The sequence below is a fragment of the Electrona antarctica genome (genome assembly GCF_951216825.1).
Source record: "Electrona antarctica genome assembly, chromosome: 8".
Taxonomy (NCBI): Eukaryota; Metazoa; Chordata; class Actinopteri; order Myctophiformes; family Myctophidae; genus Electrona; species Electrona antarctica.
Genome location: NC_136789.1, coordinates 55,524,218 through 55,596,306, shown reverse-complemented (window position 1 = coordinate 55,596,306; position 72,089 = coordinate 55,524,218). Strand labels below are relative to the sequence as shown.

Here is a 72,089-nt window from a genome sequence, read left to right as displayed (position 1 = left end):
GCTGAGGTGTGTCTTGGGATTGACACACCTGGTCCCAATTAAACCCCTTGGGTATTAAAGCAGGCTGGCCGAGGCCATTCTCCCAACCCAGAGAGATCCTGTGTTGCATAACGTTTCGCGCTAGGGTAAATCTTTCACCAGACAGTGGCCTTGTGGTTAGAGTATCTGCCCTGAAACTGGGAGGTCGGGGTTCAATCCCCGGCCCGGTCATACCGAGCGAGGCACGGCTAGCCGCTCCAAGAGATAGGTCAAATGCAGAGAAAACTTTTCACTGCGGTAACGTGTGAGACAAAATCGTACGACTTTGAATTTGTTGTTATCACTTTGGGGAAGGCCCAAGGAAGCTTATAGAAGGAAGGGACATGGTCACGTGACTGGTCACATTCATGGATGCTTTCATGGGAGCCAAACTACACCCGGAAGTTTGGCAGAATGCAGTGACCAATTCATGAACAAACACTATTTCTGAATGACTGAGACCTTTTGTAAAGTAATCGCTTCTGGAAAATAACAGAAGACATATAACACATTATTGTCTGTGTTTCTTTTCAATGTGTACACTGTGTAACTGTGCAGAGGTATCTAAAGAGCAAAAAGGGTGCTATTGTTTCTGAACGTGCAAAGTATTGCAAGAATGTCCACAGTTTCCTGTCTGGCAGCCAAATATCTCGATACATCCGAGACAGAACCGATACCTGCTGCTGTTTAGATCCTCAAATAAAATTATATAGGCTACTGTGCACTCTGTGCACATCGAAAAGCAAGTGATTAGAAAACATGTAATATGTCTTCTTTTATATTCCTGAACCGATTATACAAAGGTCTAAATTGTTCAGAAATAATGTTTATTATGAGCTGGTCCGTGTCATGGCGCAGCCCAGTCACATGACCATGACCTTTCCTTCTCTAAGCTTCCTTGGGAGGGCCAAGGAAAGAGTTACTCTTTCCTAGTATTTCGGTAAGACAGTGTCAAGTAGTTTAATGCTACACTAGGCTAGGTCATTTTGTTTTCCCCTTTGCTGATAAATCAGCTTGAAGAGACAATGGAACTGACATTCTTATTGACATTCTTAACTCAAAGGCTAGGTCTACATAGTATGATGATGAATGCTGTCACAAAAGCTACAAAAGAAATGCAAATGAAGTCGTCATATCACTCTCAAATAAGTATGTATAGCTATGAACTTTTAATAACGTGCCACAGCACAAGGAAACCGATGCATGTCCTCAGACATTTCATGAGAATTTAGGACATAATGCATGTCATACCCAAAAGTGTGAACTTCTGCTGATAGGCTGATAGCATCTTACAACACAGGACACTGTGTGGACACTGCAGCCAACAAGAAGCAAACTATAATTGTGTAGCATTCCGTTACTTCACATGTGAAGATGAAGTTTGCATCAACCTGCACAATATCATGTGAGTAGTTTTTTCATTCTTATTTTTAGTTTACTTTAACTATTACACTGTATTTAGTCAAGTCATAGCAGCATCAACAGTTTGTGTGTCTGTATCATAGAAGGTCCTCACAGCAAACATTCCCCTCACCCTGCTTTGGAGAGAGCAAACTGTCCCCAGGTTTAAAATAAAAAATCACACCCGTGTGAAGTGAGGGGCGCTAATATATTAAAGTCTAACTTGTGTCTAACATGTTGATTAGGTGATGTAATGGTGATGTAAAACAAACGGTGCATAAACATTAAATGCCATTAACAATAAAGAGACAATATGACGTAATGAGGGACAATATGACGTAATGAGGGACAATATGACGTAACTTTTCCCTTCATTGTCAAAGGCGTTCTTAAAACAAACATTGAACTAAAAACAAACATTAAACCTGTATATAGGCGGGGCTAGCGACCCTCAAAAATGTGTGAAAAAGGGAGGAAGAGATCAAGAGTCATTATGAGAAAGTGATAAAAATAATGAATAAGAGAGAGGAAAACAGAACACACACACACACACACACACACACACACACACACACACACACACACACACACACACACACACACACACACACACACACACACACACACACACACACACACACACACACACACACCTCAGGGTATATTCTGGTCTAGGCAGGTATAATTTGCACAGAGGTATATTTAGGGCTGTTACACCTGTTCGATACCCATTTCACCCCTGTTATGGGTTAATGTCAAAGTGTCATTGAGCAAGACACTGAACACCTGTTGACTTCAGGAGATCCCCCCCCAGTTCCCCGGAGCAGTGTTGTCCATGGTGAGCAAGTTGACCATGGTGACCACCTACAAATACTTGGGCACTACATTTGACAGCAAGCTGAAATTCGATGTAAACTGTGATTTGCTGTGTAAGAAAGGCCAACAACGCCTCTTTTGTTTGAGGAGGCTCACCAAATTTCAGGTCGATAAATCTCTAATGAAACTGTTCTACAGTGCATTTATTGAGTCCATTATCTCCTTCTCCATCATTTGCTGGTACGGAAACCTGAACATAAAGGACGAAAACCACCTTGGTAAAATGTCAGTACATTTCAGTAGCCTGGATCATGTCTTTAAAGAACAGGTGCTTAAGAAAGCCAAGTCCATTTGTACGGACAACTCCCATCCCCTCAGCTCTGAGTACAGGCTGCTTCCTTCCGGCCTTCGCCTAAAGGTTCCAGGGGCCAAAAGTAACAGGTATAAATATCCAGGCCATCCGCCATCCTGTTTTTATCTTCTATGTGTACCATGTTCTTTTTTACTGTGTTGTATGTGATTCATGTGTCTGCCTGTTATGCTTTGCTGTAAACCAAATCGCCCCTTCGGGGACAAACAAATAAATGAACCTGAACCTGAACCTAAATGCTCCTGATTATTACTAACATATTTTGTCTGTTCTCTCTCTCTCTCGTTCTCTCGTTCTCTCTCTCGCTCTCTCTCTCTCTCTCTCTCTCTCTCTCTCTCTCTCTCTCTCTCTCTCTCTCTCTCTCTCTCCCTCTCTCTCTCCACACAGTGCTGTATTTCCTCGTCTGCTGTGGACCTGCTCAAACAGGTGAGACAACGTCAATGCAAGGCATTATGGGTAGTGATAGACAGGTCATCTGATGTGTTCCTACCATCCTGCTATACTGTAATACACAATTCATTTTAATACATGCACAGTTGTTAGCTTTCATAGAATAATAGTCAATACTGGTCATTTGGATAGTCCGTATTAGCATCGTCGATAGGTAGATGAGGCATTGTTTATTCTTACACTTCCTTGTTTCAGGGTCATGTGAAAAACAGCCTTGTCACCGTATGTTTCTGCAAATTACAAAAAAATAAAGAAAAACATGTGCATGTGCAATGTTCAAATGCAATGTACAACCGTAACATTTCACAATCCATTTCAGTTGTTCTTCTAATAACGCTAAATTTCATGTTTTATGTTTGTTTTTTTCCAGTGAGGCTGGTCAACGGACCACATGCCTGTGCTGGCAGAGTAGAGATCTACGATGATGGCAGTTGGTGGACAGTGTGTGATGATGTGTGGGATATGAATCATGCCCAGGTAGTGTGTAGACAGTTAGGCTGTGGAACAGCTCTGTCAGCAGAGAAGAATGCATTCTTCGGACCGGGAGTTGGGAGCATCTGGAAGAAAAAGGTCAGCTGTTCAGGCCGTGAATCAAGTCTCTCACAGTGCAGCCATCCTTGGATTGGAACATTTTACTGTGCTCACAGTGAAGATGCTGGTGTTGTTTGTGAAGGTAAATATAGGCTACTAGAGGGTCCGGCCGCCATGCGGCCCTCATGTCTAGAGTTCGGTCACACGCTACGTCGCGCCACCTCACGTTTGTTTATGGTTGAGTAATATGACATGCCTACTACTATATGGGTGTATCAGCTTTGTTTATGGTTATGTCTGAGACAGGGTGACGTGGCCGTGGTTAACCCGCCTGCCAACCGGCCCTCCCATTAGCCCATTTGAATATAGGATGCACTTAATAAATGCATATTATTGCTACTGTAGGTCAGAGTTTACTATGAAAAGCATCTTGCGTCTGTCACGCCTCGTGACACGCTCCATATATGGCCAATACAGAATTCATTCCATATGTTGATCTGACCACATCAAACCCTGTACACGCAAGACATGCTCTATATACGGCGTGTGTCATGGAGAAGACTGGATCATCACCTACATCTGCATATATGGAGCCGGCCAGCAACTCTACATCTGACCTCACAGATAGCAGATTAATAGTTTAACTCCTGCTTCTTAACTGTGCCGTATGAAGAAGCTCTGTTGTTTCAGCGCGACCTCACCCTTTAGGGCGTCTTACTGATATATTTTTAACCGTAGTATAATTGGTATGTACATGTGTGTTAGAATTTGTGAAAATAATTCTTGAATTGAATTTTAGAGGAGTGACTTTGAGAGCTGTTTTTCAGATAAATGTGCTTTCCAACAGAACCGCATGCTGTTCTCAGTGTGTCTCCTCAATGGTTGAGTCCTGGAGTCTCAGTGACTCTGAGCTGTGAGGTTAAAGGATCATCTGCAGACTGGAGCTTCGACTGGTACAGAGCTGTTCCTAAACCTTCACACAACTACATGTATGAGCTCTTACCTGGTAGCCTCCATGGGACTGTAGAAGGTTCCTTCATCATTCATGATCCTACAGGAACAGGAGGATATGCGTGTAAAGCTGGGAGAGGAGACCCAGTTTATTACACTAGATACAGTGAACCTCAGTTTGTCTGGTCTGGTGGTGAGTTTGTTTTACATATTGTAACTTCTAGGTAGATTTTTAGATAGCCCACATGACAGCCTCTGCACTTACTTACTTACTTACTTACTTACTTACTTACTTACTTACTTACTTACTTGCAACTTTTCCTATTTTCGCTCACATTCTCAGATTTTTCCAGAGTTTAGTTTACTGTCATTGCAACACTGTTTTTTAACCACTGACCTCTGACCCTGTGTTGTGTTTTAGATGCTCATTCTTCAGGTTCTCTCACAGTGAGTTCTAACAGAACTCAACACTTCCTCTCTGAGCATAATTCTAAGTCTTACTCAGTGAGATGTGAGGTTACATCTACTCAATGGAGCGTGATCAACTACGGTTATCAAAACAAACTATTACGTCCAGGTGAAAGTGTCACCAAAGTGTTCTGGTGTGAGTCTGGACTGGGAGAGTACAGCAATGCTGTCAACATCACAGTATATGGTGAGTCCAGTTACTTCATTCAATACCTAACAAAACATACTCTCTCCCCATGCTTTCGGCCTGGTGGAGACAACAATACTGTTGAATTCCATAAACTCATTACATATTGTAACGACCCTGTGAAAGACCCGGCCGTAACTTGCTCCTCCAAGGGAGCTAGCTCTCTTGGCGCAGCTTGTTGCTTGCCTTGTCTACTGAGTTGGAGGCCGGGGTTCGACTCCAGCTCAGGGTGCTAAACGTTACAATATACTTTTGTATTACCCCATATTAATCCTAGCATATGGGGTGTTTATTTTTTATTTGTTTTACTTCTTACAGATGGTCCTGTCATCCTGGTGAGTCCTGTTCACCCTGTGGCTGAGGGACATGAAGTCACTCTTCAATGCAAACACAGAACACACTCGTCTCTCTCCAACGTGGACTTTTATAGAAATGAAGAACCGGTCCAAACTAACACCAATGGAGAGATGATCATACCTGCTGTATCTGAGTCTGATGAGGGATTCTACAAGTGTAACTATTCTGGAGGAGAGTCACCACAGAGCTGGATGGCAGTGACATGTGAGTATAGTGTATTTATCATTAAACCAAAGGTTTCATTAATTCATTTATTTATTTATTTTATTTAGTGGTTGTTTTCAGAAATGAGAGGAAGAATAGCTAGGAGGCAGAGCCAGAAAATAAAGATATAGAAAAAGGTAGAAACTGGTCAAATAATCACATGAAAAACATATACGGTAATGCATTATATATTATATTATGCCATGCGTATAGTATAGCAGGTACAGTATGTACATGAGGTTAAAGGAAATAGCAGCAAATAAGGAACATTAATAAGGTTAAGGTTAAAACAGCGGCAGGTACACATGTGTAGATAAGGTGCAGCACTCCCGGGAGAAGGGGCGGCACTGCCTGGGGGGATTTTGACACTCGACTGCCACTCGCTTCCGCGGGAGTGCGTTGGTCCGACATGCATTGCGTCGTACTTGCGGTTAGGGTTAGGGTTTTGGAGTAGTGTCGGACTGATGCCGCCGAGAGACACTACCGCTTGCCGAGGGTGTTTTGCAGCTGTGTCAGTATCCCTAAAGCATCCATATTGACATGACCGGTCACATGTTGATGGAACTATTATGCCTAATTATGTTAAATTCAAATTACATTTTCACTGTTTTTTTTTTTGTGTCCAAACCTCCAGTGACTGGATCTACTCGACCTCCAGTGAGTTCTCAACATGTAGTGTGGTTGACCGTAGGACTTTTTGTTGGGATTCTGCTGACCATTCTTCTGCTCCTGCTGTGTCGATACACAACATCTAAAGGTGAGACATACTATTAGATGTATTGCATATAGATACAATCGCTGAGTAATTCAGAATCAATGATTTATGTACAGTACCACTTACCGCGGGTATGTGCCTTTTGCTTTTTTTACAGCTCCATGTTGTGCCAGGTAAGTGCTCTGTCTTATTCATCAACAGCAGTATAGTTCGCATCTTGTTTTCTATTTAATTCCTGTTCAATATAATTATCTCTTAATTACAGACCGGTTCAGTCTCAGGCAACCAATCAGGGCTCAGTTACAGCTCACAGGACCAATCAAAGTGGGTCTCCTGATGATGTGTACAGCGCACTGCAGCACGGTCAGTGTTTGAACCAATCATGTTGCTGGTAACATCTAATTATAAATGCACCAAGTCTCTATACGTACGTCTGTCTGTACGTCTGTCTGTACGTCTGTCTGCATGTGTGTAATCCACGTAACTTGAGAACTGTTTGCTCCACCGACTTCAAATTCGACAGTCGGTCGGACCCACGGTTGTACAGAACCGCCCCAAAAAGGCCTCTGCCCAGGCTCTGGGCAGGGCCCTGCCCAGAGGTCCATATGGAGCTGGCCTGTTCTGACATCATTATGACGTCTGCATAGACTCCATATTTGGGCATACCTGACATATATATGGGGACACAGACATAATATCTGGGTGGGGCATGCATTTCCAACGTAACGGGTCGGGCACCACTGTAGAGGCCCCAGGGCACCGCTCTAGTAAATCTTAATTTATTAAACAAAAAAAATGATTTGTAGTAGTTACAAGTCTGCCAGTCATTTTTTCTCCTAATTAGCAGAATGATTAGTGTGAAACATTTATGAATTAACACAAATAAGCACCACATTAATGATTGTTGGTTTCCTTATAGGTGACACAAGTGTCTATGGCGTAATCCAAAACCCAGACTATGAAAATGGTACAGTATACACGTTTTAAATATTTATTTAAATATATAAGTGAATTCTCAATTGCTGATATGTATATATGAAGCAGCTGAGTCCTGCAATGTTTAGCACATTGTTTTGAGCAATTAAATATCGTCTGCCTCTCTCCCGCTTGCATCTCTCTTTCTCTATAGTTCTCTCTGGCGCACGCACGCACGCACGCACGCACGCACGCACGCACGCACGCACGCACGCACGCACGCACGCACGCACGCACGCACGCACACACACACACACACACACACACACACACACACACAAAGCCTACTATGTTATTGAATGGAAACAGACTTCAGGTCACATACACTACAGTACACACGTTAGGTTGACTGACAACCTTAATGACTGTATTATGTGGCCGGCCATTCACAGGAATACTGTAGGCTAATAATACATTCAATAGGCATGTTGTAATATTCCAAAATTGAATAAAAGCAGAAAATAAAATGGCAGACTCCATTAGGCTACTGTATGTTGAGTATCCTGTTTAAAATGTTTACTGTAACTTTGTTTCATCTCCGTAGATACAGCTGTGTAGGACAACTCAACACCTCACTTTGCAGTGGAGCTCTCTCTCTCTCTCTCTCTCTCTCTCTCTCTCTCTCTCTCTCTCTCTCGCACGCACACGCACACGCACACAGAACATAGATGGGGCGGCTGTGGCTCAGGAGGTGGAGCAGGTCGTCCAATGATCCCTGGGTTGGAGGTTTGAATCCCGGCTCCTCCTGTCCACATGTCGAAGTGTCCTTGGGCAAGACACTGAACCCTACATTGCCTCCAATGAGTCGGTCAGTGTGAGCTCGCCACCACTGGTGTGTGAATGTGGGAAGTGAGGACGTTGGTGTCGACTGTTCGCCGCTTCACCTCCCAATGTATGAATGAATGAACCATTGTAAAGCGCTTTGAGCACTTGGAAAAGCGCTATACAAATGCAATTCATTATAGAAAATGTTAACAGCCTATTTTACAGTTGCTTCATTGTAGAGCAATACAAATATGGGAAAGATCAAATTAAATGACTATAGCTGTTTTAAAGAAATCTCATTAGATATCAGATAAAATATTGTCTGTGTTGAAAGATTTTAAACTTAGATTTTTACCAATTTTATACAGTTTTAATTAACCTATGGAAGATTGTCTTTAAAATAATTCTGCATCAAGTATTTTATTTTACAGTAGATATAAAGTCTTAATGTTTGTATGTAATGTTGACCATTAATGTGAAGTAAATAAATTGATTCATTTTGCCTCCGTTTGTTCAGAAAATCAATGATCATTGGATGTGAACAAGGTGTCAGATCTTTGTGTTTTCAGTTTGTTTCATTAGAACGTGAATTAGACGTGATTTTAAAACGGCAGTCAAGTGAGAATGTGAAACGTGATTGCACGTGAATTTTACCCACATGAAGTTATCAACAAACTGTATGTGTATGACATTTAATATTGCCTTTATTCACTCAGTCAAGATCACATTAACACGTGTTACAGTACATACTGTATGCTCTCAACGGGTCAATTATTACATTATTACACTATCAGTTTATATTATTAGGCTATTAAGATGCTATGGTGTGTATGCATCATGTTAGTGGTCTTTGGCTGCCACCATGTGGCTTAAACGTGCAATTCCATATGTTTGTCCAGTTGTGTATGTCTGGTTCACTGGTGTTGAATTCATCTCTTTGTGTGATTTAGTGACAGACAAGGCTGTTTGTAGAATTTGGTTTGATTCTACGTGTGTGTGTTTGTGTTCTAACTGCTATGTGTTTGTGAGTCACCAGATGATGTTCTAACTCTGGAACACAACTGGCCCCACATATTTACTGGAGAGCCTTTAATATGTCTATTGTTTTTAAACACAATTAACACAAGACGTAATACAGACAATTAGTTTACACAATGGTTAGACATACTTTACACAGAAGCAGAAAACAGATAAACACCAGACACCTACAGTAACAGTAAACAATCAAATAAAGTATTGAATTGAAAATAAATCTGATCAACACAAAGAGCAAAATGCAACGGCGTCCAATACATACAGTCACATCAGTTCATGAGGTAGTTCCATTATCATTTCAAAGCACGTCCAATATTTTTAGTAGCTCAAATTGCTCAGGAGGTCGCTTAGGAACTGGAAGGTTTCCTGTTTGATCCCGGGCTCCCCCAGAGTTAGTGTCGAAGTGTTCTTGGGAAAGACCACTGTCATGAAATGTGCCTAATGGACATTAATTATTCCATTCACGACATTCACGTCGTTGTAGACATTGTGCTACACTAGCTGCGGATGTACCGTGGCCCAAAAACTCTTCTGTGTTGCTCCTTCCCTAAAATCTTATCTCACTTTTTTCCCCCTGGGCGCTACTCTCCCTCTGCCAACCTGGGGCGAGCCAAGAACTGAGCTCATGCTTCATTCAATGCATGAGGAGTGAGCAGGCCGCTTCTTATCACCTGACAGGGGGGGGGGGGGAGTTTCCCCGGTTGGACGTAGCGCGTGGAAGGAACATGTTATTCCAACCAACCAGTTCCTTTCCCCTCCATCAGGCCTTGCGCCCCGGCCGACCTCGTCGCACGTGGCAGAAATTACTTCGCCACACATCCTTGCCAGTCATTGCCTTATTATTATTATTCCAATTATTCAATGGAATAATTCATTTCCATTACGCACATTAATGATAGACCCGATGAGCACCTGCCTTGCATGGTTTCCGTCGACATCGTCGGTGTATGAGTGTATGTGTGAATGGGTGAATGTAATGCTCAATCATTGTAAGGCACCTTGGATAAAGGTGCTATATACTGTAAATGCACCATTTACATCTCCCAAGTTTGGTAAAAGCGCCGCAAACCCTATCATAGATTTCACTTTCTTCGTATATGGTATCCTTTCCACAGCACAGCAATTGAGGCGGCTCACTGTAATGACCCATCCCATGATTGTGTGTGTGGTTCGTCTGGTTTGATACTAATTGTTATGTTTTCTGTTCCTGGAGGAGAGGGCCACTGGGCCGGCCTGCTGAGGTGTGTCTTGGGATTGACACACCTGGTCCCAATTATCCCCTTGGGTATTAAAGCAGGCTGGCCGAGGCCATTCTCCCAACCCAGAGAGATGCGGTGTTGCATAACGTTTCGCGCTAGGGTAAATCTTTCACCAGACAGTGGCCTTGTGGTTAGAGTATCTGCCCTGAAACTGGGAGGTCGGGGTTCGATCCCCGGCCTGGTCATACCGAGCGAGGCACGGCTAGCCGCTCCAAGAGAACGCGGTAACGTGTGAGACAAAACCGTACGACTTTGAATTTGTTGTTATCACTTTGGGGAATGCCCAAGGAAGCTTACAGAAGGAAGGGACATGGTCACGTGACTGACTGGTCACATTCATGGATTCTTTCATGGGAGCCAAACTACACCCGGAGGTTTGGCAGAATGCAGTGACCAATTCATGAACAAACACTATTTCTGAATGACTGAGACCTTTTGTAAAGTAATCGCTTCTGGAAAATAACAGAAGACATATAACACATTATTGTCTGTTTCTTTTCAATGTGTACACTGTGTAACTGTGCAGAGGTATCTAAAGAGCAAAAAGGGTGCTATTGTTTCTGAACGTGCAAAGTATCGCAAGAATGTCCACAGTTTCCTGTCTGGCAGCCAAATATCTCGATACATCCGAGACAGAAACGATACCTGCTGCTGTTTAGATCCTCAAATAAAATTATCTAGGCTACTGTGCACTCTGTGCACATCGAAAAGCAAGTGATTAGAAAACATGTAATATGTCTTCTTTTATATTCCTGAACCGATTATATGACAAAGGTCACATGACCATGACCTTTCCTTCTCTAAGCTTCCTTGGGAGGGCCAAGGAAAGAGTTACTCTTTCCTAGTATTTCGCTAAGACAGAGTCAAGTTTAATGCTACACTAGGCTAGGTCATTTTGTTTTCCCCTTTGCTGATAAATCAGCTTGAAGAGACAATGGAACTGACATTCTTAACTCAAAGGCTAGGTCTACATAGTATGATGATGAATCCATGTCACAAAAGCTACAAAATAAATGTAAATGAAGTCATCATATCACTCTCAAATAAGTATGTATAGCTATGAACTTTTAATAACGTGCCACAGCACAAGGAAACCGATGCATGTCCTCAGACATTTCATGAGAATTTAGGACATAATGCATGTCATAACAAAAGTGTGAACTTCTGCTTATAGGCTGATAGCATCTTACAACACAGGACACTGACACTGCAGCCAACAAGAAGCAAACTATAATTGTGTAGCATTCCGTTACTTCACATGTGAAGATGAAGTTTGCATCAACCTGCACAATATCATGTGAGTAGTTTTTTCATTCTTATTTTTAGTTTACTTTAACTATTACACTGTATTTAGTCAAGTCATAGCATGTCAACAGTTTGTGTGTCTGTATCATAGAAGGTCCTCACAGCAAACATTCCCCTCACCCTGCTTTGGAGAGAGCAAACTGTCCCCAGGTTTAAAATAAAAAATCACACCCGTGTGAAGTGAGGGGCGCTAATATATTAAAGTCTAACTTGTGTCTAACATGTTGATTAGGTGATGTAAACATTAAATGCCATTAACAATAAAGAGACAATATGAGGGACAATATGACGTAATGAGAGACAATATGACGTAACTTTTCCCTTCATTGTCAAAGGCGTTCTTAAAACAAACATTGAACTAAAAACAAACATTAAACCTGTATATAGGCGGGGCTAGCGACCCTCAAAAATTTGTGAAAAAGGGAGGAAGAGATCAAGAGTCATTATGAGAAAGTGATAAAAATAATGAATAAGAGAGAGGAAAACAGAACACACACACACACACACACACACACACACACCTCAGGGTATATTCTGGTCTAGGCAGGTATAATTTGCACAGAGGTATATTTAGGGCTGTTACACCTGTTCGATACCCATTTCACCCCTGTTATGGGTTAATGTCAAAGTGTCATTGAGCAAGACACTGAACACCTGTTGACTTCAGGAGATCCCCCCCCAGTTCCCCGGAGCAGTGTTGTCCATGGTGAGCAAGTTGACCATGGTGACCACCTACAAATACTTGGGCACTACATTTGACAGCAAGCTGAAATTCGATGTAAACTGTGATTTGCTGTGTAAGAAAGGCCAACAACGCCTCTTTTGTTTGAGGAGGCTCGCCAAATTTCAGGTCGATAAATCTCTAATGAAACTGTTCTACAGTGCATTTATTGAGTCGATTATCTCCTTCTCCATCATTTGCTGGTACGGAAACCTGAACATAAAGGACGAAAACCACCTTGGCAAAATGTCAGTACATTTCAGTAGCCTGGATCATGTCTTTAAAGAACAGGTGCTTAAGAAAGCCAAGTCCATTTGTACGGACAACTCCCATCCCCTCAGCTCTGAGTACAGGCTGCTTCCTTCCGGCCTTCGCCTAAAGGTTCCAGGGGCCAAAAGTAACAGGTATAAATATCCAGGCCATCCGCCATCCTGTTTTTATCTTCTATGTGTACCATGTTCTTTTTTACTGTGTTGTATGTGATTCATGTGTCTGCCTGTTATGCTTTGCTGTAAACCAAATCGCCCTTCGGGGACAAACAAATAAATGAACCTGAACCTAAATGCTCCTGATTATTACTAACATATTTTGTCTGTTCTCTCTCTCTCTCGTTCTCTCTCTCTCTCTCTCTCTCTCTCTCTCTCTCTCTCTCTCTCTCTCTCTCTCTCTCTCTCTCCTCTCTCTCTCCACACAGTGCTGTATTTCCTCGTCTACTGTGGACCTGCTCAAACAGATGGTGAGACAACGTCAATGCAAGGCATTATGGGTAGTGATAGACAGGTCATCTGATGTGTTCCTACCATCCTGCTACTGTAATACACAATTCATTTTAATACATGCACAGTTGTTAGCTTTCATAGAATAATAGTCAATACTGGTCATTTGGATAGTCCGTATTAGCATCGTCGATAGGTGATGGAGTTGGTAAAAATGGCACAAAAAGGAAAATTAATTATCTCTTTGTTATTATCACTGCTATTATAGTTAGTTATAAAGTTGGAACTACGAATTATCATGGAAGACGGAGGGGGGTGGCAAGATGTCAGATCTGGGAGCAGTTTGGGGAGGAGGTCTGGAGTCTTAGAAGTGTTGATTTAAAAAAGAGGGGTAAAACAAATAGTATTTATGACATTAATGACATTTTACACAATCCATCTCAGTTGTTCTTCTAATAACGCTAAGTTTCATGTTTTATGTTTGTTTTTTTCCAGTGAGGCTGGTCAACGGACCACATGCCTGTGCTGGCAGAGTAGAGATCTACGATGATGGCAGTTGGTGGACAGTGTGTGATGATGTGTTGGATCTGCCTGATGCCCAGGTAGTGTGTAGACAGTTAGGCTGTGGAACAGCTCTGTCAGCAAAGAGCAATGCATTCTTCGGACCGGGAGTTGGGAACATCTGGAAGAATACGATAATCTGTTCAGGTCATGAATCAAGTCTCTCACAGTGCAGCCATTCTAGGTCTGGATCCTTTTACTGTGCTCACAGTGAAGATGTTGGTGTTGTTTGTGAAGGTAAATATATGATACTAGAGGCTCTGGCCGCCATGTGGCCCTCATGTCTAGAGTTCACACCTATGGTTGAGTAATATGACATGCCTACTACTATATGGGTGTATCAGCTTTGTTTATGGTTATGTCTGAGACAGGGTGACGTGGCCGTGGTTAACCCGCCTGCCAACCGGCCCTCCCATTAGCCCATTTTAATATAGGATGCACTTAATAAATGCATATTATTGCTACTGTAGGTCAGAGTTTACTATGAAAAGCATCTTGCGTCCGTCACGCCTCGTGACACGCTCCATATATGGCCAATACAGAATTAATTCCATATGTTGATCTGACCTCATCAAACCCTGTACACGCAAGACATGCTCTATATACGGCGTGTGTCATGGAGAAGACTGGATCATCACCTACATCTGCATATATGGAGCCGGCCAGCAACTCTGCATCTGACCTCACAGATAGCAGATTAATAGTTTAACTCCTGCTTCTTAACTGTGCCGTATGAAGAAGCTCTGTTGTTTCAGCGCGACCTCACCCTTTAGGGCGTCTTACTGATATATTTTTAACCGTAGTATAATTGGTATGTACATGTGTGTTAGAATTTGTGAAAATAATTCTTGAATTGAACTTTAGAGGAGTGACTTTGAGAGCTGTTTTTAATCCAATATTGTACTTTCCAACAGACAACAGGCCTGTTCTCAGTGTGTCTCCTCCATGGTTGAGTCCTGGAGTCTCAGTGACTCTGAGCTGTGAGGTTAAAGGATCATCTGCAGACTGGAGCTTCTACTGGTACAGAGCTGTTCCTAAACCTTCACACAACAACTACATGTATGAGCCTAAGCTCTTACCTGGTAGCCTCCATGGGACTGTAAAAGGTTCCTTCATCATTCATGATCCTACAGGAACAGGAGGATATGTGTGTGAAGCTGGGAGAGGAGACCCAGTTTATTACACTAGATACAGTGAACCTCAGTTTGTCTGGTCTGGTGGTGAGTTTGTTTTACATATTGTAACTTCTAGGTAGATTTTTAGATAGCCCACATGACAGCCTCTGCACTTACTTACTTACTTACTTACTTACTTACTTTTCCTATTTTCGCTCACATCAGATTTTTCCAGAGTTTAGTTTACTGTCATTGCAACACTGTTTTTTAACCACTGACCTCTGACCCTGTGTTGTGTTTTAGATGCTCATTCTTCAGGTTCTCTCACAGTGAGTTCTAACAGAACTCAACACTTCTTCTCTGAGCATCATTCTAAGTCTTACTCAGTGAGATGTGAGGGAAAATCTACTGAATGGAGATTGAAGTGGTACCCTGATCATAAAACGATCATAATACGTCCAGGTGAAAGTGTAACCACAGTGTTCTGGTGTGAGTCTGGATTGGGAGAGTACAGCAATGCTGTCAACATCACAATACATGGTGAGTCCAGTTACTTCATTCAATACCTAACAATACTGTTGAATTCAATAAACTCATTACACCATTTTGTATTACTTCAGTGTGAATCCTAGCATATGGGATGTTTATTTGTTTGTTTTTTGAGGGGCGCCAGCCCCTCCTATATACAGCTTGTTGTCCTAACTCGTGTCACATTTGCCATTGACAATGAATTGAGAATTTAACGTCATATGTGTCTGAGCAAATCAGCTTTTTGTGCCAACACAAACATGAAATGCCTTTGACAATGAAAGGAGAATTTACGTCATATGTGTCTAAGAAAATCGGCTAATCACAGTCTTTGATGATGTACGATGATAAGAGTGTCCCTCACTTCACATGGGTGTGACTTTTACTTCTTACAGATGGTCCTGTCATCCTGGTGAGTCCTGTTCACCCTGTGGCTGAGGGACATGAAGTCACTCTTCGATGCAAACACAGAACACACTCGTCTCTCTCCAACGTGGACTTTTATAGAAATGAAGAACCGGTCCAAACTAACACCAATGGAGAGATGATCATACCTGCTGTATCTGAGTCTGATGAGGGATTCTACAAGTGTAACTATTCTGGAGGAGAGTCACCACAGAGCTGGATGGCAGTAAGAGGTATACTGTGAACCCATTTATGTTTTACTTTCTTTTTGTATTAATTGTTAATTTGTTCAACCTTCAATGACTGGATCTACTCAACCCTCAGTGACTGGATCTACTCAACCCTCAGTGACTGGATCTCAACTTCCAGTGACTGGATCTACCCAACCCTCAGTGACTGGATCTCAACCTCCAGTGACTGTAGCTGAACAGAGTTCTCCACATGTAGTGTGGTTGATTGTAGGACTTGTTGTGATTCTTCTACTGACCGTCCTTCTACTGCTGCTGTATCGATACAGAACATCTAAAAGTGAGAACCACTCAAACAGAGTTTATCCCTACAATAATGTTGTGTAAAACACTATTTTCTTTTCTTTTTTACAATATATTTATTGCATTTTCCTTTTTTTAACAAACAAACAATACAACAGAACAATACATAACACATCAGACAATACAATTACTTAAAAAAACTAAACAAAAACATACAGTACATACATATATAAATACAGTAGGCTATAATATAATAAGGGCACTTAGACTGGTAACAACAACAGAGTCTTTATGGCCACAAGACCAAACAACTGCAGAGAATACAATTAGACACTTTCAGTCTCCACCATTAAATAGGATACATCATTGTCTGTAATATATTGGATGTAAAACACTATTTAACACATTTTACTCTTTGTTTTTAAATTACAGATCCATGTTGTGTCAGGTAAGTAGTGGTACTGATCTATATGTTTGTATAGGGCTGTTCCCGATAATTAATATCCTTAGTCAACTGGAAGCTCATCCTTAGTCAACTGGAAGCTCTTACATTTTCTACAGAGTATTACAAGACAGTGATAAGTAGCCTTGGGAAACAACAGTGGCCCATACTGTAGTTCAGGATCATATCTCCTGTGTTTGTAGCGTGAGGTGGCTTGATGTACACACCTGTTATACCTCCCCTGGACATGATGCATATGCCATAGGAACGTTACCCCCAAACCAACCCTTGACGCTGAGTGCCAACTGCCAAGCAGGGATAGGCATTGTGTCATTTTATAGTGTTTGGTATGACCCGCCCGGGGGAATTCAACCCCAACCTCCCAATGTCAGGACGGCCACTCTAACCACAAGGCCACTGAGGGTGTTACAGGCGATGGAAGGGGTTAATTAATAGACTTAGTAACAAATTATAGTTGGCATGACAAGTTTGTGTGTACAGAGATAGAGATGGGCCAAGCTAACGCTGATGGCTAATGGGAATGGCACAAGATTTCAATGTTTGCTAACCAGCACCAGAATTAGTCTAAATCCACCATCAAACCAAGGAAACACATGTAGATGAACCCAGGAGAAAATGATACACTGGTGCAGTTTGTCTGTCCCTGATACTGTATTATGACCTCATGATATGAGAATATGTGTAGGACTAGCAATGTGTATAGAATAAAAACCTTGACGAATCAATGGATTCTTATTCAACCACCCAGGGGGTCATCTGTGTGTAGCCTACTTTAAGACACGATCACAGCAGATCTTATTCACTACTTTATGATGCTAAATATTTACCTGGAAATAGATCTGTCAGGTTCCAGGGAACCAATCAGCACTCAGGAGCGGACCAGAGGACCAATCGGCAAGGAAGTCCAGACGGCCATTCCCCACTTCAGCATTGTAAGCCTTTCAATCAATCAATCAATCAATCAATCAATCAAACAAACAAACAAACAAACAATCAAACAATTACCCCAGTCTTCGCCTCACTCCCCTGGCTACCTGTTGTTTGTGTTGTTATACAGTTGGGTGCCACCGATATTGTGCCTTATCATTTGACCCATTTAGGCCTGACCTCAACATTTTTAAAAATCCTTCTAAATCCTCCAGTTTTCTGAAATAAATATTTTCACGATTTTTAAAAAATAGCAGACCTACAAGCTCGCGAGTGGCGCGCTATGAGCTTGTAGATCTGCTATTTTTCAATAGCTAAATTATAACATAATGTTTAAAACACCAAAAGGCGTTCCCCCCCAAAATGGGTTAACTGTCCTTTTGCGCAGATCACGCAAACCTCAGCAAAAATAAAAGGACAATATCGATGGCCTCCAACTGTACCATGCTATTTTTGTCTTATTCTTCCTTTATTTGATCCTGTACAGGACTTTGGTTGACCCTTGGTCTTTGTAAATGTGCTTTATAAATAAAGTTTGATTTGATTTTGATTTGATTTGATGAAACAAACACACAGGCAAATGGAATATTTACAGATAGTTTCAACCAACTCATCTGGACAGCAATATAAACCAACCAAGGTCAATGAAACAGTCAAATTTAAGGCTCTCAAGCCACGATGTAAACATGTACAGTACGTAGCACATCATGTATCACATTATTGTTTAGATGAGTGGACGCTGTTAGATTTTATATCATCACAGTGTAGATGATATGAATTTACATATTTCTTTGTTTTTCAGACGAGGCTGCCGCTGAGTCCGGTGATGTGACATATTCAGAGATTGAACTCAAACATATGGGCAAGAGAAAGAATGGTGAGCAAAAAAACATAGTTTAAGGTTATGGACTGTATAGTGGTGATTGTATTTAACAACCACTGTCTGTCTGTCTGTCTGTCTGTCTGTCTGTCTGTCTGTCTGTCTGTCTGTCTGTCTGTCTGTCTGTCTGCCTGCGTGCGTGCGTGATCAGTCCAATTAATATCCTTTGTCTCGTCAAAATAAACAAATAAAGTAAAGGTAAAGTGTGCGTGCATGTGTGTTGTCAAATGATGTCAAATATGCACATGACATGAGGATCCATTAAGACAATAAATTGTCGTATTGTTTTAGTCTCCCATAGTCCTAAATGAATGAGCTCAACTACTACATTGTCATACACAACACGGGGTGTCTTCATAACAGTGTAAAATCATTTCTACGTAGTTATTAAACATATACATTAAATATAAGTGTTCCTAACAGAGAGTTTCTTCCGCAGAGAAACCCGCTGATCCATTTGAGAGTTCTTTGTATTCTGAAGTGAAGACTGGATCACACACAGGTAATATTCAGTTCCTATCAGTAAATTGTTCATATGAATATCCGACATGCATTACATTTTGTTTTGGTGTAATTTTTAAGGGTTAATTATTTACCTCCAACATAGTGTGCATTGTGCAATACACTTCAGAGAACTTAATAGTAACTTTGAAAGAAGCAGCCAAAGTGTATATTGTGAATTGAACTGAATTAATTCAATATATCAAATAAAAGTTCTGAACAGGTTTTAATGCTTTATTGCTCTGACCTGTGTTTTGTAGCAGCAGATGTGACGTACGCCCAGGTTAACTACCAAAACAAAGACAGGAATAAGAAAGGTACGTGACATGTACCTACATGCACTGTCAATATACACAATATACTATAGGAGTTATATATAGCTCTACAATGCATCTGTTACATAATGAGAAAATACTAAAACTACAGCAGCAGCTAGACATATTAATATGGTTAAAGATTGAAACCGCTTGAATCAACATTGTGGATGTGCTCTACTTATAATTTGTTAATATGTGTGTGTGTGTATTGACATTCATCAGCAGCTCCAGAGCAGAGTGAAGATACAGTTTATTCTCAGGTCAAAGCAGGGACATCTCTCGGTAAGATTCTGTCTTCATATAGAACAGCATGCAGAGCTAATGCTGCTCATAACCTAACTAGCCGTTTCCTCAAGACCTCATGTGTCACTTTGATTAGCATCTTGCCATGTCATTTAAGTGTTAGCCAACGTACTTCTCCATTGTCAGTGGTTGTTATGACAACCAAATACTGGTACCTTTATAGTAACATTATTGAAAGGATTGAGATGTATCATGTCATTTTCGAAGGGATCTAAACTCTATATGATTCAGTGTAGCAGTGAGTGATGGGTGGTGAATGGTAGTGGTAAAACTAACCGCAGAAGAGAGAGATCTGCCATGAATGGTTCATAAACCATAATGTTTGTGCATCCACTGACCAATGATAAGGTTCTATGAACATGGTGATGCCCTGTAAACTGTTTATATTGTTCATCAATAGCTGTAAGGCTATTGTGGTTCACCACTGTCTTTATAGTTGTGGTCCCTTGAGTTGGATTGACTTTATAGTTAACATTCTTTACAGAGCTGAAGGCCAACACATCTGTCCATGTGTATAACCTAAGCAAGACACATAGGTGAAAGCAAATAGCGATATCATATAATTATAATGAGAGTAAAAATTAAATAACTTCAGAAATTGTGGTGGGAGAAATGTAACTGTTGGGAACTATACAGAATATCTCTGTGTATAAATGCAATGCATGTGACTTTTTGGAAGTTAAATTGGTAATGCCAGACATCTATTTGGAGTTTTTTTTGTTAAATTGTATGACGCTATTTAATTTCAGGTCTGTGAAGAAAACTGGCTGAAGGGAAAAACAGTCCTGCAGATGTTAGAACGAAGTCTATGGCTCTTTTCTTTTTTTAGGTATTGTTTCATTGAAATCTTATTGTCATCACATGGCTTTGATCATGTTTGATGTTATGTTCGTAACTAGGTGCCAAGGATATAAAATGTAACTTTTATTATGCTTTATACATATAATGCTGTTTTAAATCATGTGCCATTGATTCCAATTCCATGCTCCAAATGTAAGTGCTACCGATGACACTCCTCTGCAGGGACCATACTGTATGTAAATGATATTATAACTATTTCTAATGCAATATATTTACTGTGCATTGTATTCTGTCAAATGAACAAATAAAATATATATTATGGTCCCATTTGAACTCATTGAACAGTCCTAAAACTGCATTGTTTGCAGAGTCAGATACAGATAAAGCATTGCACAAAACGACCCAAATGACCCGACAGCTGTCCACTTTTTAAGTGATAACTCTGGAAGTTATCCGCAGTGACATCAGAGGAGGTGATAGACCACAGGCATAAATATCGACGGTGCAACTGGTGCAATGCACCAAGGCCCAGACGCCGTGGGGGCCCATGGCCATGAAAGAAGAACATTTTAAAAAATACGAAGGTGACGGACGGTGAAAAGAAAGCCTGGGTATACCGAGGCTATAGTGAAAAGTTGACTCGGTCGCATGAAGAGTAACACCAAGGATTCGTCAGTGATGTCACTGGTTTATAAACAGCTTGTGTGATAGACTCAAAACGTTATACTTTAAAAGCCACCAGTGTTCCCTGTATTTTATTGTGACAGCCATGCAACGCCTTGCAACCGTTATCCACAATGACAGTTAAGGGGTTGCAAGTGGTGTGGTTTAATTGGGCTTTAAGCAGTACTTCTTTGAAAAACCTATTTGGTCATAAACGTTCAGCCAAGTCAGATGCTTCACAGTGGATTCAAAGTTCAAACCTCTAGACTCCACAGTGGTGTACATGTACTTTACCTGAACACCCCCAATCATCTTTACTTCTAAACCCAGCTGCATTATAAGACAACATTTGTTTATACCTGCACTGAATGACAATGAGATCGCGTACATCTTTGTCTTCCTCCAGCTTTCTTCAAAGAAAGAGGAAATAAGAACACTTCTGTATTGACTAAAGAAGAAGTTAGAACAAAATATGCTGAGCTCACGACATGAAGTGTAACTTCTCTCTTACCCCATCCCCCTTCCTCTCCCTCTCCCTCTTTCTCTCTCTCTCTCTCTGTATTTCTCACATGCAGTAGTATATTATGTCCGTGTGAACAGGAATTAGAAACGTTTATTTCAAGTGTTCATCACAGGAGAGGATATGGCTCATATCTTGCCCTGCGTTCTCCTCTGTGAGTATATCACTATTATTGCTAGTAGCTTTGTTGTCCATTGAATTAATTGAATTAATATGTGAATTAAGTTTAGTTAAACAACAATTAAGGTTTTATAAAAGTAAAACCTTTGAGAGGTTCAATACATTAAAACCAAAATTGTATACTCAATTTGTGTGACAGATGAACCAAATTACCCTGCTGTGTGTGTGTGTGTGTGTGTGTGTGCGTGCGTGCGTGCGTGCGTGCGTGCGTGCGTGCGTGCGTGCGTGCGTGCGCGCGTGTGTGCATGCGTGTGCGTAGTGTTAAATGAATGGTTTTCACTTTTCACGTACAGTTTAGTGCATGCGTCACGTGTGCGTGCGTGCGCGCGCACGTGCGTGCGTGCGTGTGTACTTGTGTGTGTACATGTGCTACATGTTTGCCTGTGTGTGTGTATGTGCATCCATGTGTATGGGCAGTGGGCACACATTGCAGCCACCCATTGTCCTAACACCTGCCCACTTGCCTTCAAGAGGAAGTGCCCATTTTAACCACATGAACCCGCTGAGTGTCGCTATTCTATAGGTTGACAAAGCTCACAAGGTGTTGCTTGCAGATCAGCTATTGTCTGTGAATGGAAAGGTGTAGAGGGAAACACTAGCGGACCCGAGTACAGAGCCCTGGAGATATAAATAGAAGTGGTTATTGTCTATAATTAATTTCATTTATTTTACTGAACCCACAAAGCCTATAGCAGGGGTCTTCAACAGGTGGTCAGGGACCCCTGGGGTCCAGAGTTAATCTGTCCAGGGTGTTCCCCAAATGTTTGTGTGATAGGATTTATTTTTTACTTTAACAGCTTGAATTAACCCTATACAGCATGGTCAAGTTTACTAAGTAATTAAATAAATATCTGAAAACAGTAAAAGAATAAAACACACACACATTAACATGAATCTAACAAAACAACATGAGTCTATGAAGAAATCTAGGTGCTGTGCTGTGCTTTTCCTCACTGTCCGGGGCGGGGGGTGGTGGGGGGTGGACCGCGTTGCCTGTCCCCTTGTACATATGCAGATCAGGCATTGAGCAGGGGCGGGCCCCCATGACGATTATAAAAACATTTCGTCTCTGACTCAATGCGTGACATTTGTAGTTTGGTGTGCATGATGTAAATTCACCTTTGAATCACTATAGGTCTGAAACATCATTATCTTTCATTTCCATGACAAATATGTAGTTGTTGTGGATAAAAGGTTAATTATGGGATTCTTTGCGTCATCACTTGAGCCTGATTGGATACAATTTTTATCCCAGTCCCACCCTGAAAATGTGTTTTCTGTACTGTTACTGAACAAACACTATAGCAAAGCCTAGCCCTTTATAATGCATTATAAGCTCATTTATAATTCATTATAATGTGCTTATAAGGCATTATAACACTCGTTATAAATGTTTGTAATCATGTATAACAACTTATAACCATGTTTATAACATATTATAAGTGCTGGTCATAATGCATTATTATGCTCAGTGGAACAGCACATTATAACTATTATAACTTAGGTGGTTATAAAGGCACACAGATAAGTACTGTAATGTCTGTGTCATAATGCATTATAACCGATGTGTTTTTTAAATGGAATAATGTCTTATAAACATCAATAATATGCTATAGCATATTATACAAAGTTTTGTCACTTTACTTAAAGTCACAAAGTCATGCTATAGGGTATTATAAAATGATACAACTGCTAATAACCATTAAAGAATGTTGCCACTTTACTTAAACGTCTCAAAGTCCTGCTATAGCATATTATTGATGCTTATAAGACATTATTCCATTTAATAAACACCACACACACATACACATACCACCTAAGTTAAAATAGTTATAATGTGCTGTTCCACAGAGCATAATAATGCATTATGACCAGCACTTATAATATGTTATAAATGTGATTATACGTTGTTATATGTGATTACAAACATTTATAACGAGTGTTATAATGCCTTATAAGCACATTATAATGCATTATAAATACGCTATAATGCATTATAAAGATGGCCGTAATATAAAGTGTTACTGAGTAGCCTACTATAGCTTTTAACACCTTATTAATCCATATTTATAATATGTGTCTGACCCGCCATTTACCTCCCCTCTGTGTGTGTGTGTGTGTGTGTGTGTGTGTGTGTGTGTGTGTGTGTGTGTGTGTGTGTGTGTGTGTGTGTGTGTGTGTGTGTGTGTGTGTGTGTGTGTGTGTGTGTGTGACTCTCTCTCTCTCTCTCTCTCTCTCTCTCTCTCTCTCTCTCTCTCTCTCTCTCTCTCTCTCTCTCTCTCTCTCTCTCTCTCTCTCTCTCTCCACACAGTGCTGTATTTCCTGTGCTGTGGACATGCTCAAACAGATGGTGAGACAACGTTAATGCATTGAATTTTGAATTATGGGTAGACAAGACACAATTTACACAATGCAGAAAATTGCTTCTCCTTTAACAACACTAAAGTGTAATGTTTGTTTTCTCACTCAGGTTATCATCCTACAATGATGCTGGTCAACGGCCCAAACTCCTGTTCAGGCAGAGTAGAGATTTACTACAATCACACTTGGGGGACAGTGTGTGATGATAACTGGGATCTGAATGATGCCCATGTGGTGTGTAGACAGTTAGGCTGTGGAAGGGCTCTATATGCGCCACATTATGCATTCTACGGACAGGGTGATGGGGACATCTGGTTGGATGAGGTCCAATGTTTAGGCAATGAATCAAGTCTCTCACAGTGCAGCCATCATGAGTTTGGAATCAACAACTGTGGTCACCGTGAAGATGCTGGTGTTGTTTGTACAGGTAAATACGCTTTCTAAAATAGATAGTACCAATCCTTGATTCTGATTGGTTGGTTTCCGCTTGTAAATATCAATCGCAGGTGCGTTCGTTTCTACAGTGATCCAGTGTATCTGTAGCTGAACAAGGGAAGCAGAGGCTGCGGACAGTGCGGAGCGCTTGTTTTCCTTACAAGGGCTTCTAAGCACAGACCGTGTAGGACACTGAGTGACTGAGGGGCTTCGGGTGGGGCTTGTAAGGAATACAAGCGCTCCCCATCCCTCGCAAACCATCTGTGCTGGATTCTCGGCTGCAGAGTCTAGCAGTTCACACATGTAGCTAAATCTGGTTTAAAATAATTATGAATTTCTTTTGAATATATTAGTTACAATGAGATTGAGCTCACAGTTTGTTTCTCTATGCGTTTGTTTTGAAACTGAAAAGTTGAGTCTAGCACACACTACACAGCCATTTGGACTGGCTGTGTAAATAGGAACTAGTCTGTCAAGAAGTGGCTCGATCTTCTTGGTAGCCGGGAACTATTTACTTTCTTGGGGAAGTTGTAAAGGACTGTTTAAATTGGGACATATCTATGATTTTCACGTTGCCATATTTATAACCGTTTATAAAAAAGCAATAAGCCACGTGAGGTCTCATCGAGGGCGCTCCGGTGAGGTATTTCAGAACGTGCCCCTATTTACCGGAATAATAAAAGTCCAGTAAGCCAGCTCTAGTGGCTTTTTGCTTTATATGTGGTATGTGTGTTGCCATTATTAAAATGGAATTGCCATTTTTTTTCTAAAGATTATTTTTAAATGCCTTTTATAAAACAAAATTACATTTTGGTGGACGCATGGGTTGTATTGTTACCTTGCTATGATGTACAGTAGCCTAACTCCCAATATTGGTTACACAGGGCTTGACATTAAGGCTTGTCCGCTTGTCCGGGACAAGTAATAAATCTTTCCGGACAAGTGTATTGAAATTGTACAAGTGACTCTTGGTTTCACTTTTTCTGTGACACTCCTAGCAGCCAACACTCACCCAATAATTAATTTCCAAGATATTGTCCTCTAGTTTCATATCCATTTGAAAGTTCTGGCAGAAAACGTGTGTGAAGTAAAATATCACCACTTTTCCACGAGGAAAAGCTGGACTGAAAATAGGGAAACTTCCTTTGGGAACAGTCAATGTTTGGGAAGCACACACGTATGGGGCACACAATTGGCAGGTGTGTTGCGATTGGTGTGGGTGGGGTAAGTCAGTGATCACAGCACCTATTTTGTGTGCCCCATACATTTGTGCTTCCTAAAGGAAGTTTTGATGTGTTCAGTCCTGCACTCATTCCAGGCCCCTCGCGGGAGAGAATACCATCCGTATGCAGCTCGTGGAAAAGTGGAGATATTTTACTAAATACACGTTTTCTGCCAGAACTTAAAATGAATAGGACGAGGTCAGTCTGCTAACCGTGCGAGGATAGGACTGATCTATGGCTGTGTATTTGGAATATATGATGAAATGTATCATGTAAGATCAGACATTCTAGGGCTATTCACTTATCTAATATTCAAACTAGGGTTGTCAAATTAACTGAGTTAACTGAGATAATTAATTTGTGAAATTAATTAGATGATCCATGCTTGGATGCCCCGCCTGATACATCCCATTGACTCCCAGTCTGTACTATATCTAGCCCTATCTGGATAGCAATAACCAACATATATTGGTTTACGGGGTGAGAGACAGACACCATCCTACCACACTAGATTTGTTATAAAGGATAAACATACATATGTATGTTAAATGTATATCCGACTTCTGACATTTATCTTACCATTCCCACAACAATATACAGAAGAACATGGCATATTTTGGACATCGTTCGAATGGTGATTAATCATGATTAATTCATTTTGAAGCTGTGATTAATCTGATTAAAATGTGTAATCATTTGACAGCCCTAATTCAAACATTTATTCACCAAACTAACTTACAGTTAGTTGATTTAAAATGTATTTGTGTGTGCTCATGCTCCGGACAAGTGACTTTTGTGTCCGGACAAGTGAATGGGAAATGTATGCTTTGTAAAGTTAATGTCAAGCCCTGTGACATATATTAAATATTTCCCCTGCTGATTAGAAACTCATATTCCAAACTTACATTGGTATCAAATCCTGAACATGGTTACGTAACACGTAATAACTGAACTAAACTTCAACTCAAACAAACTGAACTATATGAAATAAAATGAAATATTGAAAGGAATGAAATGAAGAGCTGAACGGACTAACTTTACATGAACTTGAATAATTCTGGATAATAAAATACAATTAAAGCAAGGGATAATTAATGGTCATTGTTAAGAAACATGCAGGATGATTTGCTGTGAAGCAAACAGGTCTTCATCATGCTGAAGGGGTTTATTTCTCAACGATAACTTGCTCACCATTCAGTAAGATAGATACCATTATGATGAGATAAGCAATGGATAATGAACCTGTTATTGTGGTCATTATTGAAAACCAACAGACCGCCAAATTCAGTGATTGACCCCCCCCCCCTCCCCCCCATCCTCTCTCTCTCTCTCTCTCTCTCTCTCTCTCTCTCTTCCCACAGCTCTCTACGTCCCAGTTCAAACAGATGATGGTGAGACAACTTCAGTGCATTATGGGTAGTGTGAGATGTGTTACTTCCAACCATCCTATTGATACACAATACATGTTAAGTCAGGGATCTACCCCATTAAGGACTATTCTGATTCTAAAAATGCCTTCTAAATACTGACCTATAACTTCTCTGAAATGTTTCAAATATTAATTAAAAATGTACAAATATTTTATGCTGTCAATATACTGTAGGCTTACATAGCAACAAGAACCTCAAAAGCGTCCTGAAGAGATAAACATCACCACAATCCATCTAATAAATTAATGTTGGTATGGACTCGTACAAAGTGAATGGGCTATTGTCAATTTGAATAGTTCATAATAGCATTTAAACAATACGTTCGTTTTCATGCGTCTATACGTTTTTGCGCTGTTTCAGGCTTGTGCAAAGAATCATATCAATGCATACTGTATAATTTGTGATTTTCACAGTGGGTGATGTATTATTTTAGCTTTAGAGAACTTGAATTGAAATGCATGCATGCAAAAGAAAGTACAATTTATGCATTCCAGTCCAGTTTATAACAGTGTCATTGAGCCATGAACCATTTGCCCCTGCAAAATAAGTTATTGCCCCCCCCCCCCCTTTTTCCTACACATTGTTTAACTGTATATATAATTTCTTTTTTTTTTGTTTTACATAAAAGTGTATATTTGTACATTGTTAAATGTTCTGATGAATTGAAAATGGAGGACCCTGATGTAAACAAGTCTTAGTGCTTTATCTCTCTCTCTCTCTCTCTCTCTCTCTCTCTCTCTCTCTCTCTCTCTCTCTCTCTCTCTCTCTCTCTCTCTCTCTCTCTCTCTCTCTCTCTCTCTCTCTCTCTCTCTCTCCTTCCATCCAGTGTCTCTGAGAGTCCGCCCTGACAGGTCTCAGTTCCTCCAACTTGAGGCTATGTCACTGAGCTGTGAGGTAGACGGGAAGCCTGTGCCTGGGTGGTCTGTGAAAAGAAATACCAGTGAGAGCAGGAATCAAACCTGCAGATATGACTGGGGATACACCACCACAGCCTCCACAGGTATAGGGAGGGATGGATGGATGGATGGATGGATGGATGGATGGATGGATGGATGGATGGATGGATGGATGGATGGATGGATGGATGGATGGATGGATTGAAAGTTTCTTTCTTCATTGTGATTCTGTGCAGGAGGATCCACCGCTATGTTCCTGCTTCGTGATGACAGTGGATCTTATTGGTGCGAGTCCGAATCAGGAGAACTCAGCCGATCCATCGATATCATGGTCTCTGGTAAAAAGAAATAAAAAATCAATACAATTACATCAATGATTAGATCAACATAATTAATATTAGTGGGCAGATAGACATAATTCTCTCTCTCTCTCTCCTCTCTCTCTCTCTCTCTCTCTCTCTCTCTCCATACAGGGCTAAATGTCCTCGGTCAAACAGATGGTGAGGCAACTTCAATGCATTTCATTATGGGTAGTGTGATTGTGAGACAAGACATCCTACAGTGTTATTAATCGTGTGTTTTAATTTGATTGCTTTTATTGCCTTGTTGACCACTATACAGCACTTTGTAACTTTTGTTTGGAAAAGTGCTTTATAAATAAAATGTAGGCTACTTACTTACTTACTATAAATGCGCCACGTCTCTGCGTGCGTGTGTGTGCGCGTGCGTGTGCAATGCACGTTACTCAAGAACCGTTTCACCCACCGACTTCACATTCGACACACGCGATCCACACCCCCACAGGGAGTGCAGTGCCCGGTATCGAGTCGGTCGGACCCACGGTTCTCCAGAACCACCACAAAAAGCTCTGGTCAGGCTCTGTCAGTGCAGGGCCTAATGAGGCCAACTCCTTTCACCTGGGCCAGGCTCTGCCAGTGGGCCTAATGAGGCCAACTCCTTTCACCTGTGCAATTTCCAGCCTCTGCCTCTGCCAATTGAGGCTCAACCAATCAGGCTCTGCCAGTGGGCCGAATTGATTGCCAAGTAATTACACAGTCAGTTTTCCCACGCGCTCACACACAGCCACAGAGATCTCCAGCTATGTGCTGTGTCAAATGCATCCAGGCTGACAACAAGCCACCGTTACATGGCCGACACAGCAACACACGTCTAAAACTGAGGACTTCCGTTTGACAACACAGCAACAATTGCATCATTCCCAAGTAGGCCGGTGGCCGCGACTGCGACGGGCACGTACAGGTCTAGTCTGATTAATACACAATGCATTTTAATTCAGGGATTTTCAAATCCACCAAAATCAAATCATTTAATGTTTAATTTGGATTCATAGAAAGTGAATAGGCAGTATTGTCCATATAAGTCATCCAAATTTGCATTTTTATACAACCCTGCAGGGTAGGCCTATGTATGTATAATATTGATGCATATATGTGATTTGGGGGGGTAACTCTAGCACAGCAGCATCTCTCTCCCTCCCTCCCTCCCCAGGGCGTAGTAAAAGTACGTTTCCCATTCACTTGTCCGGGCACAAAAGTCAGTTGTCCGGAGCACGAGCACACACAAATACATTTTAAGTCAACTAACTGTAAGTTGGTTTTGGTGATTGTGAATACATGTTTGAATATTAGATGAATATTATCAGTTTACAAGTTAATAGCCCGAAGAATGTCTGTGATGTATTACAAATACACAGCTATAGATTGGTGACCAATTGAACAAGATCAAAATCAGCGGAACGGCCATTCCGCGACCCTCCTGGGCGGTCTAGAAGGCCCGGTTCATTTCGGTGCGGCCTGCCACTGGATTGGTCCTATATCCGCGCATGGTTAGCAGACTGACTCACCCAATACACATTGTGTGCTCACACAACACTTTCAAAATAGTAACCCAGGGTGCCCACTTTTTACATTCATTTTATAAAAAAACAAAAAAAAGAAGAAAGAAGACGTCTTGGGCACTACATAGCGGGATTACCCAGGACGTCTGTGGACGTCTTGGGCTCACAACCTGTTAAGCTGCACACGGACACCATTCGATCGATCTCTTCGGCGAGTGGCCCGGAATTATTGCAGGACTCCAGGACTGAACATATCAACACTTTATTTAGGAAGCACAAATGTATGGGGCACACAAAATAGGTGGTGTGATCAATCGCAACACATCGACCTTTCCCAAAATAAGTTTTCATATTTTCAGTCCAGCTTTTCCTCGTGGAAAAGTGGTCATATTTTACTTAACACACGTTTTCTGCCAGAACTTTCAAATGGATAATGAAACTGAGGACAATATCTGAGTCCAAGTCTTAGGAATTAAGTACTGCTACTGTGCTACAAGTTTAAATGCCGACGTGGTTAGTCTGCAGTCTGCAGTGCTAACCGTGCGCGGATAGGACCGATCTATGGCTGTGTATTATTTGGACAAAATAAAAAGTATGAAAGCCAGACAATAATGCCAGACAATATTGTTGGCTGCTAGGAACGTCACATAAAAGGCGAAACCAAGAGTCACAAGTGAAATTTTAATGCACTTGTCCGGAAAGATGTATTACTTGCCCCCGACAACAGGACAAGCCTTAATGTCAAGCCCTGCTACCCCCCCCCCCCCCCCCCCCTCTCTCCCTCTTTCATTCCAGTGTCTCTGAAAGTCCGTCCTGAAAGATTACAGTTCCTTCGACGTGAGTCCATCTCACTGAGCTGTGAGGTAGAGGGGAAGCCTGCACCAGGGTGGTCTGTGAAAGGATACTCCAGGAGGAGAGGGAATGGAATCTGCGGTGATTACTGGTGGGGAACCATCCGAGGTATGTACGGTCAGACAGACAGACAGACAGACAGACAGACAGACAGACAGACAGACAGACAGACAGACAGACAGACAGACAGACAGACAGACAGACAGACAGACAGACAGCAGTGGTGTAAGTATGAATACTTTGTTACTGCACTTTGTGTTGTACTGGGTTACTTGACAAAAGCAGCCATCTACCCTTTGACTTGTTTAAGTGGTTATTATAATACTGTGCAATTAGAGAGAGAGAGAGAGAGAGAGAGAGAGAGAGAGAGAGAGAGAGAGAGAGAGAGAGGAGAGAGAGAGAGAGAGAGAGAGAGAGAGAGAGAGAGAGAGAGAGAGAGAGAGAGAGAGAGAGAGAGAGAGAGAGAGTGCGCATCTGTGCGTGGGCTTTTTCTAAAACATGTGTGTTCATCAGATGAAATCATCATATCAACAATCAATTTAATGTGAGTGGATTGTTAAGCTGTGTCGTATCTAGCTGTCAATGCAGGGTGGAAGTGCATATATAGCCTAGGCTTGTCCCCGACTAAGAATTAATATAGTAAAATCTGAGTGGCCAAATGTTGCCTATAGTCAACTGGTATAATCAATCATGCAAAAAGAACAGCACTGAGGAACCTCAAATCCAATGCTTTCAGATAAGCTGTAGTCTTTGTCATACTGTAAGTAGACTAGCACCCACATGTTACTGATTATAGATAATAAAATGACAATCACAATCTCTTAATTCAAATGCCACGCAGTGTTGAAATATGCACATGAACACTCTAAAAACGTTTAATTTATTGCATTAAATTAATGAAGAAATAAGTATTTGAAATGCCACCTATTTGGAGTGGAACATAAGTCTTTCATTGCCTATAAGCATGCCGTGTGTGCGTACTGTGTCCGCTTCCCAAGTCCTGACGTTTTGCTTTACTGTAATTAAAAACAGCTGTGGTTGGATGAACGTGCAGCTATGGGAATCACACATGGTGAATTAAATCAAGATTAATTTATACTCAAGAAAGTGATCTATGTCATCATTTCACCAGACCTTTAATATGAAGTACTTTAATAATTTGACTTAAGTAATTGGTTTACTCATTTATGGTTTTCAAGGGCTTTTTTACAGCACAGATATATAGATGGATGGATAGATGATATTGAACTGAAACCCCTTTTTCTCTTCATTGCAATTCTCTGTAGGAGATGTCTGTATCATCAACACTTACTTGATGGGGTTTGTTCATCAGAGGAGTGCATTTCATTGGTGTCAGTCTGAATCAGGAGAACTCAGTCAGTCCATCAACATCAAAGTCTCTGGTAAAAAAAGAAAAATCTATATAATTGCATCAATATGATCAATACCATGTAGTGAGTAGAACAGTAGTCATAATTCACAGTATATAGGCTACTGCTATTGTTAATATAGATTTAGATTATTCACATTGAAGAAGGCTGTGCTGTTTCTGCTGGAGGTGAGATCAGCCTGCTAAATAAAACTGTAAGCTGACCATATAGGGCGGGCCACAGTTCCATAGTCACTGATCACATGACCCAAAAAATGTATTTGTGCTGTTCCAGGCTCCGCAAAAGGATGGTGGATATATTTCAACACATCAGCCCTAACGTATATAAATGACAGTTTAATGTTGAACATCGGTAGTATTACTGTAAGGGTGGAAACAAATTCGACCAACCCTTTCAAGAATCAACAAGGCTGTACTAGCAGCGAAATGTAAAATACATGTAGCCTATAAGCTATAACTCATTGCTGTTGGTTCTATAGAATATAGATGTTTATAACTAACATGTTGGTTCTATAGATGTTTATAACTAACATGTTGGTTCTATAAATGTTTATAACTCAACATGTTGGTTCTATAGATGTTTATAACTATAACATGTTGGTTCTATAGATGTTTATAACTAGAACATGTTGGTTCTATAAATGTTTATAACTCAACATGTTGGTTCTATAGATGTTTATAACTATAACATGTTGGTTCTATAGATGTTTATAACTATAACATGTTGGTTCTATAGATGTTTATAACTAGAACATGTTGGTTCTATAAATGTTTATAACTCAACATGTTGGTTCTATAGATGTTTATAACTATAACATGTTGGTTCTATAGATGTTTATAACTATAACATGTTGGTTATATAGATGTTTATAACTATAACATGTTGGTTCTATAGATGTTTATAACTCAACATGTTGGTTCTATAGATGTTTATAACTCAACATGTTGGTTCTATAGATGTTTATAACTATAACATGTTGGTTCTATAGATGTTTATAACTCAACATGTTGGTTCTATAGATGTTTATAACTATAACATGTTGGTTCTATAGATGTTTATAACTCAACATGTTGGTTCTATAGATGTTTATAACTATAACATGTTGGTTCTATAGATGTTTATAACTATAACATGTTGGTTCTATAGATGTTTATAACTATAACATGTTGGTTCTATAGATGTTTATAACTCAACATGTTGGTTCTATAGATGTTTATAACTATAACATGTTGGTTCTATAGATGTTTATAACTAGAACATGTTGGTTCTATTAATGTTTATAACTCAACATGTTGGTTCTATAGATGTTTATAACTATAACATGTTGGTTCTATAGATGTTTATAACTATAACATGTTGGTTATATAGATGTTTATAACTATAACATGTTGGTTATATAGATGTTTATAACTATAACATGTTGGTTATATAGATGTTTATAACTATAACATGTTGGTTATATAGATGTTTATAACTATAACATGTTGGTTATATAGATGTTTATAACTATAACATGTTGGTTCTATAGATGTTTATAACTATAACATGTTGGTTCTATAGATGTTTATAACTATAACATGTTGGTTATATAGATGTTTATAACTATAACATGTTGGTTCTATAGATGTTTATAACTCAACATGTTGGTTCTAGATGATGTGATCCTGGAGAGTCCTGTACTTCCTGTGCCGGAGGGAAGTGATGTCACACTCCGCTGCCTGTCCATAAATAAGACAACTGGTAATCTAACCTCTGACCTCCCAGCTGATTTCTATAAAGACAGATCCCTCTTCAGGGCTGAGCCTACAGGACAGATGACCATCCACAATGTTTCCAAGTCTGATGAAGGACTCTACAAGTGTAACATCTCTGACCTTGGAGAGTCACCAGAAAGCTGGATAGTTGTGATCGGTGAGATTAATTATAGCAATTACAATTATAGACTGGAGCTTAAAATCCCTCTAAAACAGTGGTTTTCCATATGGTTTCATTTTACGCTCTCATCTGTATTGCCTAATTTAGAAGTCTACACAATTAGAGAATGTAGAATAATTGTTGTTGTGGACTAAATCTTATCCAACGATAATACAATTCTTTAGTTTTGGGTCTGAAAGGCTAAATATCATCAAAAGGTGGTCCGTGGCTCAAATGCTGAAACAAATAATGGGACTTGATATGAAAAAGGTTGAAAACCACTGCTCTAAAAGCAATGCTTCTCTTCTACACCCCACATCAAAGTGGTCAAGTAGGCTATATGACATGTCTTTTTGTTATAAGGACCAGAAACCCTAAAGTTTAGGGTTCAGCTGTGTGAGGGGGTTCTCAATGGTTTAGGGCCTAAACCATTGAGAACCCCCTCACACAGCTGACCACTCCTACAATACGGTGTTGTTTTACATCCTGAAATAACGTTTTTTTTTTATGTTCTTTTAAGTTATTGTTGCAGGGTTTTCTTGCCTTTTTTGATGGTTACAGAGAGACATAGGAAACAGGGAGAGAGAGGGGGATGTATGCTGCAAAGGTCCACCCAGCCAGGGAATCAACCTGAGACTCACTGTCAGGCAATAGAGCCTGTGTGGACTCATGCTCCTTAACCACTGATGGTCATTCTCACTCTCGCTAGTGGGGGCTAAATATAAGCCCAATCTGATTTGTATTGGTGCATCCTGCCCTAGTCTTCAAAATGTAATTGTGTAAATACCAGCTAAGACAGAATTGACATATTTGACATTTCAAAGAGATTCGCAGCTCTTAAAATTCTCATTATTTTGTTTGGAACAGACTCTACATCCATCTCTGTGCCGCCATATTTCTACCCTCTTATGGCCACTGGAGTCTCCATCTTACTGCTGATTGTTGGTTTGTGTCTCTGGAAGAAGTGTGGAGGTATGTCAATGATTTACAGTACACGCTTGTACGTGCACACACACACAAAATCTGTACGAGTAGTGCTAGACGAAACAAACAAAAAACAGAAATGCATCCAAGCAAATGTGAAGAACTCACTCAAATGTACATTCTACATGCCAGTGCAATATGGGAGTAGTCTCCCCCATACTGTACATGGTTTTTTTTAACTGCATATATGATGATTTCCTGTTTTGTTTTTTTACGCCTAAAAGTTCTGAAAATGGAGGACCCTGATGTAAACAAGTCTTAGTGCTTTTCCTCATTTCATCCTCGTAGCAGTTTTTGTATTGACTTGTGCTTCCTTTTGAAATGTTTCCATTCTACATACTGTGAATACAATTTTCAATCAATCAATCACAACATTTATAACATGTAGCCTACATAAAACATGCTGAGTACAGCAATGTAAAGATTCAAAGATTGATGGTAGACCCTTTTATTTGTATTTACAGATCGTTGTTGTGTCCGGTAAGTATACACTATGGATCTCTGTCTATACCTGACAGCAGCACATTCCTTCTTGTCTTCTACTTGTATTTTTTCATTCATTCATTCATCCATCCATTCATCCATCCATTCATTCATTCATCCATTCATCCATTCATCCATTCATCCATTCATCCATTCATCCATTCATTCATTCATTCATTCATTCATTCCAGACCCGTTCAGTCTCGGGGAACCAATCAGGGCTCTGCTGCACACCAGATGACCAATCAAAGTGGTGCTGCTGATGATGATGTGTACTGCCCACTGCAGCACGGTCAGTGGTGTTGGTTAGGCAACATTTAACTTTTATAACATAAAATTAAAAATACATTTACACCTAATCAGACCTAATTAGAAATAATGTGTTTGTTATTATACATAATAAGACCTAACATAGCCTAATACAAAACTTATTATTTAAAAAAAAAAAGTTATTTTTGAGATAATTGTTTTCCCCACTAAGCAGAAATAATTAGCTAAATTGTACCCTGTGAATTAACAAAAATAATCACAACATTAAATGAATGGTTATGTGTTCATTTACCTTTAGGCGACACAAACGTCTATGGCGTAATCCAGCAGTACGATGACAATGAAAATGGTACAGTATGCTTTTATTGTGGAGAAGTAATGTTGGCAGTGAAATTGCTTCCAGGTTCAGATTAATCACTTGATTTGATATCAAATATGTTTAGTGCTCCTGCTGATCACAGCAACTCCTCAGTGGGTTGAGGGCGTGCAGTGGTCCCGTGTTAAATGTTGTGTTTACCGTGTGACAGTGACACCATTGTTACATTTTGATTTAGTTTTAGTCTTTTAAATAAAGTCGTTTAGTTTTAATCATAATTTTTTTAGTCATCCGGAAAGTTGTAGTTTTACTCTAGTTTCCATCCACCAAATATCATCACATTTTTACAGTTGATATTTTGGCGTACCTTGATGGCGTCGTAATGCCTGATTTTACTCTTGCATGCTGAAAATAGCTGATCTATACGAGCTCAAGTGTGTTGCAGATTAAACTTCTGCGTAGATTTCATGGGTAGCTTGAAGCTTCATAAACTTTCCTTATCCATCAATGTTGGTTTCACCACTTAAACCGTCAATACAATCACCTTTGGCTCTGTACTTGGTCGGCTCTTTTCCCCCTCTATGCCAAACCTCTTTGCTGCAAACAGCTGATCTACAAGCTCACAACGCCTTGCATCGCAAAGCATTGTGAGCTTGTAGGCATAGATCTGCTATTTTTGAGGGACGCTAGCCCCTCCAATGCATGGCCAGCCCAGTTTTGGACTTTTGTCAAGAGCCTAATTATACATTTCAGGTCCCAGCCGAAGTCTATGGATTTTAATGTTAGGGTAAATGATGAGCGATGTCATCTCGCTGATATGAATACATCTTGTAATACATTCACGTATGGATATAGTTCTCCTCAAAATAGGGATGCCAGGGTTCAAGTGATTAATGTCAACATTTGGCGTACAGTAACTCTGAGGACCTTTGAAGACCCCTGAAAATGATCAGTGCATGTTCTCCTCACTTGGACTAGTACAATTTACAATTTAGGCATTTAGCAGACGCTCTTAATCCAGAGCGATTTACATTAAGCAATAACCAAAGCATGGCATACATCACATATATAAAAAGTAGTTATCATGAATCATGCGTAAACTAAGAACGTAACAGTGGAGTATCTATGTAAACTATACATACTATACTATATAATATATTATACATGTGTACTGTAAAGTGCTATGACTACATAAAGTGCAATTCTAGAGCTGTCTACGTAACACGCTATAAGTCTGTTTAAAATACTATCTAAGTCTACATAATGTGCTATCTAAGGGGCTAGGCCCCACCACACTAGTGTCTGATTGAGGGAGAACGTGTGCATTTTCCGGCAGCGGCATCAGCCGCGGAGTGTCCGCGGCAGGCGACAGTGTTTCTCGGCGGCATCAGTCCGACACTCTACCCCAAACCCCCTTGCAGTGCCACATCTCATTGCTGCTGCCGGACAGTGCACTCGCTCCTTCTGGTCTAATTTGAATCAAAATGAGAGGTCTAACTTTATAGCCAAACATAAATACATACAAAAGCACAAGTCTAGGTATGTTTTTCTATACTAAATTGGCAGAATAATTAACGATTGAAATCATGTTCAATATAATAGCGTACACTAACCAATGTGTCCAATGCTCTGTTTACCTTTAGGCAACCCAAGTGTCTATGACACATTGGATGGATCTGATGATGAATATGAAAATGGTACAGTATCTATACAGTATATATACACCATATATTGTTTAAATGTTCTCATACATTACCAGAGTTATTCATATTTTGAGCTCAAATGGTTCGTAAATGTCCAGAAATGTGGTTTATATATAGAGACGGAATGCCTGGGCATTGAATCATCAACCAACTGAGAGTTGAATACACCACACTATTCACCAACTGAGAGTTGAATACAGCACAATATTCATCAAATATGAGTAGACCCACATTATGCACAGCTTCCAATTCACTTTCAACTCATGTTTCACTTACAGACTCGTCAAGACCTAATCGTGAAGCTGATGCGATTTATTCAAATGTGTGAAATCAGTCATGAGTCTATGCGAGATGATACTGGTTGTGGAGGTAATGCAGTGTATCTTATCCCTGCTGTCACGTGGAAACCTCAAAACTGTCCAAAAACTGTTCAAAAGCTGCCAAAAGAGCAGATGTACAAGCTCAAAACGCATCGCGCAGTGATGCGTTTTGACTGCTTGTAGATCAGCTGCTCTCGCTACTTGTGTGTATCGCATTAAATTATTTGGAAAAGGAAAAAAAATAGGTTAGAATTATGGACATACAAGATTTCTGCCCGGCAGCAACAATATGCATAATTATGTTGATCATATTATTTGTGGTGTGCAATCCCTATACGACGAGAAGATTTTGGGGAAAATAAGAAAAGTTTTCACTTCACAAGTATCTGTATGACAGCTTACCTGTATCTCACTGTCTAGCACAGTATTTCCCAAACAGTGGGGGAAAATGTCTATTTTTTTCTTTTCTTTTTTTCATTATTTTCCCTCAAAAGATTTTCAAAAATGTACGGCCCTCACATCTAGAGTTCGGCAGTGACCATGCAGGACATGCCTATTAGCGTATCGGGTTTGTTTATGGTTATGTCTGAGTCAGAGTGCCGTGGCCGTGGTCTGCAGTGCCGGCCCTCCAATTGTTATACAAAATGCCATAAATTATATAAAAAAATAAAAAACATTTAAGACGTAGTGAAAGTGATCTACAAGATCTTGTAGATCGGTTATTTTTTACTAGTTTGGGTCCCAAAGAGACAATTTCTCTTCGTGGGTATAACTCCAATTTGTCTCACCATGTGTTGGTCCCAGTCAGAGCATGCACTTACTTTGCCTGTACTCGTGTTGTGAGAATACCGGTAATTACTTTCGAGGGGAAACATCGAATGCATTTCCAGAGGCCATAATCAGCATAATGGTCTATCACATTTATAAATTGTTTTCTTATTTCTACAATTGTATATATGCTAATGTTGTGTGCGTGCGTGCGTGCATGTGCGTGTGTGCGTGTGCGTGCGTGTGTGCTTGTCTACATGTGTGCGTGTATGTGAGGGTGTGTGAGGGTGTGTGTGTTTTCCCCCCATCTCTGTTTTTGTTTTATACTATGCTTTTCAAATTATATATTTTTTTATTATTGTTATTCATTTGTTTTAAATTGATGTATTTTCCAATATTGACTTTTGGTGTCCTTTTTATCTTGCTGTGTTTGTGACATGTTTTTCTATTATGACCTTTTAACCCTGTTTCAAAAGAAAGTATTATTAAAGACACATCTTATCTATAATCTTCAACAATTAATCTAGTGTACCAGTTCAAATATGATAATTATGGGGGCCCCCTGCAGTTCAAATATGATTATTTTGGGGGTTTACGGCCCGGAAAGGTCAGGAACACCTCCATTAGAGGTCACACTCGACCACAGTACCATCTTCATCCTGCTGCGTGCTCCACACATACATTCTCCCACCGCATTCTGACACACTGTCCTCCCCTCAACACTGCATTCTGACACACTGTCCTCCCCTCAACACTGCATTCTGACACACTGTTCCCCTCAACACTGCATTCTGTGTCCTCCCCTCAACACTGGATTCTGTGTCCTCCCCTAAACACTGCATTCCGTGTCCTCCCCTCAACACTGCATTCTGTGTCCTCCCCTCAACACTGCATTCTGTGTCCTCCCCTCAACACTGCATTCTGTGTCCTCCCCTCAACACTGCATTCTGTGTCCTCCCCTCAACACTGCATTCCGTGTCCTCCCCTAAACACTGCATTCTGTGTCCTCCCCCAAACACAAATGAACACAAAAAGCAGATATTCTAACAATGCATCCACGCTGCAATTCCGTGATTCATTGGAGAAAGAGATTTGGAAGGCATACAATTATTTTTTATTGACAATTTAAGCATTTAGCAGATCGCTTTTAATCCAGAGCGATTTACAGTACGAGGTAAAAATGCATAGAAATAGTATAAATAGGATCATAAGTAAAGCAACAAGTATTGCTTTACCGTCCTATGAGTATTGCCCATTTGCAGACCAGAGTTTGGAAGCACTCGTTTTCAGTGATGCAATGTCCTGCTGCCTTTTGCATTATGTGCTAATTCAAAACAGGTGGTACACACAGGGCAGTTGAGTGATATCTAATGAGCACTTCCAAACTCCAGCACTTAGAAAAAGAATCACCTGCAAGGACACAAAGTAGCTCAAAACATGTATACAGTGGATTTTTATGAAACAAACACTTTGAGGATAGAAAGAGAATAATTCAAGCTTTCCGTACAGCTGCAATGTTGGTGAGTTTGACGTTGTTTAATACAATCAGATAGGACTTTTCTGTTTTGGATGAATGGGCTGCCAATATGGAAGTTGCACCTAGGTAGCACCTTGCCATTAACTGGTAAGATGGCCCCGGTGACCGGTCTGCATATGGAGAATAGTCATAACTATAGTCTAAACAGTATAGTATCAAAAAAAGTTCAATAATCTGTACATTGAAACTAGGATGCTTGATGCCAGGTCTACAAAGGACCTGGCATCTGTCTATAACATGCCTGTCTGTCTTCTGTGAGTTACACACCTCCATAGACATAATATATGCACACATCCACCACCAGGGGGCGAAATACATTAAAGGAATAGTTCACAATTTGTAGTTGTATGAAATCCTTGCCATTAATATAGTGGTTGCAACTGTATTAATTGATTGCCCGAGTCCCATGGTGGGAGTTCTGCTCTGGTTTTGGTGAATATGACCGGAGTAGTTCCGGTCATATTGTGGGGGCACTGGGGCCACGCATTAAAAATAAATGTATCCAAAAAACTAGCATCATTTTTATTGTTGACCTATTTCTAAAATATTAGGGCAACTTTCGTTCAACTTTGACCCCTCTATCACATGGAACTATTTTTTGGGCGTAGTGATATGGACACAAAAAACATAATTCCGTGTGATAGAGGGTTCAAAAATGAATAGTGCAACTTTCATTCATTTTTCATTCATTTATTTTTACCATATTATGGTAAAAATTAGGTCAACAATACAAATTAATGACACTAGTTTTGTGAATTAAAAATGACCACAACATGACCGGAACTACTTAATATTTCACCAAAACCAGAGCAGAACTCCCACCATGGGACTCGGGCAATCAATTAATACAGTTGCAACTTGCAACCACTATATTAATTGCAAGTATTTCATACAGCTTTAAGTTAAAACAATTCTGAACTATCCCTTTAAGGCCAACAGTGCGTGGATCCTTTATTGCGCATGCGTAAAATACTTTGACCCCGAAGTAACTGAGAAACTGAGAAACTGGCCAGCGGCAGCGGTGATGTTGTTGATTAACAAAGAGCAGCTGTGACTCGTGGTGAAAATGTCTCATAAAGGATCTTAACACTGCAGGACAGGTTAGTAATTAAACAATAAACACATGTTTACATCTAGCCCCGATACGTTCCCTCAGTCCCCACGCTCATTCTGAAAGAGCGTTTCCAATTCATTTCCAATGGGAGAGTGAACGTGAACACAGCTTCTGAACCATTCCTTAACTCCAGGTCACTAAACTAAATACTGGACCCAATCATCACAAGGCACACAATATTTACAAGATATTCATAGTAAAATGGCTTCTTTTAGCGAGACAAATAAGGAGACAATCTACTTTGTTAAAGGACCACTTCACCACTTTTCAACATCTCTTCATATAATTGGTCCTCACTAATGTTCATGATAAAACACCACAATTATTTCCTACTCAGTCTGTGTCTCATAGGAGGGCTTTGGGCAGTTCGGACACCCGTCCACTAGTGATGGGCCAATGAAGCTTTTATGAACCTCTGAACCAGTTGAACCAATTGGTTCAAAAATGGGTTAAGCTTTGAAGCTTCAGTGAATAGTGACATCTGCTGGCGAAATGCTAGACTGCATTTAATTTAGGCAGTAGAGACAGTGAAACACTTACTACAGGACACAGCAAAACTTTAGTAAATAAACCTATATTATCAGATTAGATTTTTGTTGTGAAATCTTAGAAGGAATGTACTCTACAAATAAAGACTTGAAGTTGATTGATTCATTTGTGTATTCAACTATTTGGGCAACATGTGAGCTTTATCCTCTAATTCATGGACCTGGATTGAGTGTGTCTAAATGCCTAAACTGTAATTAAACATTGAAATAAAAGAAAATAAACAAACATAAACACACAATAGTGTTTTGTATGGAGCAGTGTGATATATTTGTAGGATGGGGAAATATTTGACACATCTAATGTATTGCTAATGGCCAATTAATACATTCATGTCAGATTTAATTTAATACGTTGTATTGCACAGATGCACATCGCAATGTTGATTAAACGTATTGATTAAATAACGCTTAGTTACAAATATAGATGTGCCACTTTCGTCTACTGTATTGCATCAAAATATTTGCAGTACCCCAGCCAAGGTTTGAACTGACGACCCTCCGCTTACGAGTCCAGCACGCAACAGACAAGCCACAGCAGTAATTTACTGATAGGGTTTTCCTGTAGGTTTTATCATGGTTGCGCAAGCCGATCCGTGGCAACTCAAAGTATTGAACCAGTTCCTAGACCAGTTCGAGGAAATGAACCAGTTACTGCTTCGGACGTCATTGGTCACGTGACTTTTGCTTCGGACGTCATTGGTCACGTGACTTTTTCCCTACTGAAGCAAGCTTCGAAGCACTGGTTCATATGCAAATGAAGGCGGGGTTTGAAGCTTGTGTCGGAGCTTCAGTATCAGACGCCCATCACTACCGTCCACCAGTGACATCATCATTAGGCAGATTTTGTTTTTTTAAACAAGATTTGTTTTAAAATATATTTAGATTTTTATTATCGTGAGACTTTTGCATTGCAACTTTTCAGGAAAAGAAAGCCTGCCGTTTCTATTAGCTTGGATTCACCATCGATGATGTCACTGGTGGACTGGTTTCTGAACTGCCCACAGCCTTCCTATGAGACACAGACTGAGTAGGAAAAAATTGTGGTATTTTATCATGAACATTAGTTAGGACCAATTATAGGAAGAGAAGTTGAAAAGTGGTGAAGTGGTCCTTTAATGACATTTCTTTATCCCAGCAACAAACTCGTGATATTTGAGTTGAGTCCGGAAGCCTCTCTCTGTCCATCTGCAATTTCACGGTCAACACACAGGGGGCTCTGGCGTAGGGCTGGGTGCAATAACCGCAATATCGCCATACCGCCGGTATACAACGCATACCGCGGTATCGGGTTCGTTACCGCGGTAACGAACCCGTTAAGTTTTTTTTGTCCGTGCTGTTCTGGCGCCCTAGGTTCTAACCCTAACCCTAACCCTAGTTCTAACCCTAACCCTGGGTTCTAGGCCTAAGTGCATATGGTTGATATGAAATAAAGTGTATCATAATAAACAGTGAGGCTCAGTCAGTCTAATCATATGCCAGCAACACCAGAGGGAGTTCAACAAACCATGTGCAACCCAGATTCGGCACAAACAAGTATTGATTGATTGATTGATTGAACTATTTATTAACAGTTTGCAGAATTACAGTAGCCTACATTTCAAGCACAACTCAATACAAAGACTGTTAACTGCGAGTGGACGACCCAATAAAGCATTACACTTGTTTACAAGAGGGTCCACCTAAATTAATTTCACTCCTATGCCACAATAATGTGGAACGCCCTACCAACTGTCATTAAGACATGTAAATCCCTTGACTCCACCCACCCCCACCCACCCCTTTTCCCCCTCACTGTATATGTTTTTCCCCCTTTTTACCTCCTTTATGATGATTTCCTGTTTTTGGCTTTATAGAAGTGTATAGTGTACAAAATGTTATGATTAATTGAACAAGGTGGACCCTCTTTGTAAACAAGTGTAATGCTTTATGGTGTCGTCCACTCACAGAGTAACAGTTAACAGTTTTTGTATTGAGTTGTGCAAATGTACTGTAAACTGTTAATACAAACTTAAATCAATCAATCAAGCAATAATGTTAACTCATGGCTTGGGGACTGGGGAGGCGCGCAGTTGCTGCGTGGTGTGGAGCGGCTGGAAGTTGAACCTTTCAATTCATCATATATTAAATCTATCAGTTAACTTGGAATTTGTTTAATATGTTTAAGATTTTAGGTTCCATGATGAGGGGACGTTTTTGAATGGTGAGGTGTTTGTTTCATGCGATGCGCTGCTGAGCGGGCATTTAATTGGAGTGAGAATGGTTGCCATTGCGATTCCAAGTGAGACAGTGTGCGGGATTCTTTTTTCTCTACTTCTCAGTTCCAGTTATCCAACGCACCTGTCCATTGTAGGTGTGCAGAAGGACTTTTTCTTATAGTCAGTCAAAAGATAAAAACAGTTCTGTCCGTCCTGTCTGTACAGCTCTCTCTCTCTCTCCCTCTCCCCCTTTCTCTTCTCTCGCTGACAGACATCAATACAAAGTTGAAACCGTTACAACGATGCGACCTTATCCATAGGCTACACGTTTAGCCTAATGTTTCTCTCTCTCTCTCTCTCTCCCTTTCTCTTCTCGTCTCTCGCTGACAGACATCAATACAAAGTTGAAACCTGTTACAACGCTGCGCCCTTATCCATAGGCTACACGTTTAGCCTAATGTTTCTCTCTCTCTCTGACGGTCTGAGCAATGCACGATGCACCTGGCTGTTACAATAGCGCGAGGTATTAATATTCGCTCAAAACAAAGTCGGACAATGTTTTAAATTAGGCTACTCCAAACCAGACCCACTTATAAATGTTGTCTGTTGTGACATCAATGGGATCGCAGGAAAAAGACGCTCAACACAACTTGTCTTGATCTGAAATGATGTGAAATCCGTTCGCTTTTTTATTTATTTTTTAACAGCGTGCTGCGGGAGATGTCTGACGCAGTTGATTTGATTGACACCAGAACACGTGTTGCGGCATTGACATGCCAATCTTTCCTTAATAAAACTGTAGTCCATAATATCCGTTCCAAAACTCTGTTTGCCTGCACCCCCTGTTACCTCCTCCTGATAGCTAACGCCCCCCCCCCCCCCAACGCCCAGAATGGTTATTTGGCCCAAAAGGATTTATATATATTATAATCACACAATCAAAGTCCGGATCGTTTGCAGCTGGGGTTAATTGCCTCGCGCTGCGCAAGGGTCTTCACAATAGTGCTGTTGTGGATTTCATTTTGGTAAACTGGATAACAACAGAAAAACGTGGAAAAGCTATATGAGTCGTCTTGTCTCTGTAACGGTGCCACTGTGTGTGTGAGCTGTGAGGGGAGGCCGCGCAATGGCGCGCATGGAGGAGGAATAACACTGGAACTGCACTAGAGACACACAGCTGCTCTGGATTTTGCAGACCTGCTCTATACATCTCCACGTTCCACCGGACTAAATAACACTATAAAACCGGAGGATTCTTTTTCCGCGCGCTGGGGGGGAGATGCGGTAATTATCGCCATACCGGCGGTATGGGGGCCGACAATAACCGCGGTAATAAAAATCCCATACCGCCCCAGCCCTACCTGGCGTATAAAAACCTTGGCGAAACACGAGGATAAAGGAAACATTCAGTACAAATGTCCAGTGTGCTAATTCACAACAACTACTACCTTGGTGTTGAAACTTGAATTTCTCTAAACCTTCACAAGAGCAGACAGCCTAAGTTCAAATATCATTTATGAAAAGGCTATACAGTCAAGTCGTTTCACGGAAGTTGCTGTAGGCTATGTGGGAATTATCTGACGAGTGGGCAAACCTTACATATATATACTAAATTATACTAAAATAATATAGCCTTTCCATGAGTATCTTTTTTATATTTTTCCAAAAAAGAATACAAACAGCATATTACATGTAATATGATATTGGCTGTTTCATTTGCAACTTGCAAGTTATGAATCTTGAACCTAAGGCGACTAAAACAAACGGTTGTTTGCTGTAGTAAATAAGTGTGTTTTGAATCTGCATACAGGGCTCTCGCCCTCCCAATCCCACCCCTCATCGGGTAAGAAAAACGGCGATGCGCTCCGCAGCCCTTTATTGCTAGCCACGCCCATTTAAAAAATCATAATGAAACTAGAAAAAGTGCCCTTCTGGGCACAGGTCTCCACCAGGAGGATAGGAGTGTGTGTGTGATGTTTGGCAAAAGTTTAGGAGCTGTGTGTGTGTGTGTGTGTGTGTGTGTGTGTGTGTGTGTGTGTGTGTGTGTGTGTGTGTGTGTGTGTGTGTGTGTGTGTGTGTGTGTGTGTGTGTGTGTGTGACGTGGCTTGGCCTGTTGTAGCGCCACCATGAGGCTGATTTGAAAACTGTCAAGTGGCATTTCTTCCAAAGCCTAGTGGGAATATGCATGCACAGTTTCACCACAATCGAACGCTGCATTGAGTAGTTGTGGCGATTTGTACAAAACGGGTACAAAGCAGGCTACTCCTGAAAAGTTTAGAAGCCAATCGTAGCCAATGAGGGTGGATTATGAGAAATCAAACAAACCCGTCTTGATCACATGAAGAGCATGTGTACCGATTTGCGTGAAATTTGGATAAAATCTGAAGGAGTAATAGTAGAAAATGTGTTTTACATATGTCGGCCTCCTGGTGGCGCTATAAAGAGCAGATGTGAAAAATTCCAGGCAAAGGTTTTTCCTTGGCCTCTAGGGAGTTGGCATACAACGTTATCCACAGATCCGTGCAGTTAGAGGTAAAACACTTTTCGGTCAGTTATAGCGCCACCATGAGGCTGAGTTGAAAATGTTCATGTGGCATTTCTTCCTCGGCCTAGTGGGAATGTGCGTGCACAATTTCACGGAAATCACACGATGTGTTCATGATTTGCAGCATTTTGTTTGAAACTGAGCACTCCTGCGAACTTTGGAAGCCAATCTTAGCCAATCAGGATGGAGTCTGAGAAATCTGAAAAACCTGTTTTGTTGAATGGCTCTAGAGAGACTGTGTACCAATTTGCGTGATGTTTGGACAAAATCTGTAGGTGTACTGTCCAAAAACTGAACAAATCTTGGAGCGCAGCTCCCAGGGTCAGCATTAAAAAGGGACATAAGAAAAAAACATACAACATACAATCCTAGAATAAATAAGTGCTGGAGCAGCATAATCTACCTAAAACGTGCATAATTCAGTTCATATATATCATGATTCAGTTCATCTGTCATATTGACTATACCATCCTTAATGTCCTCGGCTACTATAGTCACACAGTGGCAGGGGAAAAACTGTTAAGAGAAGCATGTTGTGTGGGTGCAGATGCTCTCTGGCCTGTTGTGTCCTGGCTCTGTGCTCTCCTACTGCTCTGTGTAGATTGTGTCCATGGCAGGGAGATCTGATCCAATAATTCTCTCCGCACTTTTGACAACTCGTTGCATCGATTTCCTCTCAGCTTGGATAGTGTTTCCAAACCACACGGTGATACCGCTGGTGAGGATGCTTTCGACGAGAATTTAAATTCTCAATTCTGTTTAGAACCACACCAATGACAATCTGGAATCGGGTAATGTTTGAAATGCCTATTTCTAAGTTTTAGACAGTTAACCATTTCTAAATAGAATTTAGAAAAAACCGACTGTTTTCCAAATTTCATTTATCAAATGTAAAATTAAAATTAAAATGGTTGAGAAATACACGGACCCTCACCCTGTGATCTTACTGTACATACATTTCATGCTATTCCAAATAAACAGACCGGTTCCATCCGCACGTGGTTAGCAGAGTAGCATCCGCTGCATGAATCTGCTTTGCACGGCGTGTGTTCTCACCCAATAATTCATTCTAGGGATGTCCCGATACACTTTTTTTCATTTCAGATCCCGATACCACAATTTCTGTGTTAGTCGATACCGATACCACTGTTGTGATCTCGTGTTGTGTTTATAGCAATCTAGCTATATATCTCGTGTTGACGTGGGGTGCAGTACTTAGTTTAGACAGTTTTTGGTTTAGACTAGTCATTGGTTAGACCAGTCATTAGTCCTACAACTACAACCTATCTCAAACCATCAGACCATCTTGGTCTGAGGTTGACACTAATGGGCTTGATGGGTGGACTTAATCCCCTCAAAGGTTTAATCATCAAGGTTGAATCATCAATCAACACTTTAATCGTTGACCTCAGAGGAGGAGACTAGATTAAGCCGGACTAAAACTAAATATAAGATTGAGACATTTTTTAAGACTAAAACTTAATTGCCCAGACTCTTCTTCAACCAAGATGGCGAAAGCAAACATTCTTTGTTCGCTACTCATACAATAGTTTGGTACAAAACACTGAAGTCCTTAAACCAGAAACCTAAACCTAACCTCCCACGGGGCAGCACACCTAAACCTAACCTTAACCCATGTCTAACCAATGACTAGTCTAAACTAAGTATGCATCCCGTTGAGGTGTTGTGTTTATAGCAGACTCCTCACTCATATGTGCACTTTATTTGTGCAACTCCAAAGCAAACTCCACATGCCCCAACATTTTATTTACTTGCCACAGTGTCAACCCCTTAGCCCTGTGTCGGATCGGTGGTTAGACTGGCATATTCGCCCATACCGATATGACCCGATATGACAAATAAGGGCCGATACCGATACCTTTCCGATCTCTAATTAATTCCTAAGACTTGGAGTCATATATTGTCCTCTAGTGTCATAGCCACTTGAAAGTTCTGGCAGAAAACGTATGTTTAGTAAAATCTCTCCACTTTTCCACGAGCTGCACACAGACTTTGCAACAAATTATACACGTATATATTTGTTTTCAATATCAAATTAACTAAAATAATAACAAAAAAAAACCAAGTAAATAACATTATAATGGTTAAACACAAACCAGTCAAATGTATGAAATATTGGAAGCTAGGCATACTGTTTTACCATCATTTTGAAACCTTTTGTATCGACTTGAATAATAAATCCCATCCCATCTTAAATGATAAGTACAAGTTGTTTCTCCTTGTGATTTCCACAGAGCACCACAGGGAGAGCTTTACAGCATCTAGAGAGATAGGGCCCTATTATGCGTGTCTTAAGTACCAGGTCTTATGACTTAACTTAAGACCTGGAGGCGTGGTCAATGCTGTTTGGCCACTCAGAATAGCCAAATGGCATTGATCACGCCTCCAGGTCTTAAGTTAAGTAATAAGACCTGGTACTTAAGACATGCATAATAGGGCCCATGGTCTCCACAGAGCACCTCGGGGAGAGCTTTACAGCGTCTAGAGAGATGGTCTCCACAGAGCACCTCAGGGAGAGCTCTACAGCGTCTAGAGAGATGGCCTCCACAGAGCACCTCGGGGAGAGCTTTACAGCGTCTAGAGAGATGGTCTCCACAGAGCACCTCGGGGAGAGCTCTACAGCGTCTAGAGAGATGGCCTCCACAGAGCACCACAGGGAGAGCTCTACAGCGTCTAGAGAGATGACCTCCACAGAGCACCTCGGGGAGAGCTCTACAGCATCTAGAGAGATGGCCTCCACAGAGCACCACAGGGAGAGCTCTACAGCGTCTAGAGAGATGACCTCCACAGAGCACCTCGGGGAGAGCTCTACAGCATCTAGAGAGATGGTCTCCACAGAGCACCACAGGGAGAGCTCTACAGCGTCTAGAGAGATGACCTCCACAGAGCACCTCGGGGAGAGCTCTACAGCGTCTAGAGAGATGGTCTCCACAGAGCACCACAGGGAGAGCTCTACAGCGTCTAGAGAGATGGTCTCCACAGAGCACCACAGGGAGAGCTCTACAGCGTCTAGAGAGATGGCCTCCACAGAGCACCTCGGGGAGAGCTCTACAGCGTCTAGAGAGATGGCCTCCACAGAGCACCACAGGGAGAGCTCTACAGCGTCTAGAGAGATGGCCTCCACAGAGCACCACGGGGAGAGCTCTACAGCGTCTAGAGAGATGGCCTCCACAGAGCACCACGGGGAGAGCTCTACAGCGTCTAGAGAGATGGCCTCCAAAAGACATTCAACGTTGTCAGAGGAACAGCCAGAGAAGGACCAGGGACGTGGACTGCAACCTTTTGTAAAGTTGTACCGTATAGGTATGTGCTGTTTTATTTACTAAAACGAATAGAATACGCACGTCACTGACTAGAGGTGCTGGGTTCAAAAGTGACATCAGAAAAAGAGAAAAGAACCGGCACACTCGTCTGCTCCATAAGTTATACTTTATTGACAACGTTTCGAGCCAAGGCTCTTCATCTGGTCAAACTCGAGATGTGAGTGATCCACACATTTAAATTGACACCCACGGGTCACGTTACTAGTCAGTGGGTCGAACCAACACAACATGGTCATCAAATCAATTAATCAAATATTTACAGTGTTTCACATTTTTCAAATCCACAACAGTGGAATTCACATCATCACATCATTCACATAATCAGGTATTATTACTTATTGGGCAACAATTCAAATATAGATATATATAGTCCCCAAATTCCTTTTGGGGACATTGTGTTTAAGGTGTAAATCCAAAAGGTTTCATGCTGTATAGCAATCTATTCAGATCTCCTCCTCGCCTGGGACATTTCACATGTTCAATCCCCTGATATCTGAGAGTGGCCACTAGTGATGCGCGGGCCGGCTATTTTTCATAACCCGCCTGTCCCGTGCGCGGTGGCGGTACTGCACACCCAAAATAGCCGCTCTACAAGCTCACAGCGCGTCGTAGCGCAGGCAACGCATTTTGAGCTTGTAGATCTGCTATAATTCTGTGTGTGTGCACTGTGCACGCCTGCCCAGCGCTCAATTAAGAAAGATTTGGTGCAGATGTGCTCATTGCGCTGATGACGGTCAGGTTCAGAGCCTCAGAAAGGAGAGGGCACCTTTCTCCAACGGTCAAAAAGGCAGGGGCTAAAGCACCCTTTCATAAGCAACACATTGATGAACAACAGAACAAGCTGATGGTTTCAGCAGGAGTAGACAGACACAGGAGAGCAGGTTCCCGGAATGCTCTTTTTCCCTCCTTTTTTGGGAGGGCGGGGCGCGCCGCTCGATAATTGCGCTGAAAACCTTGACCCGTCCGCCCCGCCCCGCGGGTCAACCTGCGGGACCTGCGCGTAACGGGCCGGCTCGTGCATCACTATTGGCCACAGTGTGTTTAGTGGACAAGCAGTGCATTGCAACAGGGCTCTTGAGGATATTGGTTGCGAATGCTGCTTCTATGCTCGGAAATACGTGTCTTTAGCGCCCGGTTACTTTTGCCAACATATCCTAGACCGCATGGGCATTTTAGCAGATGTATACAATTTTTGGTTGTGCATGTTATAGTGCCCCTAATATCAAAGTATTTACGCGTGAGTGGGTGTGTAAAGGTGTGGCTCTTCGTGGTGAAGTTGCATTGTGCGCAAAGGCCACATTAAATTGCCATCAGGGTTTTGAGTCAAAAAAGAGGATTCTGGCAAAATAGGAGTGAGATCTGATTTACAGTTTGTCTGATATTAGGAGGACATTTGTCAACAACCCTGGGCATTTCTTTAAAAGTACTGGCCAATTTGGGGTCGCTGCTGAGGAGTTCAAATTCCTTACCAAGGGGCTGAATATAGAGGGTATGCACATGCTTAAAGTGAATGGCACATCGAGTGGCAAATCGAGTGGCAAAGCAATAGGCAAAGTGAGTTTAACATTGTTTAATGTTGTTTAATGCAATCAGATAGGACCTTTCTGTTTGGATGTATGGGCTGTCAGGGCCAGAAAGTAGTTTTTTGCCACTCAGTAGGCATTCCTGCATAACTTCCAGGTTTGATGATGATGTCACGCGCATACCCTCTATAGAGCGTCGCAGTCCCGCCCCCTACCATGGACCAGGAAATGAAACCCAATGCATTTTTCCCATAGACATTTCATAAAGTATTTATTTAAAGACGGTTACGCCACGGACAAAGCCAACGGGAGTCGTGACAACTCATGACAACACAAACAATATTTTGGACCAAACAAATAATTACAAAGAAGAAAAACAACAAAAAAAGTGTTGTAACCTGCCGTTTTTTTCTTCTTTCTAATTATTTTTTCGGCCCCAAAAATTGTGTTTGTTGTCATGATTTGTCACGACTCGAGTTGGCTTTGTCCGCGGCGTAAACGTCTTTAAATAAATACTTTCTGAAATGTCTATGAGGAAAATGAACAGAGAATCATTTCCTGGTCCATGGTAGTCCAAAGGGACTGCGACGCTCTATTGCAGAATGCATAGAGGACCGTTACTTGAGGGGGCGTCCCGTTTTGATTGTAGGACTTGCTCCTGTGTACAGGTACTGAATATGTCGCGTGCCTTTTTTAGCCATTCATCTGGATAGCCTCTGCTTCTGAAGCGCTCACCTAGGAGATCTGCTTGGGTTTTGCAGTCCGCGTATTCACTACAAAGTCTCCTAATGCTGGCTCCACATTTTGGGCGGGAACCCCTTTTGGTGTTTTAAACATTATGTTATAATTTAGCTATTAAAAAATTAAAGATCTACAAGCTCATAACGTGCCACCGAGTGGCGCGTTATGAGCTTGTTGGTCTGCTATTTTTGAAAAATCGTGAAAATGTGCCTCAAATTTGGAATATATTTTTTCAGAGCAAACGTTTTTAACTCAAATCTTTGCTTCTGGGGAGTAGAGTTCTCATCGGGCCCGAAATTTGAAGCCCGGCACGGCCCGGCCCTAACTGGTTCAGCCCGAAGCTCGGCCCGACCCTAAAGATTTCCATAATGTTAGGCCCGAAGCCCGATGAAGCCCGGGAAAAAAAAAAAAAAAGAACGCCACTTTAATGCATGGCCAGCGCAGCGGCGTGCGCCGTCAGTGGTTCAGTGTGTGTCTGTGTGAGAGTGAGAAAGGAGTTCAATGGACTTATCGCCGAAATAAAGGATTTATGTAGCTCACGTTAGACTGTTAATGTACCATTTCCATATCATTCTAATGGATTCCATTTCCAGTGGTGGTGAGTAGCTCCCCTTAGTTTCCTCTGAAGTGAAGCAGCTATGTCCAAGACCCCAAGTATCGTCCCCGTTGCGTTCGGTGTCCAAAAGAACAAACATAGCCTACAAAGTTTACAAACCATCCACGCACCCGCTCATGGCGTGTCTCGACAGCTTAGAGATCTGTTATTTTAAATCGGGCACATATAACGAGGAGCGCCGCCGCACTGAGGGACGGCGGTTATAATACTAATCATTTTGTAAATCAAATAGCCTGTAGCCTGCAGTGGACTGTAACATTGCGTGGTCATCATACACTACAGAATTATATGGAACGGTTGGTGACTATATGACGTTGATTAGCTGGCCTAGGTTATTCATTTCATCGCAGCCAGCTGGGTTTAACGAGATGGCTCAGTGCAACTGTGCAACTGTTTTCGTCATGTTGCAGTCACACGATAGCTGAATCAGATATCGTGTGATAATCCGATTGATTTATAAAACATTTAGCATATGAACTGAAGCTCATTTGGTGCGCCGCAAACCAGAGGCCAGCCAGCGGTATAAACAACCACCCCACCGTTCACTTCTCTCTGCTCATGCCTGCGCACTGTGCGCAGTCAGTAATCCAAGCCCCCTGCCTCCACTCCTCCGTCTTCCTCCTGTCACAATTAAGTGAAGCCCTCTTTATAATAAATACATACTTGTAGGCAGTATAGCCTACACATTACACAAATAACAGAATTGCTATTTTTATTATAATAACATTCTTGAAAAAAGGAGAAAGAGAAAGAAAAAAGAAAAAATCACAGAGCCCGAGGCTCGGCCCGGCCCGACTAATTAGCATAATGTTTTGGGCCCGGCCCGGCCCGGAAATGTCGGGCCGGGTCGGGCCGGGCCGGGTTCGGGCAGAAAATGAGAACTCTACTGGGGAGGTCCCTGGAACAACATATTTTCAGATGGGGGTCGGAGGCCAATTACAGATCATTTTTGGGGTCCTTGACATGAAATATTGAGTGATATAGGCCTAGAAACATAGGTATTTCAGAAAACTGTCAGGATTTAGAAGACTTTTTTTTCCAGGCCTAAATGGGTTATCGGAAGGCTGCATGTCAGGGGTAGAGGATGGAAACCGTCTGCTCACAGCAAGGCATAAAGGTGGTTGCATGCTGGACGCGTTTTTCGGGAAACCGATGGAGAGACGCCGCAAGAAATCCGACAAACGCGCTCGGTGTGTGGAGACCTTTACTGTCTGGGGGTTTTCTATAAACATCTGTTCTGAAACCGTTGCTGTTGCGTATGATGCCCGTATGTCCAGAAAATTGATTTCCCTTTTGTCAAAGGTAATAGTGAATTTTAGTGATTCATTACGGGAGTTGATATAGTCGAAAAACATGTTTAGATCGTGTCCACAGCCGTCCCATAAACCGCCCTCATAATAGAAAAATGGCATCCACAAATCGTCGGCAAAGTTTTATGTGGGTCAGGAAAGGATTGTCGGGACCAAAGACTGAATCTTGTTCAAAAAGACCCATGTAGAGACCTGCATAATTAGTAGGGGTGCAACGGTACAGTTGGCCCACGGTTCGGTTCGTAGTGCTAGACTTCTTAGTTGGACGGTGTGTGACCGAGAAATACATTATCCGCAGCTGTAAGAAATTAATTAATTTCAAACCGAAAGATCGTGGTTCATTAGGGCGTATTGAACCGTGCATGCCGTACCGAGGGGGCCATACGGCTTCCCATTGCAGCTTCCCATTGCGGAAACTAATTCGACCAGCTCTCTGTGGATGGAGTTATGGCATTTTCTGTTATCTCCATGAGAGGAACCCAGGCAACACGAAGCAATCGTGACTAGAACTAGAACCCCCCCCCCCCCCCCCCATTTCACGAAAACATGTCATTCCACTACCTCCCCACTATATGTAGGATACACTGTCAAAAATCATGTTTGTTGATACTTTCAACAACCTGTTTGGGTCAATTAATGTTTTCAGTTTTCTTGATTTTTGTAGCGTTTGTCTTTTGTCATAACCTTCTGTTGAACACTTGCTACTTATTTGTAACTATAAAAATGCAATATATTCGATAAAATATAAAAAAGATGGATACTGTCAAGCCCCTGAAAAGTGTCTTTGATAAACGACCACTTGTGGTTTAGAAATGGAGAAGATGAAGTTCCTCTAACTACCTAAGCTGGTTTTATATCTCTGTCTTTTTTTTTATAGACATCGCATACCTCCTCGTGTGTAAAGAGGAGGTTTTCACAGAACAACAGGAGAGGAGCTCCAGTCTGGTCCAGAAGGAACCACAACCTCCACAGATTAAAGAGGAACATGAGGAGAGGAGCATCAGTCTGGTCCAGGAGGAACCACAACCCCCACAGATTAAAGAGGAACATGAGGAGCTACTTCAAAGACCAAAGGAGGCTGGCATTACGCTGGCATTACTAGCAGTGAAAAGTAAAGCTGATCATGATGATGATAACAGAGATCCAGAGCCTGTAGCCAGCACCTCAACACAACACATGGAAACCCAAGCTGATGTAGAGGACTGTGGAAAATCACAACCAACTAGTGACGACCAGCTCCTCTTTTCACACTGTTCTGAATCTGACACTGACGACAGTGATGACTGGGAGATGACCAGTGAAGGGCAGTCAACTCTAAACACACTGAAATCACACAAGACACAACATGTGGAAGGACAAAGATTGTCTTTGAGCAACAAGCTGTCCCAGGACCGGAAAACATCAAAACAAACTCACTCCACGAGGAGTCACACAGGGAAGAAAACCTTTAGTTGTACATTGTGTGGCAAATGTTTTAATTGGAAGCACATTCTGACGAGGCACACAAAGACTCATACAGGGGAAAAGCTGTTTACTTGTAACGTGTGTGGTAAAGGCTGTGCTGAGAGTGGTCATCTAAAAACACACATGAGGACTCATACAGGGGAAAAGCCGTTTACTTGTAACGTGTGTGGTAAAGGCTGTGCTGAGAGTGGTCATCTAAAAACACACATGAGGACTCATACAGGGGAAAAGCCCTTCATTTGTAATGTGTGTGGTAAAGGTTTTTCTCAGAGAGTTCATCTGAATTCACACATGAGGACTCGTACAGGGGAAAAGCCGTTTACTTGTAAAGTGTGTGGTAAAGGCTGTAGTCAAAGTCGTACACTCAAATCACACATGAGGACTCATACAGGGGAAAAGTCGTTTACTTGTAAAGTGTGTGGTAAAGGCTGTAGTCTAAGTGGTGAACTAAAAAAACACATGCGGACTCATACAGGGGAAAAGCCGTTTACTTGTAAAGTGTGTGGTAAAGTCTGTAGTCTAAGTGGTCGACTAAATATACACATGAGGACTCATACAGGGGAAAAGCCGTTTACTTGTAACGTGTGTGGTAAAGGCTGTGCTGAGAGTGGTCATCTAAAAACACACATGAGGACTCATACAGGGGAAAAGCCGTTTACTTGTAACGTGTGTGGTAAAGGCTGTGCTGAGAGTGGTCATCTAAAAACACACATGAGGACTCATACAGGGGAAAAGCCCTTCATTTGTAATGTGTGTGGTAAAGGTTTTTCTCAGAGTACTCATCTGAATTCACACATGAGGACTCATACAGGGGAAAAGCCGTTTACTTGTAAAGTGTGTGGTAAAGGCTGTAGTCGAAGTCGTCATCTAAAAACACACGTGAGGACTCATACAGGGGAAAAGCCGTTTACTTGTAACGTGTGTGGTAAAGGCTGTGCTGAGAGTGGTCATCTAAAAACACACATGAGGACTCATACAGGGGAAAAGCCCTTCATTTGTAATGTGTGTGGTAAAGGTTTTTCTCAGAGTACTCATCTGAATTCACACATGAGGACTCATACAGGGGAAAAGCCGTTTACTTGTAAAGTGTGTGGTAAAGTCTGTAGTCGAAGTCGTACACTCAAATCACACATGAGGACTCATACAGGGGAAAAGCCGTTTACTTGTAAAGTGTGTGGTAAAGGCTGTAGTCTAAGTGGTGGACTAAAATCACACATGAGGACGCATACAGGGGAAAAGCCGTTTACTTGTAAAGTGTGTGGTAAAGTCTGTAGTCTAAGTGGTGAACTAAAAACACACATGCGGACTCATACAGGGGAAAAGCCGTTTACTTGTAAAGTGTGTGGTAAAGTCTGTAGTCTAAGTGGTGGACTAAAATCACACATGAGGACGCATACAGGGGAAAAGCCGTTTACTTGTAAAGTGTGTGGTAAATTCTGTAGTCTAAGTGGTGGACTAAAATCACACATGAGGACGCATACAGGGGAAAAGCCTCTCTATTGTAACACGTTTAAGACATTAACCTATTATACCGTCTGATGTTTCAGACATTAACCTTCATATGTTTTGAAAGCCTGTTTATTTCACTTTTAATTTAATAGGTTAACTGCTTAATCAATTAATTTTTAACCCCCTTTGACTGCTGGTGTTTTTCACTAACCTTTGAAGAATCACCCAATATTGTACGTCGTTGACTCGTTCTATTCCACCCACGGGTGCCTTAAAATGCCCTAGTGTTGGAAAATAATCCATGATCGATCCGTGAAAAAAGTTAGAAAAACAGAATCCATTGTGTGTGTGTGGATGTGCCATCGGCCCCCACCCGCACGGGGAGACTTATTTTTTTTAAGTGATCCAAACGTGTGCCGTGTCACGAAGAACCTGTGGAAAAGCTCCCTCCAGGTGCAATAAAACAAAGTCGCGAAAGACTCGGATCGCTTATCTCGGGGAAAATATTTACCCATGCATGTGGGATGAGCAACTCGGTATGTTTTTTTTTGTTGTTTCTTCGATCCAGCTCAATGCGAGCCGTTATTCAGAGAACAACGGCTATATAGATCAGCGGCCCCAGCATTGTGTGCGGGCCGCCATCTTTGGTAAGGCAAAACACGCCGAGCCAAGCATTGCCTAGCGACCGGGAGCCTCACTTTATGGTAAATATGAGCGAGACGATTATGAATTAATACTCAAAAAGCTCAAAAACACGTTAAAGACGTTCCTGGTGCCATGGGATTTCATGAAAAAGACCTTGAGTTAAAGGGCCGTTCCACTAATCTTATCTGAGGGATAGGCCTTCATTTTCAACGTGGTTAAACTGATTGTGATGCTATATTAACTAATTTTGCTGCACATTGTGAGCTTGTAGATTTGTTTTTTTTGCAGGATTTGGAAAGCGAAAGAGGTTAAATGTAACCATTGGTAAAAGTACCAACAAGAGTTTGTGACTAAATAGTATACGTTGGATCAATTGGAACGAAGGTTCTGTTATTTCTTTTCTTTCTGAAATTTTGAAATGGTCAGACATTGTATCAGTACACCGTTAAATATGTACTGATACAATTATTTATTCCTTTCCGATACAGATTCCGGTTCCCATAACTTGTTTATTGGTTCAATATCAAGTACCGATACGAGAGAGTAGTAATAATCAAATAAAAACAATCTAGGTCCAGGGACCCTCGGGGTTCCTTGAGGGGCTTACAAATGCCGTTAGTCAGACAATTAGTAACTATCCCAAACCTTAACCTCACAGGAAGCCACGGGTGAGTTTTAACCCGCAGCACGGACTAGTTTTAACCAGCCACGCATGTCTGGAGCCACAGGTGATTTTTAACCCGCAGCACGGGTGAGTCTTAACCGGCCTCGCAGGTCTGACTAATGGGATGTCTGACTTATGGGCAGTCTGTAACTACTATGAGATTGTACAAATAGACTCGTTAGGAAATAAGAAGAAATTATACCTAAACTAATTGATTACATGTTGGTGGTCCTTATATGTGGATGCTCCTGTTTTCTTTCTGGTGCTCCTTAATGTTTTAATTGGTAGCACCAGGTTTACCAAGTACAAAAAGTAAAATTTTGAGCAATGCATTACCTGTGCTGCATTGTCCGAAGGTATAAACATATGTTTGAGTCTCGTGTACCTGTGCACATGACATGTAACAAAGAATCTATTGACTGTGTTTTCAATTAACACACGCAGCAGCGGTCTACCTAGAGAAATGGACGTGTTTCGGCCAAAACACGTCCGTTTCTCTAGGTAGACCGCTGCTGTGTGTTAATTAAAAAAATAAAATGAAAGTTCATAAGAAACTATACTCAAGAGTCAAGACAATGCGGATATTCCTTTTGCATTGCATCTTCAAGAATCTGCACCCGGCTACAGGGAGGACTACTCAAGAGTAGAGCACGCCTTCTCCCTAACGGCTTTTGATCCGGTGGGTCAGTTCACCAGACGAGGACAAAGGACTGATGGATGGATGTCCCTGTGACACTACTATGCAGCCAGTTCACCAGACCAGATTTTAGATACTTTATACAATTTTTTTTCCAAAAGCTCCTAGGATTTAGAACTGTGGTTCTCAAAGATAGCGGCAGCACGTCCATTTGACCATTTAGGGTGGATTGAGTATTTTAACATTAAAGGGCTTCTATAAAAGTCACCAGAAATACATTTCTTAAAGGGGCATACCACTCATTTTCAACATTTTACTATGTCATTAATATACCTTAGAGCTGTTGTGTGGAAATAATAAAAAAGACCCCCCATTCTGTGTTTACTAGAACTAGAGGTCTGAAAAAAATCATTAACATGGTGAAACACATCTTGATGATGTCATCAAGATGTGTTTCACCATGTTAATGATTTTTTTCATAATTACAGTTCTAGGAAACACAGAATGGGGGGGACTGTTTTATTATTTCCACACAACAGCTCTAAGGTATATTAATGACATAGTAAAATGTTGAAAATGGGTGGTTTTCCCCTTTAATGCCATCCATATCCATATCATTTATTTGATTGGTCTCTTCTAACCACAACAAATATGTTGTCAGTTTTTACCCAAATTATGTCATCGAAAGTCCATCTGAAGCACTTTTCTGACTGAAACACTATAGGCTCTACACTACAGCCACAAGGACAAGGTGAGTGTACAAGGATGAGTAGGCATCGCATACAGCAGCCAGGGAACACTTCCATAATGAATGACATCACAGTGACATTCTTGTGTTAACTGTAGAAATGCCTGCTGCTATTTCCCATTATCACCACAAGGTGGCAGGAAAGCCTTAGGTTTCCCATGCTTTAGAAGTGATGTTATAATATCAGAAGTATGTGATAATGTCGTTTTAGTCCATTCCTCAGGGTTAAAGGGTCTTTCTGTGTGGAGTTTGCATGTTCTCCCCGTGTCTCCTAGGGTTAGGTACCCTCACAAAAAACATGCAGTAATCCTGGTCTCTAAACTACCTCCCCCTGGCCAGCCTGATCCAGCGGAAAGGATCTGGCCGGATTGATTGATTGATTGATTGAAGAATTTATTAACAGTTTGCAGAATTACAGTACATTTCAAGCACAAACTCAATACAAAGGCTGTTAACTGTGAGTGGACGACCCAATTAAGCATTACACTTGTTTCCAATAGGGTCCACCATGTTCAAATCATCAAAACATTTAGAGACGTACAAATAGACACATCTATAGACAGAACAGGAATTCATCATAAAGGAGGTAAAAAGGGAAAAGAAATATATACAGTGAGGGGAAAAAGGGGGGGGGGGGGTGGTGGGGGGGGATTCAGATTTTACGGGGGCATCCGTAGGAGTAACGTGTTCCTTCCATGCGCTATGTCCGGCTGGGGAAACTGACCCCTGTCAGGTGAAAAGAAGCAGCTTTGCATAGAAGGAAGCATGAGGTCAGTCCACTGCCCTCCCAAGGTTGGCAGAGGAAGTGTAGCGCTCAGGATTAGATTAGATAATGGGTGAAAAAATGGTTTGCAAAATCGTTGGATAAACAATAGACAATCTACAAGCCCACAACGCCTCTGAGATGCAGTTTAGAAGAAGTAAAAGTATTGGTCATCGGAAATACTCAAGTAAAGTAAAATTCCTGAACATTGTATAGGCTAATTACAGTACTTGAGTACATGTACTTAATTGCTTTCCACCACTGTATAGTACTGTGGTTTACAAAGCAGACCATCATGTTGCATGAGCTCTTTAATTTGTAGCCTATTTATTTGATAGACTGACTGATCAGCTGATTAATGTTTCACAACTTTATTATTTGTATACAGTATAGAACGATAACAGTCCAGTCGACAATAGCCGATCTACAAGCTCAAAACAGGCAGTACTGAGATGCATTGTGAGCATGTAGATCAGCTATTTTAGTATTTTGCTGTGGACTGCCTAAGAACTCCCTCAAGGACCTCTGGGGGTACCCGCCCCGGACCACACTTTGAGAACCACTGCTCTAAAGATAATGATCAAATGCTATACTGCCCCGCCCCCTTCCTATACAAACCCATAGCTTCAAGCTCCATTTTAACCATGATAGATTCATCGAAAACACCCAACTTTTTTGTGGTGACTGATATTGTCCTTTTAATATGTGAGGGGGACGTGTTTTTTCATTTGCCGTTTTCATTTATATTTTATAATTCGTTTTGATGTTTTCGTCTCCTCCGGCCTCTGGAGGTTCTTTTCCAAAAGAATTATAAAAAAAGAAATGAAAACAGTAAATGAAAAAGAAAACGGCACCTCACGTATTAGAAGGACAATATCAGTCAACAGAAAAAAGGACAGGTGTCTTCGATGAATCTATCATGGTTAAAATGGTGTTTCAAGTTAGAATGGGTTTGTATAGGAAGGGGGAGAGGCAGCTAAAATTAATATCAAATATCTAAATACTGAATCAAGTAACTTAAGAACTGTCTGGGGTGTTCACATAATAGACAATAAAATGACCGAATGTTTAAAAAAAAAATTGAAATATCCCTTTAACAACAGAGCTAAAGGATCACTTCACCACTTTCCAACGTTCCTTCATATAATTGTTCCTCCTCACTAATGTTCATGATAAAATGAAACCATTATTTTCCTACTCGGTTTGTGTCTCATGGGAGGGCTGTGGGAAGTTCAGAAACACGTCTACCAGTGACATCATCGATGGGGAATCCAAGCTAATAGAAACGGCAGGCTTTCTATTCCTGAAAAGTTGCAATGCGATAATGTAAGCCATCGTTCTCACGATAATGAGAATCTAAAAAAATATATATGTATATATATATATATATATATATATATATTAGGGCCGGGACTTTAACGCGTTAATTGAGATTAATTAACTACAGAAAAATTAACGCGTTAAAAAAATTAACGCATTTTAATCGCACTATTTCTTTCACCGCGGAACGTTGTCACTGGACAGTTTTCAGATGGACCGGCGCACCACCCAGTTCACCGAGTGAAGTGTCCGTTGTTACAGGGAGTGGAAACCACCCCCCTTTAGAATGGTATGCCCCAGCAGCATTGGGGGAACAATAACACCACCAGACAGTTCACCAGACCGGGGGAAGCCGCTGAGATCACTTTGCTTGTCCCCGTGGATTGGAAATAGGATTTAAAAGGCTATCCGATGATAGCGTGGATTACAGCACAGTTGTGTGCAATTATTCAATAAAGAATTCGCATATCACCGAAGACCGCACCTCGTCAAGCCTCCAGTATCGGCTCGATGCGAAACATGTTGCATGTTGCCTAGCCTGGAAGCTAACGTCAACAACAGTAGCTCTGGTCCTTAGCGTAGTTAGGACTCAGGAGGAGTTCTATGGTACTTAATTTGATCCTTTCCCCTCACACCCACGGAAGTGCAGGCTGTGCAGCCCCTCGTTTTTAGCACAAAAAAATATGTGAAAGCCTACTTTCCTCCTTCTAACACTATGGATCAGAGCTAACGTTATTCCAACTACCAGTAGCAATTCAAGGACCCGACCAGATGACATGGTTTCTAACTAAACGGTTATGGCCAAATAAAATGTAAAATCTGTTAATGGCTGTTACTGTATGTCCACGGAAGAAACACAGAGGTGCTTTCTTATGGTCATGTCACATATTTGCTGCACCAAGCCCCCCCCCCCCCCAACCCTGTGGAATGCATTCCCCAAACTCTCAGAAACATGCCCCCACCATCCAAACCTTCAATATTGCTTTACCCAGCTATTTCATCTATTTAATTCCTTAGTGTTTTTCCTCTAATAAAGTTGTTTTTGATTTATCATGTCCCCCTTGTAAAGCATTTTTGGGTACTCAGAAAAGCTCTATATAAATTATTAAATTTGAGATATTATAATTTATTACCCCTATTATTACTACAAAAACAATGTTTTATTGCTTAAACTTATGTATTCACTATTCATTGATTCACTAGTATACCAAAATCCATTTAAAAAAATAGCTTTCTCACTGTTCTCGGGTCAAATAATGATATGCGATTAAAATGCGATTAATCGAGATTAATTAACTACAAAGCCTCTGATTAATTAGATTAAAATTTTTAATCGAGTCCCAGCTCTAATATATATATATATATATATATTTTTTTTTTAAATAATCTGCCTAACGATGTCACTGGTGCACAGGTTTCTGAACTGCCCACAGCCCTCCCATGAGACACAGCCTGCATTAGTAGTACAACATGGTATTATCTCATGAACATTAGTAAAGTGCTATCTTACGGTGGACATGTTTGTCTGAAAAGGAATCTTTGACATGTTTCATAGTTTAAGAAATATAGTGCGTTTAAATTTGAGAAATTCAGAATGGGGGTCAATGGCAGATTTTGGCAAGTAAAGATTTGAGTGGGGTTTGAACCCACAACCTCCAGATCATGCAGCCAGTGTGCTAAGTCACTGATCTACTTGCTACCTGCCACAACGCAGTCTGCTGATCCCTTTGAGTACAACATTGATACAAAAATAAAATAAAATAACAGCAGATTTGTCTATTGTTTCTTTTGCTGTTGTTTATCTCTAGACGTTCGAATGTTTATGAACCACAATGGAAACAAGTCTCTGGCACTTCTTCTGTCATTATCTATTCGGCCTTTTAAGAACACAATTCACAGTGGCTCACTGGGTACAGAGCCTGCCTGGGAATCAGGAGGCTGCAGGTTCAAGTCCTGGCTCTGACATAGTGTCCCAAAATCATGTAAATATGACATACTTTAGTATGCTGTCCCAAACCATGGACTATAGTCTGTCGTTTTATCATGATTTTCATCTTTTTTTCAAATCCTCCAAATTCACGAAAAACAACATGCTATAGTATGCCGTCCGAAAAACTTTATAACTTTTGCATGCTACTAGTCCTACATACTTACACCTAGAAACCCCATTCAAGCCTACTTAGGTTCATCTTACGGTGGACATGTTTGCCTGAAAAGGAATCTTTGAAATGTTTCATAGTTTTAGAAATATACCTTCACCTAGAAACTCCATTCACACTTTTTATAATTCAGCTTACTGTGGAGACACATGCTGGAACTTTTTACTTTGAAATGTTTTGTAGTTTCTGAGTTATTTAACTTTAACGCCCAATGCATTCTCAATGGCAATAGCACAAACTTTGGCATGCTACTAGTCCTACATACTTACACCTAGAAACCCCATTCAAGCCTACTTAGGTTCATCTTACGGTGGACATGTTTGCCTGAAAAGGAATCTTTGAAATGTTTCATAGTTTTAGAAATATAGTGCTTTCAAATTTGAGAATTTTACAATGGGGCTCAATGGCAGATATTGGCACGTCAAAAAAGCACTTTCACCTAGAAACTCCATTCACACTTTTTATAATTCAGCTTACTGTGGAGACACATGCTGGAACTTTTTACTTTGAAATGTTTTGTAGTTTCTGAGTTATTTAACTTTAACGCCCAATGCATTCTCAATGGCAATAGCACAAACGTTGGCATGCTACTAGTCCTACATACTTACACCTAGAAACCCCATTCAAGCCTACTTACGTTCATCTTACGGTGGACATGTTTGCCTGAAAAGGAATCTTTGAAATGTTTCATAGTTTTAGAAATATAGTGCTTTAAATGTGAGAAATTTATAATGGCAGATAGTGGCACGTCAAAATCACTTTCACCTAGAAACTCCATTCACACGTTTTATAATTCAGCTTACTGTGGAGACACATGCTGGAACTTTTTACTTTGAAATGTTTTGTAGTTTCTGAGTTATTTAACTTTAACGCCCAATGCATTCTCAATGGCAATAGCACAAACGTTGGCATGCTACTAGTCCTACATACTTACACCTAGAAACCCCATTCAAGCCTACTTAGGTTCATCTTACGGTGGACATGTTTGCCTGAAAAGGAATCTTTGAAATGTTTCATAGTTTTAGAAATATAGTGCTTTAAATGTGAGAAATTTATAATGGCAGATAGTGGCACGTCAAAATCACTTTCACCTAGAAACTCCATTCACACGTTTTATAATTCAGCTTACTGTGGAGACACATGCTGGAACTTTTTACTTTGAAATGTTTTGTAGTTTCTGAGTTATTTAACTTTAACGCCCAATGCATTCTCAATGGCAATAGCACAAACTTTGGCATGCTACTAGTCCTACATACTTACACCTAGAAACCCCATTCAAGCCTACTTAGGTTCATCTTACGGTGGACATGTTTGCCTGAAAAGGAATCTTTGAAATGTTTCATAGTTTTAGAAATATAGTGCTTTCAAATTTGAGAATTTTACAATGGGGCTCAATGGCAGATATTGGCACGTCAAAAAAGCATTTTCACCTAGAAACTCCATTCACACTTTTTATAATTCAGCTTACTTTGGAGACACATGCTGGAACTTTTTACTTTGACATTTTTTGTAGTTTCTGAGTTATTTAACTTTAACGCCCAATGCATTCTCAATGGCAATAGCACAAACTTTGGCATGCTACTAGTCCTACATACTTACACCTAGAAACCCCATTCAAGCCTACTTAGGTTCATCTTACGGTGGACATGTTTGCCTGAAAAGGAATCTTTGAAATGTTTCATAGTTTTAGAAATATACCTTCACCTAGAAACTCCATTCACACTTTTTATAATTCAGCTTACTGTGGAGACACATGCTGGAACTTTTTACTTTGAAATGTTTTGTAGTTTCTGAGTTATTTAACTTTAACGCCCAATGCATTCTCAATGGCAATAGCACAAACTTTGGCATGCTACTAGTCCTACATACTTACACCTAGAAACCCCATTCAAGCCTACTTAGGTTCATCTTACGGTGGACATGTTTGCCTGAAAAGGAATCTTTGAAATGTTTCATAGTTTTAGAAATATAGTGCTTTCAAATTTGAGAATTTTACAATGGGGCTCAATGGCAGATATTGGCACGTCAAAAAAGCACTTTCACCTAGAAACTCCATTCACACTTTTTATAATTCAGCTTACTGTGGAGACACATGCTGGAACTTTTTACTTTGAAATGTTTTGTAGTTTCTGAGTTATTTAACTTTAACGCCCAATGCATTCTCAATGGCAATAGCACAAACGTTGGCATGCTACTAGTCCTACATACTTACACCTAGAAACCCCATTCAAGCCTACTTAGGTTCATCTTACGGTGGACATGTTTGCCTGAAAAGGAATCGTTGAAATGTTTCATAGTTTTAGAAATATAGTGCTTTAAATGTGAGAAATTTATAATGGCAGATAGTGGCACGTCAAAATCACTTTCACCTAGAAACTCCATTCACACGTTTTATAATTCAGCTTACTGTGGAGACACATGCTGGAACTTTTTACTTTGAAATGTTTTGTAGTTTCTGAGTTATTTAACTTTAACGCCCAATGCATTCTCAATGGCAATAGCACAAACGTTGGCATGCTACTAGTCCTACATACTTACACCTAGAAACCCCATTCAAGCCTACTTAGGTTCATCTTACGGTGAACATGTTTGCCTGAAAAGGAATCTTTGAAATGTTTCATAGTTTTAGAAATATAGTGCTTTAAATGTGAGAAATTTATAATGGCAGATAGTGGCACGTCAAAATCACTTTCACCTAGAAACTCCATTCACACGTTTTATAATTCAGCTTACTGTGGAGACACATGCTGGAACTTTTTACTTTGAAATGTTTTGTAGTTTCTGAGTTATTTAACTTTAACGCCCAATGCATTCTCAATGGCAATAGCACAAACTTTGGCATGCTACTAGTCCTACATACTTACACCTAGAAACCCCATTCAAGCCTACTTAGGTTCATCTTACGGTGGACATGTTTGCCTGAAAAGGAATCTTTGAAATGTTTCATAGTTTTAGAAATATAGTGCTTTCAAATTTGAGAATTTTACAATGGGGCTCAATGGCAGATATTGGCACGTCAAAAAAGCATTTTCACCTAGAAACTCCATTCACACTTTTTATAATTCAGCTTACTTTGGAGACACATGCTGGAACTTTTTACTTTGACATTTTTTGTAGTTTCTGAGTTATTTAACTTTAACGCCCAATGCATTCTCAATGGCAATAGCACAAACTTTGGCATGCTACTAGTTTTTAGTTTAGTTTATTTGATCATCTTCACAGTAACAAAACAACTTATTCGTTAACACACGGTTACATAACCAAAAAGAACTGGAGGTGATCAAAAGGAATAGGCTGAAGCTGAAAGCTTATAAATGCCTATCCTACGAACATCAAAATAAAATAAAAATCCTCACGTATCCTCACATACCCCACCCACCCCCGTGTCACCATAGAGATCCACCAGGATCACTATAAAGTAATTACCATAATCATCATCATCATCATCATCATCATAGGTTAAATATGTTATATACAAATGAACTTATGATATACTGTATTTAGCCAAAAGGATATGCTTGAATAGTATCTTGAATCGAGAGATGTGTCTGCTGTGTTTCACATCCTCAGTCAAGCCATTCCATATTTTAACCCCACAGACAGAAATACACATGCTCTTCCGGGTGGTGCTAACACAAGGTTGTTGAAAGTTTAGGTCCCATCTTAACTGATATCGTCCCTCCCTATCCTTGAACAATTTTAGGATATTCACAGGAAGTTGTTTATTCCTTACTTTGTACATAATTTGTGCCGATTTAAATTCAACAAAATCTAAGAATTTCAGTGTGGAAGACTTTAAGAACAGTTCATTTGTAGGATTATAGTAACCTACCTTATGTACTATTCTTAATGCTCTTTTTTGCATTATAATTAAAGGCTGTAGGTTGCTTCTATAGGTGTTTCCCCACACCTCCACACAATATGTCAGATATGGTGATATTAGTGTGTTATATAATGTAATCAGTGACTTATAATTTAGTATATGTCTGGTTTTGCCTAGTACACCAACACTTCTAGCTAATTTAGAACGGATATATTTTATATGGGGTTTCCAACTGAATTTGTCATCTATAATCACTCCCAAAAATATGTTCTCATTAACTCTTTCTATGTTTACATTGTCGATCTTTAACTCAACTGGTGAATTTGATTGTATTGATTTATTTCCAAAGATCATGAATTTTGTTTTTCCCAAGTTGAGTGATAGTTTATTTGTATCAAACCATAGTTTTAGTTTACCCAGTTCAAGTGAGACCTCCTTCAACAATTGCTGAAGGTTCTCCCCAGCACATAAGATGTTAGTGTCATCGGCAAAGACAACATACTTCAAGATACTTGAAACTTTACATATGTCGTTTATGTATAGTATAAATAATTTAGGACCTAAAATTGAACCTTGCGGTACCCCACAGTTAATGGGTGAGCAACTAGACTTATGCTCCCCTATCTGTACGTATTGTTGTCTGTTTTTTATGTAACTCTTAACCCAATTAAGCCCTACCCCTCTAATCCCATATTTTTCTATTTTTTGCAGTAATATGTCATGGTCTATTGTATCAAATGCCTTTTTTAAGTCAATAAAGATACCAAGGGCATATTTATTACTGTCGATTGATGTAGTTAATTCTTCAATTAGCTCAATCAGTGCCATTGTAGTTGACCGGCCAGATCTAAATCCATATTGACTCTCCATAAGAATATTGTGTTTATCTATAAAACTGTCCAACCTTGCAGAGAATATTTTTTCCAGAATTTTTGAAAATTGAGACAGCAGGGATATGGGCCTATAGTTGGTGAAGCAATGTTTATCACCAGCTTTGTAAACTGGGATAACCTTGGCCGTTTTCATTTGGGTGGGGAAAAAACCTGTTTTGAGAGATAGATTGCAGATATGTGCTAAGGGGTCTGCCACAGCACAAATAACCTTCTTCAAAACTGCCATGTTAATACCATCTCCATCTGTAGATGTTTTGTTGTTTAACTTGTGGACAATATCTAGTATTTCCTGTTTGTCTGTGTTGTGTAGGAAGATTGAGGCAGGATTTCTTTCATCATGCAGTTGAGCAACACCACCTCCTAGGGGTGGTTTTATTTCGGCAGCCAGATTTGGACCCACACTCACAAAGAAGTTATTAAACTCCTCCACCACCTCATTCATGTTGTTGATTATTCTATCGTTATCAATAAAGTGATCTGTGTAGTTGGGGTTTGATCTATTTTTAATAATTGAATTTAATATATTCCATGTGCCCTTAATGTTATTTTTATTCTTTTCAAATAGTTTATTATAGTACTCTTTCTTACCTCTTCTAATAATATCCATTAATTTATTTTTATATATTTTATATCCTACATATTTTAGTCCTACATACTTACACCTAGAAACCCCATTCAAGCCTACTTAGGTTCATCTTACGGTGGACATGTTTGCCTGAAAAGGAATCTTTGAAATGTTCCATAGTTTTAGAAATATAGTGCTTTAAATGTGAGAAATTTATAATGGCAGATAGTGGCACGTCAAAATCACTTTCACCTAGAAACTCCATTCACACGTTTTATAATTCAGCTTACTGTGGAGACACATGCTGTAACTTTTTACTTTGAAATGTTTTGTAGTTTCTGAGTTATTTAACTTTAACGCCCAATGCATTCTCAATGGCAATAGCACAAACTTTGGCATGCTACTAGTCCTACATACTTACACCTAGAAACCCCATTCAAGCCTACTTAGGTTCATCTTACGGTGGACATGTTTGCCTGAAAAGGAATCTTTGAAATGTTTCATAGTTTTAGAAATATAGTGCTTTTAAATTTGAGAAATTCAGAATGGGGGTCAATGGCAGATTTTGGCAAGTAAAGATTTGAGTGGGGTTTGAACCCACTATCTCCAGATAATGCAGCCAGTGTGCTAAGTCACTGATATACTTGCTACCTGCCACAATGCAGTCTGCTGTTCCCTTTGAGTACAACATTGATACAAAAAATAAATAAAGAAAATAAAATAACAGGAGATTTGTCTATTGTTTCTTTTGCTGTTGTTTATCTCTAGACGCTCGAATGTTTATGAACCACAATGGAAACAAGTCTCTGGCTCTTCTGTCATTATCTATTCGGCCTTTTAAGAACAGCATGCACAGTGGCTCACTGGGTACAGAACCTGCCTGGTAATCAGGAGGTTGCAGGTTCAAGTCCTGGCTCTGACATAGTGTCCCAAAATCATGAAAATATGACATAATATATTATGCCGTCCGAAGCCATGAACTATAGTAGGTCGTTTTTTCATGATTTTCATCTTTTTTTCAAATAGTCCAAAATCACGAAAAACGACATGCTATAGTATGCCGTCCGAAAAAAATTATAACTTTGGCATGCTACTAGTCCTACATACTTACACCTAGAATCCCCATTCAAACCTATTTAGGTTCATCTTACGGTGGACATGTTTGCCTGAAAAGGAATCTTTGAAATGTTTCATAGTTTTAGAAATATAGTGCTTTAAATGTGAGAAATGTATAATGGCAGATAGTGGCAAGTCAAAATCACTTTCACCTAGAAACTCCATTCACACGTTTTATAATTCAGCTTACTGTGGAGAGACATGCTGGAACCTTTTACTTTGAAATGTTTTGTAGTTTCTGAGTTATTTAACTTTAACGCCCAATGCATTCTCAATGGCAATAGCACAAACTTTGGCATGCTACTAGTCCTACATACTTACACCTAGAAACCCCATTCAAGCCTACTTAGGTTCATCTTACGGTGGACATGTTTGCCTGAAAAGGAATCTTTGAAATGTTTCATAGTTTTAGAAATATAGTGCTTTCAAATTTGAGAATTTTACAATGGGGCTCAATGGCAGATATTGGCACGTCAAAAAAGCACTTTCACCTAGAAACTCCATTCACACTTTTTATAATTCAGCTTACTGTGGAGACACATGCTGGAACTTTTTACTTTGAAATGTTGTGTTGTTTCTGAGTTATTTAACTTTAACGCCCAATGCATTCTCAATGGCAATAGCACAAACTTTGGCATGCTACTAGTCCTACATACTTACACCTAGAAACCCCATTCAAGCCTACTTAGGTTCATCTTACGGTGGACATGTTTGCCTGAAAAGGAATCTTTGAAATGTTTCATAGTTTTAGAAATATAGTGCTTTCAAATTTGAGAATTTTACAATGGGGCTCAATGGCAGATATTGGCACGTCAAAAAAGCACTTTCACCTAGAATCTCCATTCACACTTTTTATAATTCAGCTTACTGTGGAGACACATGCTGGAACTTTTTACTTTGAAATGTTTTGTAGTTTCTGAGTTATTTAACTTTAACGCCCAATGCATTCTCAATGGCAATAGCACAAACTTTGGCATGCTACTAGTCCTACATACTTACACCTAGAAACCCCATTCAAGCCTACTTAGGTTCATCTTACGGTGGACATGTTTGCCTGAAAAGGAATCTTTGAAATGGAGTTGGTACAACGTAGGTTCAGGAGGAAGGCCATGCCTACAAGCTAAGATCGGTGACCTCCCCTGCCACCATGCCATGCTAATTCTATTCCTAGCCTCAGGTATCTAGCTACCTCCTTCCCCACAGCTACAATCAACTCCACCACTTACCTGCCATGACTACCGATGCCAGCTCCACCCTCGCCACTCAC

At 40.6% G+C, this 72,089-nt stretch overlaps 2 protein-coding genes and 1 long non-coding RNA gene across 3 annotated transcripts in view; all 3 read left to right on the top strand.

Moving 5' to 3' along the window:
* LOC306928857 (scavenger receptor cysteine-rich domain-containing protein DMBT1-like) overlaps nt 1-20,859 on the top strand; it is a 58,299-nt gene extending 37,440 nt beyond the window's left edge. Inside the window, exons 29-50 of the mRNA XM_079509131.1 lie at nt 2,993-3,031; nt 3,426-3,812; nt 4,434-4,730; nt 4,959-5,192; nt 5,511-5,753; nt 6,388-6,510; nt 6,626-6,641; nt 6,734-6,831; nt 7,388-7,435; nt 13,223-13,264; nt 13,740-14,042; nt 14,720-15,025; nt 15,224-15,460; nt 15,844-16,086; nt 16,178-16,381; nt 16,777-16,792; nt 17,645-17,739; nt 18,537-18,611; nt 19,054-19,116; nt 19,376-19,432; nt 19,655-19,714; nt 20,485-20,859. Of these exons, the coding sequence (XP_079365257.1) occupies nt 2,993-3,031; nt 3,426-3,812; nt 4,434-4,730; nt 4,959-5,192; nt 5,511-5,753; nt 6,388-6,510; nt 6,626-6,641; nt 6,734-6,831; nt 7,388-7,435; nt 13,223-13,264; nt 13,740-14,042; nt 14,720-15,025; nt 15,224-15,460; nt 15,844-16,086; nt 16,178-16,381; nt 16,777-16,792; nt 17,645-17,739; nt 18,537-18,611; nt 19,054-19,116; nt 19,376-19,432; nt 19,655-19,714; nt 20,485-20,492 (3,194 nt within the window). The 3' untranslated portion in view covers nt 20,493-20,859. The remainder of the gene's footprint in view (nt 1-2,992; nt 3,032-3,425; nt 3,813-4,433; nt 4,731-4,958; nt 5,193-5,510; nt 5,754-6,387; nt 6,511-6,625; nt 6,642-6,733; nt 6,832-7,387; nt 7,436-13,222; nt 13,265-13,739; nt 14,043-14,719; nt 15,026-15,223; nt 15,461-15,843; nt 16,087-16,177; nt 16,382-16,776; nt 16,793-17,644; nt 17,740-18,536; nt 18,612-19,053; nt 19,117-19,375; nt 19,433-19,654; nt 19,715-20,484) is intronic.
* A 3,729-nt stretch (nt 20,860-24,588) lies between these two features.
* On the top strand, nt 24,589-39,429 carry LOC306928422 (uncharacterized protein). The gene is made up of 14 exons (XM_079508511.1): nt 24,589-24,687; nt 27,280-27,309; nt 28,175-28,348; nt 28,481-28,582; nt 28,718-28,744; nt 30,898-31,062; nt 32,241-32,357; nt 33,999-34,256; nt 35,127-35,231; nt 35,708-35,723; nt 35,918-36,018; nt 36,295-36,345; nt 37,956-38,009; nt 38,294-39,429. Exons 3-14 carry the CDS (start codon nt 28,225-28,227, stop codon nt 38,341-38,343), a joined length of 1,170 nt encoding a protein of 389 aa, XP_079364637.1. The 5' UTR covers nt 24,589-24,687; nt 27,280-27,309; nt 28,175-28,224; the 3' UTR covers nt 38,344-39,429.
* A 2,231-nt stretch (nt 39,430-41,660) lies between these two features.
* On the top strand, nt 41,661-58,513 carry LOC306928433. The gene is made up of 3 exons (XR_013790690.1): nt 41,661-41,740; nt 49,998-50,366; nt 55,454-58,513. It is a non-coding gene; the product is annotated as an uncharacterized lncRNA (long non-coding RNA).
* Nucleotides 58,514-72,089: the final 13,576 nt, after the last annotated feature.

Excerpts from the sequence above, each read along its gene's own strand:
- LOC306928422 (XM_079508511.1), top strand. The coding sequence starts at position 28,225 with ATGTCACTGAGCTGTGAGGTAGACGGGAAGCCTGTGCCTGGGTGGTCT. Across the intron at positions 34,257-35,126 it reads AAGCTGGATAGTTGTGATCG|ACTCTACATCCATCTCTGTG; the intron begins GTGAGATTAATT and ends TGTTTGGAACAG. Across the intron at positions 38,010-38,293 it reads TGATGATGAATATGAAAATG|ACTCGTCAAGACCTAATCGT; the intron begins GTACAGTATCTA and ends TTTCACTTACAG.